Source organism: Scyliorhinus canicula, unplaced genomic scaffold (genome assembly GCF_902713615.1).
Source record: "Scyliorhinus canicula unplaced genomic scaffold, sScyCan1.1, whole genome shotgun sequence".
Lineage (NCBI taxonomy): Eukaryota > Metazoa > Chordata > Chondrichthyes > Carcharhiniformes > Scyliorhinidae > Scyliorhinus > Scyliorhinus canicula.
Genome location: NW_024055726.1, coordinates 542,130 through 614,218, shown reverse-complemented (window position 1 = coordinate 614,218; position 72,089 = coordinate 542,130).

Genomic DNA, 72,089 nt, shown 5'->3' with positions numbered 1-72,089 from the left:
AATACATCCTCACCAGCTCCACTGATTTCCCAAGGACACAATCTCCTCAAACGTATTCACATCACATCCACTATCTGGCCAATGACACAACCTGCAGAAAGAAATCCACATCACCTCCACCTACTTCCCAATAACACACCCTCCAGAAACACATCCACATCACCTCACTAACTTCACAAGAACAGAACCTCCAGAAACACATCCACATGACCTCCACTAACTCCCCAATAACACAACCTCCAGAACCACATCCTTATTAATCTCTACTTATTTCAAATATACCACGAACACCTGTAACTCAACCACAGCACCTTCACTAACCTGCCAATAACATGAACTCCAGAAACCCATCCTCATTACCCCGACTAAATCTCCAAAACACAACCTGCTGAAACATATCCACATCACCTCCAGCAAAGTCTCAATAACAACCTCCAGAAATACATCGTCATCACCTCCACTAACAACCCAATAACAAAACCTCCAGAAACACATCCATATCACCTCCACCATCTCCCCAATAACAGAACCTTCAGAAATGCATCCTCATCACGCCCACTTACGTTCCAATATCACAACCTCCAGAAATCCATCCTTTTCACCCCCACTTACTATCCAATAACACAACCTCGGGAAACACATCCACACATCACCTCCACCAAGTTCCCAATAACAGAACCTCCAGAAACACATACCAATCACCTCTCCTTACTTGAAATTTAACACGAACTCCTGAAAACCATCCCAGCATATTCACTAACTTCACAAAACTACAACCTCCTGTGACACATCCTCATCACCCCCACTAAATCCCCAACAATAACCTTCTGAAACACATCTTCATCACCTCCACTTACTTCCAAATAAGTCAACCTCGAGAAATTCCTCCACATCACCTCCACTAACATCATAATCAGACACCATCCTGAAACACAACCCCAGCACCCCAACTAACTCTCCAATAACACAATCTCCAAAACATATCGACAGCTTCACTAACTTCCTAACAACACAATCCCCAAAACACAACCTAATCACCTCCACTAAATTCCCAGCAACACAACCTCCAGAAACACAACCTCATCACATCCACTAACTTCCCAACAACACAACCTCCAGAAACACATCCTCATCACCTCCACTTACTTCCCAATAACACAACCTCCAGAAACACATCCTCATCACGCCCACTAACACTCCAGTATCACAACCTCCAGACACATATTCACAGCGCCTGCACTAACTTCCTAATAACACAACCTCCAGAAACACATCCTGAGCAGCACTACTGAATTCCCAAGAACACAATCTCCTGAAGCATATTCACATCACATCCACTATCTCGCCAATGACACAACCTTCAGAAACGAATCCACATGACCTCCACCAACTTCCCAATAACACAACCTCCAGAAACGCATGCATATCACCTCATTAACTTCACAATAACAGAACCTCCAGAAACACATCCACATGACCTCCACTAACTCCCCAATAACACAACCTCCAGAACCCCATCCATATCATCTCTACTTATTTCAAATATACCACGAACTCCAGAAACCCAACCACAGCACCTTCACTAACCTGCCAATAACACCAACCAGAAACCCATAAACATCACCTGCACTACCGTCACAATAATACACCCTCCAGAAACCCATCGTCATCAGCCTCGCCCCAACTATACTCCCAATAACACAACATCCAGTAACCCATTCACTTCACCTCCACCAACTTCCCAATAACACAAACTCCAGAAACACATCAACATCACCTCCACTAACTTCACAATAATACACCCTCCAGAAACCCATCCTCATAACCCCCACTAAATCTCCAAAAACACAACCTGCAGAAACATATCCACATCATCTGCACTAACTTCACAATACAACACCTCTAGCTACGTATGGTCATATCCTCCAGTAAAGTCTCAGTAACACAAACTCCAGAAACACATCGTCATCACCTCCGCTATCTCCCCAATGACAGAATCTCCAGAAATCCATCCTCATCACCCCCACTGACTCTCTAATAACACAACCTCCAGAAATCCATCCCCTTCACCCCACTTACTCTCCAATAACACAACCACGAGAAACACATCCACATCACCTCCCCGAAGTTCTCAATAACACAACCTACAGAAACACATCCGCATCACCTCACTAACTCACCAATAACAGAACATCCAGAAACACATCCACATGACCTCTACTAACTACCCAATATCCAACCTCCAGAAACCCATCCACGTCACCTCTACTTACTTCAAATTTAACACGATTTCCTGAACCATCCCCAGCATCTTCACTAAATTCACAAAACTACACCCTCCGATAACACATCCTCATCACCCCCACTAAGTCACCAATGACAACCTTCTGAAACACATCTTCATCACCTCCACTTACTTCCAAATAAGACAACCTCGGGAAAGTACTCCACATCACCTCCACTAACATCACGATAAGCCACCATCCTGAAATACATCCCGTTCACCCCACTAACTCTCAAATAACACAATCTCCAGAAACCTATCCACAGCTCCACTAACTTCCTAATAACACAATCGCCAGAAACACAACCTCATCACATCCACTAACTTCCCAATAACACAATCTCCAGAAACACAACCTCATCACCTCCACTAACTTCCTAACAACACAAGCTCCAGAAACATATCCTCATCACTCCCACTAACGCTCAAGAAACACAACCTCCAGACACATATCCATAGCACCTGCACTAACTTACCAATAATACAACCTCCAGAAACACATCCTCAGCAGCTTCACTGAATTCCGAAGAACACAATCTGCTGAAACATATTCACATTACATCCAGTATCTCGCCAATGACACAACCTGCAGAAACACATGTTCATCCCCACTAATTGCCCAATAACTCTACAAGAACATCCAGAAACGCATGTACAGCACCGCCAATGACTTCCCAATAACAGAACCTGAAGAAACCTATCCTCATCACCTCCACGAATTTAACAGTAACACAAACTCCAGAAACCCATTTACAGCATCTCCACCAACTTCCCAAAAACACAAACTCCAGAAACACATCCATATCACCCCCACTAATTTCTCAATAGCACAAACTCCAATAACCCATTTAGAGCTCCTCCACTAACTATCTAATCAAACAACCTCCTGATAAACATCCTTATGACCTCCACTAAAACCGCATTAACACAACCTTCAGCAATGCATCCACAGCACATCCCCAACTTTTCAATAACTCAACCTTTAGAAACATATACATATCACCTCCACTAACTTCCCAATTCCACAATCACCAGACACATGTCCTCGTCACCTCCACTGGCATCCCAATACCACATGCTCCAGAAAGATAGCCACAGCACATTCAATTAATTCTCAATAACATATCCTCCAGAATCCCGTCCACAGCACATCCACTAACTTCCAAATAAGACAACCAGAAACGTATCTACAGCACCTCCACTAACTTCCCAAGAACACAACCTAAAGAAACCCATCCACAGCACCTCCACTAACTTCACAATACATAGATACATAGAACAGTACAGCACAGAACAGGCCCTTCGGCCCTCGATGTTGTGCCGAACAATGATCACCCTACTTAAACCCATGTAACCCGTATACCCATAACCCAACAATCCCCCCATTAACCTTACACTACGGGCAATTTAGCATGGCCAATCCACCTAACCCGCACATCTTTGGACTGTGGGAGGAAACCGGAGCACCCGGAGGAAACCCACGCACACACGGGGAGGACGTGCAGACTCCACACAGACAGTGACCCAGCCGGGAATCGAACCTGGGACCCTGGAGCTGTGAAGCATTGATGCTAACCACCATGCTACCGTGAGGCCCCTAACACAACCACAATAATACACCCTCCAGAAACCCATCGTCATCAGCCTCGCCCCAACTATACTCCCAATAACACAACATCCAGTAACCCATTCACTTCACCTCCACCAACTTCCCAATAACACAAACTCCAGAAACACATCAACATCACCTCCACTAACTTCACAATAATACACCCTCCAGAAACCCATCCTCATAACCCCCACTAAATCTCCAAAAACACAACCTGCAGAAACATATCCACATCATCTGCACTAACTTCACAATACAACACCTCTAGCTACGTATGGTCATATCCTCCAGTAAAGTCTCAGTAACACAAACTCCAGAAACACATCGTCATCACCTCCGCTATCTCCCCAATGACAGAATCTCCAGAAATCCATCCTCATCACCCCCACTGACTCTCTAATAACACAACCTCCAGAAATCCATCCCCTTCACCCCACTTACTCTCCAATAACACAACCACGAGAAACACATCCACATCACCTCCCCGAAGTTCTCAATAACACAACCTACAGAAACACATCCGCATCACCTCACTAACTCACCAATAACAGAACATCCAGAAACACATCCACATGACCTCTACTAACTACCCAATATCCAACCTCCAGAAACCCATCCACGTCACCTCTACTTACTTCAAATTTAACACGATTTCCTGAACCATCCCCAGCATCTTCACTAAATTCACAAAACTACACCCTCCGATAACACATCCTCATCACCCCCACTAAGTCACCAATGACAACCTTCTGAAACACATCTTCATCACCTCCACTTACTTCCAAATAAGACAACCTCGGGAAAGTACTCCACATCACCTCCACTAACATCACGATAAGCCACCATCCTGAAATACATCCCGTTCACCCCACTAACTCTCAAATAACACAATCTCCAGAAACCTATCCACAGCTCCACTAACTTCCTAATAACACAATCGCCAGAAACACAACCTCATCACATCCACTAACTTCCCAATAACACAATCTCCAGAAACACAACCTCATCACCTCCACTAACTTCCTAACAACACAAGCTCCAGAAACATATCCTCATCACTCCCACTAACGCTCAAGAAACACAACCTCCAGACACATATCCATAGCACCTGCACTAACTTACCAATAACACAACCTCCAGCAACGCATCCACATCACCTCCACTAACGTCCCATTAACACAACCTCCAGAAACCCATTTGCAGCATCTCCATTAACTTCCCAATAAAATATCCTCCAGATTCCGGTGACAGCACATCCACTAACTTCCCAATCAGACAACATCCAGAAACGCATCTGCAGCACGTCCAATAACTTCACAATAACACAACCTGAAGAAACCCATCTTCATCACCTCCACGAACTTCACAATAATACAACCTCCAGAAACCTATTTACAGCGACTCCACTGACTTCCCAATAACACAACATCCAGAAACTCACCCTCATCACCCCACTAATTTCCTAATAGCACAAACTCCAATATCCCATCCAGAGCACGTCCACTAACTATCTAATCAAACAACCTCCTGAGAAATATCCTTATCACCTGTTCTAAAACCGCAATAACGCAACCTCCAGCAACGCATCCACAGCACATCCACTAACTTTCCAATAACTCAACCTTTAGAAACATACATTCCACATCCCCTAACTTCCCAATTCCACAATCACCAGACACATATCATCGTCCCCTCCACTAGCATCCCAATTGCACCAGCCCCAGAAAGATATCCACAGCACATCCACTAAACATTCCAATAAAACAACGTCCATAAGCACATCCACAGCACCTCCACTAACTTCCCAATAACAGAACCTTCAGAAACTCATCCACATCACCGCCACTAATTTTACAATAACACAATATCTAGAAACTCATACTCATCAACTCCAATAAATTAGCCAATTCCACAATCACCAGACAGATATCCTCATCACACCACTAACATCACAATCAAACAAGCTCCAGAAAGACATCCACAGCGCATCCACTAACGTCTCAATGAGAAATCCTCCAGAACCACATCCACAGCACTTCCACTAACTACACAATAAAACAACCTTAAGAACAATATCCACAGCTACTCCACTAACTTCCTAATAAGACAACGTCCTGATCCAAATCCACAGCACCTCCATTAAATTCGCAATAAAACAACAGCCACAGCACCTCCACTAACTTCCCAATAAAACAACCTCCAGAACAACATCCACAGCTACTCCACTAACTTCCCAATAACACATGCTCCAGAAATCCATGCTCATCACCTCCACTTACTTCCCAATAACAAAACCTCCAGAAATCCATCCCCTTCACCCCACTTACTCTCCAATAACACAACCACGAGAAACACATCCACATCACCTCCCCGAAGTTCTCAATAACACAACCTACAGAAACACATCCGCATCACCTCACTAACTCACCAATAACAGAACATCCAGAAACACATCCACATGACCTCTACTAACTACCCAATATCCAACCTCCAGAAACCCATCCACGTCACCTCTACTTACTTCAAATTTAACACGATTTCCTGAACCATCCCCAGCATCTTCACTAAATTCACAAAACTACACCCTCCGATAACACATCCTCATCACCCCCACTAAGTCACCAATGACAACCTTCTGAAACACATCTTCATCACCTCCACTTACTTCCAAATAAGACAACCTCGGGAAAGTACTCCACATCACCTCCACTAACATCACGATAAGCCACCATCCTGAAATACATCCCGTTCACCCCACTAACTCTCAAATAACACAATCTCCAGAAACCTATCCACAGCTCCACTAACTTCCTAATAACACAATCGCCAGAAACACAACCTCATCACATCCACTAACTTCCCAATAACACAATCTCCAGAAACACAACCTCATCACCTCCACTAACTTCCTAACAACACAAGCTCCAGAAACATATCCTCATCACTCCCACTAACGCTCAAGAAACACAACCTCCAGACACATATCCATAGCACCTGCACTAACTTACCAATAATACAACCTCCAGAAACACATCCTCAGCAGCTTCACTGAATTCCGAAGAACACAATCTGCTGAAACATATTCACATTACATCCAGTATCTCGCCAATGACACAACCTGCAGAAACACATGTTCATCCCCACTAATTGCCCAATAACTCTACAAGAACATCCAGAAACGCATGTACAGCACCGCCAATGACTTCCCAATAACAGAACCTGAAGAAACCTATCCTCATCACCTCCACGAATTTAACAGTAACACAAACTCCAGAAACCCATTTACAGCATCTCCACCAACTTCCCAAAAACACAAACTCCAGAAACACATCCATATCACCCCCACTAATTTCTCAATAGCACAAACTCCAATAACCCATTTAGAGCTCCTCCACTAACTATCTAATCAAACAACCTCCTGATAAACATCCTTATGACCTCCACTAAAACCGCATTAACACAACCTTCAGCAATGCATCCACAGCACATCCCCAACTTTTCAATAACTCAACCTTTAGAAACATATACATATCACCTCCACTAACTTCCCAATTCCACAATCACCAGACACATGTCCTCGTCACCTCCACTGGCATCCCAATACCACATGCTCCAGAAAGATAGCCACAGCACATTCAATTAATTCTCAATAACATATCCTCCAGAATCCCGTCCACAGCACATCCACTAACTTCCAAATAAGACAACCAGAAACGTATCTACAGCACCTCCACTAACTTCCCAAGAACACAACCTAAAGAAACCCATCCACAGCACCTCCACTAACTTCACAATAACACAACCTCCAGCAACGCATCCACATCACCTCCACTAACGTCCCATTAACACAACCTCCAGAAACCCATTTGCAGCATCTCCATTAACTTCCCAATAAAATATCCTCCAGATTCCGGTGACAGCACATCCACTAACTTCCCAATCAGACAACATCCAGAAACGCATCTGCAGCACGTCCAATAACTTCACAATAACACAACCTAAAGAAACCCATCTTCATCACCTCCACGAACTTCACAATAATACAACCTCCAGAAACCTATTTACAGCGACTCCACTGACTTCCCAATAACACAACATCCAGAAACTCACCCTCATCACCCCACTAATTTCCTAATAGCACAAACTCCAATATCCCATCCAGAGCACGTCCACTAACTATCTAATCAAACAACCTCCTGAGAAATATCCTTATCACCTGTTCTAAAACCGCAATAACGCAACCTCCAGCAACGCATCCACAGCACATCCACTAACTTTCCAATAACTCAACCTTTAGAAACATACATTCCACATCCCCTAACTTCCCAATTCCACAATCACCAGACACATATCATCGTCCCCTCCACTAGCATCCCAATTGCACCAGCCCCAGAAAGATATCCACAGCACATCCACTAAACATTCCAATAAAACATCGTCCATAAGCACATCCACAGCACCTCCACTAACTTCCCAATAACAGAACCTTCAGAAACTCATCCACATCACCGCCACTAATTTTACAATAACACAATATCTAGAAACTCATACTCATCAACTCCAATAAATTAGCCAATTCCACAATCACCAGACAGATATCCTCATCACACCACTAACATCACAATCAAACAAGCTCCAGAAAGACATCCACAGCGCATCCACTAACGTCTCAATGAGAAATCCTCCAGAACCACATCCACAGCACTTCCACTAACTACACAATAAAACAACCTTAAGAACAATATCCACAGCTACTCCACTAACTTCCTAATAAGACAACGTCCTGATCCAAATCCACAGCACCTCCATTAAATTCGCAATAAAACAACATCCACAGCACCTCCACTAACTTCCCAATAAAACAACCTCCAGAACAACATCCACAGCTACTCCACTAACTTCCCAATAACACATGCTCCAGAAATCCATGCTCATCACCTCCACTTACTTCCCAATAACAAAACCTCCAGAAACCCATCCACATCTCATCCACTATCTTCCCGATAACATAACTTCCAGAATCCCATCAACAGCACATCCATTAACTTCCTAATAACACAACCTAAGGAATCCCATCCTCATCACCTCCACGCACTTCACAATAACACAAGCTCCAGAAACGCAATCCATATCACCTCCACTAACTTCCCAATAACACAACCTCCTGAAACCTACCTTCATCATCTGCACTAACTACCCAATAACACAAGCTCTAGAAACACACACACAGAACCGTAACTAACTTGCTAACTACACAAACTCCAGAAACCCATCCACATCTCATCCACTATCTCTCAAATAACACAACCTCCAGAAACGCATCTACATCACCACCACTAAATTCCCAATAACACAATATCCAGAATGGCATCCTCATCATCTCCACTAACTGCCCAATAGCACAACGTCCAGAAACCCGTCCTCATGAGCCACACTAACTTCCCAATCACACAACCTCCAGAAAGACATCCACAGCACACCCACTAACTTCCCAATGAGAAAACCTCCAAAACCACATCCACAGCACTTCCACTAACTTCGCAAAAAAAAAAAAAAAAAAAAAAAAACAACCTTGCAGAACCACATCCACAACGCCTCCACTAACTCCCAATAACACAACCTCCAGAAACACTTCCTCATCACCTCCACTAACTTCCCAATAACCTAAACTCGATAAACCCATCCACATCAACTTCACTACTTTCCCACTAACAGAACCTCGAAAAACCCATCCACATCACTTCCACTGACCTCCCAATAACACAACCGCCAGTAACACATCCACAGCGTCTCCACTAACTTCCCAATAACACAACCTCAAGAAACTCATCCACATTACCTCCACTAAGCTCCCATTAACACAACCTCTAGAAAACGATCCTCAACACCTAAACTAACTTCCCAATAACACAAACTCGTGGACGTCATCATCATCAGCTCCACTAACATCGCAATGACAAAACCTCCTGTAACACATCTAAAGCACCTCCACAACCTTCACAACAACACAACCTCCAGAAAGCCATCCAGATCACCTCCACTAACTTCACATTAACACAATCTCCAAAAACGCATCGACATCACCTACCCTAAATCCGCAATAACACAACCTCCAGAAACCCAACTTCATTAGCCTCCAATAATTTCCGAATAATACAACGTCCAGAAACATATCCGCATCACCTCCACTTATTCCCCAATAACAAAATCTCCAATAACCCATCCTCATCACCTCCACTACCGTCCCAAAAACACAGCCTCCAGATACCCGCCCTCATCACCTCCACTAACTCACCAAATACACAGTTACATAGAATTTACAGTGCAGAAGGAGGCCATTTGGCCCATCGAGTCTGCACCGGCTCTTGGAAAGAGCATCCTACCCAAGGTCAACACCTCCACCCTATCCTAATAACTCAGTAACCCCACCCAACACTAAAGGCAATTTTGGACACTAAGGGCAATTTATCATTGCCAATCCAACTAACCCGAACATTTTTGCACTGTGGGAGGAAACCGGAGCACCTGGAGGAAACCCACGCACACACAGGGAGGATGTGCAGACTCTGCACAGAGAGTGACCCAAGCCGGAATCGAACCTGGGACCCTGCAGCTGTGAAACGATTGTGCTATCCACAATGCTACCGTGCTGCCCCTGTACATTCTCTATACATTCTCATCCTCATCACCTCCACTAACTTCCCAATAACACACGTCTAGTAACACATCCAAAGCATATCCACTATCGTCACAATAACACAACCTCCAGAAACACATCTTCATCACCTCCACTAACTTCCCAAGAAAACAACCCCCAAAAACCCGTCCTTATCACCTTCCTATATCTTCCCAATAACACAGCCTCAAGAAACCCATTCTCATCACATCCAATAACCTCTCAAAACACAAACTCGAGGATATCATCCTCATCACCTCCACTAACTGTCCAATAAAACAACCTCCATAAACACATCGACATCACCTGCACTAATTCCGCAACAACACAACCTCCAGAAACGCTTCCCCATCACCTCCATGAACTTCCCATACCACAAACACGAGAATCTCATTATCATCACCTCTTCTAACTTCCCAATGACACAACCTCTCATCCACAGCATCTCAACCATCTTCCCAATAACACTATCTCCAGAAACCCGTCGTCATCACCTCCACAAACTTCCGAAAAACACAACCTCCATAAACCCATCCACACCACCTCCAGTAATTTCCCACAACAGAACCTCCGGAAACCCATCAATATCACCTCCATTAACCTCGCAAAAACACAACCTCCAGAACCACGTCCTCATTCCCTCCACTAACTTCCCAACAACGCAACGGCCAGAAACATATCCAGATCTTCTCCACTAAATCCGACAGAGCACAACCTCCAGAAAAGCATCCCCATCATACCCACCAACCTCCCATGACACAGACCCGATGATCTGATCCTCATCACCTCCTCTAACTCCCAAATAACACAACCTCACGTAACGCATCGACAGCACCTCCACCATCGTCCCAATAACACAACCCCCAGAACCATATCCACATCACCTGCACTATCCTCCCAATAACGCAGCATTCAGAAACCCATCCAAAGCTTCATCACTAATTTCCCTACAACACAAACTCCAGAAACCCAAACACATCGCCTCCACCAACCTTCTAATAACACAACCACCAGAAACCCATTGAGAGCAAAAGCACTTACTTCCCAATAAAACAACCTCCAGAACCCCGTCCACATCACCTCCACAACATTCCTAATCACACAACATCCAGAAACAAATCCTCAACACACCCACTAAATTGCCAATAATACAACCTCCAGAAACACACGCACATTACCTAAAATAAATCCCCAACATATCAACTTCCAGAGAAACGTCCTCAACACCCACTAATTTCCCAATAACACAACATCCAGAAACCCATCCCCATCACCTCCAATAACTTCGAATCACACAAGCTCGATGATCTCATCCCCATCACCTCCACGACCTTCCCAATAACGCAACCTCCAGAAACGTATCCTCATCACCTCCACTAACTCCCGAGTAACAAAACCTCTTGAAACAGACCCACAGCTCATCCAATAACTTACCAAAAAGACGACCTCCAGAAACACATTCACAACAGCTCAACTAACTCCCCAATAACACAACCTCCAGAAACGCATCCACAACAGCTCCACTAACTGCCCAATAACACAACCTGCAGAAACCCATCCACAACAGCTCCACTATCTCCCCAATCACTCAACCTACAGAAACACATCCACAACAGCTCCACTAACTCCCCAATAACACAACCTCCAGAACCCCATCCACAACAGCTCCACTAACTCCCCAATAACACAAACTACAGAAATTAAACTACCAATTTCCAATGACCCAAACACGAGGATCTCATCCTCATCACCTCCACCACCTTCCAAATAGCACAATCCCCAGAAACGTATCCTCATCACCTCCACTAACTCCCGAATAACAAAACCTCCTGAAACAGATCCACAGCTCATCCACTAACTTCCCAATAACACAACCTCCAGAAACCCATCCACAACAGCTCCACTACCTCCCCAAAAACACAACCTCTAGAAACCTATCCACAACAGCTCCACTAACTCCACAATAGCACAACATCCAGAACCCCACCCACAACAGCTCCACTAAGTCCCCATTAACACGAACTCCACAAAACCACCCACACCACCTCCAGTAAATTCCCACGACGAGAACCTCTGGAATCCCATCCACATCACCTCCACTAACCTCGCAAAAACACAACCTCCAGAACCACGTCCTCATTCCCTCCACTAACTTCCCAACAACACAACGGCCAGAAACATACCCAGATCTTCTCCACTAATTCCGACATAGCACAACCTCCAGAAATGCATCCCCATCATATCCACCAACCTCCCATGACACAAACCCGAGCATCTGATCCTCATCATCTCCTCTAACTTCCAAATAACACAACCTCACGTAACGCATGTACATCACCTCCACCAACCTCCCAATAACACAACCACCAGAAACCCATTGAGAATAAAAGCACTTACTTCCCAATAACACAACATCCAGAACCCCGTCCACACACCTCCACAACTTTCCCAATCACACAACATCCAGAAACGAATCATGATCGAACCCACTAAATTCCCAATAATACAACACACATACATTACCTCAAATAAATCCCCAAAATAATAACTTCCAGAGAAACGTCCTCAACGCACACTAACTTCCCAAGAACACACCCTTTCGAATGTCATCGTCATCACCGCCACTACTATCCCAATCACACAACCTCCAGAACGACATCCACAGCACCTCCATCATTTTTCCAATAAAACATCCTCCAGAACTACATCCACAGCACATCCACTAACGTCCCAATAACACAACCTACAGAAACCCATCCCCATCACCTCCAATAACTTCTCATCACACAAGCTCGAGGATCTCATCCTCATCACCTCCACCACCTTCCCAATAACGCAACCTCCAGAAACGTATCCTCATCACCTCCACTAACTCCCGAATAACAAAACCTCCTGAAACAGTACCACAGCTCATCCAAAAACTTCCAAAAAAGACAACCTCCAGAAACACAACCACAACAGCTCCACTATATCTCCAATAACACAACCTCCAGAAACACATCCACAACAGCTCCACTAACTCACCAATAACACAAACTCCAGAAACCCATCCACAACAGCACCACTAACCCCCCAATAAAACAACCTTCAGAAAACCATCCACAACAGCTACACTAACTCCCCAATATCACAACCACCAGAACCCCATCCACAACAGCTCCACTAACTCCCCAATAACACAAACTACAGAAACCAACCCACATCCCCTCCACTAACACGCAATAACACAACCTCCAGAAACATATCCACATCTCGTCCACTAATTCCGCAATAAAACCACCTCGAGAAACGCGTCCCAATCACCTCCACTAACTTCCCATGACACAAACTCGGGCGTCTCGTCGTCATCACCTCCACTAACTTCCCAATAACACAACTTCCAGAAACACATCCACAGCATCTCCGCTAATGTCCCAACAACACAAGCTCCAGAAACATATCCACATCCCCTCCACTAATTCTGCAATAACACAACTTCCAGAAAAGCATCCCCATTACCTCCACCAATTTCCCATGACCGAAACTCGAGGATCTCATCCTCATCACGTCCACCACCTTCACAATAGCACAATCGCCAGAAACTTACCCTCATCACCTCCACTAACTCCCTAATAACAAAACATCCTGAAACAGATCCACAGCTCGTCCACTAACTTCCCAATAACACAACCTCCAGAAATCCATCCACAAACGCTCCACTAACTCCCCAATAACACAACCTCCAGAAACCCATCCACAAAAGCTCCACTAACTCTCCAATAACACAACATCCAGAACCCCATCCACAGCAGCTCCACTAACTCCCTAATAACACAAACTACAGAAACCCATCCACATCACCTCCACTAACACCCAATAACACAACCTCCCGAAACATAACCAATCTCGTCCACTAATTCCGCAATAACACCACCTAGAGAAACGCGTCCCCATCACCTCCATTAATTTCCCATGCCACAAACTCCAGCATCTCATCGTCATCACCACCACTAATCTTTCAATTACACAACCTCTCGTAACGCATCCACAGTCCCTCCAGCATCTTCTCAACAACACAACCGCCAGAAACACATCATCATCACCTCATTAATTTCCCAATAACATTACCTCCAGAAACACGTGCACAACAGCTTCACTTATTCCCAAATAACACAAACTATATAAACCCATTCACATCAACTACACTAATTTCCCACTGACAAAAACTCCATAAGCCCATCCACATCACCGCCACTAACTTCCCAATAACACAACTTCCAGAAACACATCCACAGCATCTCCGCTAATATCCCAACTACACAAGCTCCAAAAACATACCCACATCCCCTCCACTAATTCTGCAATAACACAACCTCCAAAAGCGCATCCCCATCACCTCCACCAACTTCGCATGACCCAAACGCGAGGACTTCATCCTCAACACCTCCTCAGATCCAGCAGAGTGCAGCAGAGCGGAGCTACTGATTGGCTGTTCCGGAGAGATTTGCATACGTGCAGTGCAATCAGCGTAATTTGAAGGTATACCTGTGCAAGATACCATAGGTGTTCGAGTGAATGCAAGCATCCAGCAGAGGGCAGCGGAGCGGAGCAACTGATTGGCTGTTCCGGGGAGATTTGCATACGTGCAGTGTGGTCAGCGTAATTTGAAGGTGGTTTGTGGAGTGGCTGTTGTCAAGTGACAGTTAATCCCGAAACACTTCCTCAGTGTTTCTCCCCCCACCCAACCCCCTCCTCTAACCAAAAAAAAAACAATCGCGGCTGTCGGAATGTAAGTTTATCTCTTTAAAAACTTACCTTGAAGAGTGACGTCACAAAAGCTGTAACCTGATTGGCTGGTAAGGAAAGTGCTCCAATTAGCAGTAGCTGGGAGAAATGTGACTGTGTGCATTGGTAAGTATTGTGATTGTTAGCAAAATCCTTATTCCTTTCATTTATTCATTTTTTGATACTTTATTTGTATTCAGTTAAGGTAAAGTGTGAAAATGGCAGGAGATACAATACCCGTGTGATGCTCCATGTGCGAAATATGGGAGTTCAGGGACGCGGCCGATGCGCCTGACTCCTTTGTGCAGGAAATGTGTCCATCTGCAGCTCCTGATAGACCGCATGATGGCTCTGGAGCTGCGGATGGACTCACTTTGGAGCATCCGCGATGCTGAGGAGGTCGTGGATAGCACGTTCAGTGAGTTGGTCACACCGCAGATTCAGATTGGTGGGGGAGACAGGGCATGGATGACGAAAAGGCAGAGAAAGAGCAGAAGGCAGTGCATGTGTCCCCTGCGGTCATCTCCCTCAAAAACAGGTATACCGTTTTGGATACTGTTGGGGGAGGTGACTCACCAGCGGAAGGCAGTAATAGCCAGGCTCATGGCACCGTGGCTGGCTCTGCTGCACAGAAGGGCGGGAAAAAGACTGGCTAGGCTATAATGACAGGGGATTCAATCGTAAGGGGAGTAGACTGGCGTTTCTGTGGTCGAAAACGAGACTCCAGAATGGTATGTTGCCTCCCGGGTGCACGGGTCAGGCATGTCTCAGATCAACTGCAGGACATACTGAACGGGGAGGGTGAACAGCCAGTTGTCGTGGTGCATATAGGCACCAACGATATAGGTTAAAACAAGGGATGAGGTCCTACAATCAGACTTTAGGGAGTTGGGAGATAAGTTAAAATGTAGGACCTCAAAGGTAGTAATCTCAGGATTGCTACCAGTGCCACGAAACAGTCAGAGAAGAAATTTAAGAATAGTCAGAATGAATACGTGGCTTGAGAGATGGTGCAGGAGAGAGGGGTTCAGAAATTTGGGACCTCGGAACCGGTTCTGGGAGCGCTGGGACCATTACAAATCGGATGGTCTACACCTGGGCAGGACTGCAACCAATGTCCTCGGGGGTGGTTTTGCTCACACTGTTGGGGAGGTTTAAAACTAATGTGACATGGGGATGGGAACCAGATAAGGAGGTTAGAGGTCAGTAAAGAGGCAGCAACTAAAGCCAGTAAGTACAGGACAATAAACTAAATGTGACTATTGGGAAAATAGACAGGGAAGAGATGATGATCGCAAAGGAACAGGTGGCCTGAGGGGATTTGTTTTCATGCGAGAAGTGTAGCACGAAAGGCAGATGAAGTTAGGGCTTGGATTAGTACCTGGGAATATGATGTTATTAGTATTACTGAGACTAGGTTGAGGCATGGGAAAGACTGCCAACGAAATATCCCTTAGTATTGATGCTTCAGGAGGGACAGAGTGCGAGGTAAAAGGGGTGGAGGAGTTGCATTACTGGTCAGAGATGAAATCACAGATTTGATTAAGGAGGGCACGATGGTGGATTCGAGCACTGAGGCAATATAGATAGAGCTAAAAAATAGGGAGGGTGCAGTAACATTGTTGGGTCTTTACTACAGGCCTCCCAAAAGCGAGCGTGAAGTAGAGGTACAAACATGGAGTCAGATTATAGAAAAATGTAGGAGCAATAGGGTGGTTGTGATCGATGATTTTAACTTACCCAACATTGAATGGGACTCATGTAGTGTTGGAGGTGTAGATCGAGCGGAGTTTGCAAGGAGCATCCAGGAGAGTTTTTTTAGAGCAGTATGTAAATAGTCCAACTCAGGAAGGGGCCATACTGGACCTGGTAATGGTGAATGATCCCGGCCAGGTGGTTGACGTTTCAGTCGGCGATTGCTTTGGGAATAGAGATCACAATTCTATAATTTTTAGAATGCTCATGGACAAAGACGAGAGTGGTAAATTGGGGAAAGGCCAACTATAACAAAATTCGGCAGGAGCTAGGGAATGTGGATTGGGAGCAGCACTTTAAGGGCAAATCCACATTTCAAATGTCGGGATATTTTAAAGAAAGTTTGATTGGTGCAGGACAGAAATGTCACTGAGAAAATGAGAGATATAAATGGCAAGATTAGGTAACCATGGATGGAGGGTGGAACTGTGAGACTAGCTAAGATGAAAAAGGAAGCACACATAAGATCGAGGTGACTCAAAACTGATGCAGCTTTGGAGGAATATCGGGAAAGTAGGATAAGTCTCAAACACGTAATAAAGAGGGCTAAAAGGGGTCATGAAATATATTTGGCTGACAGGGTTAAGGAAAATCCCAACACCTTTTATTCGTAAATAAGGAGGAAGAGGGTAACTAGATAATGGATTGTCCCACTCAAAGATAAAAGAGGGAATCTATGCGTGGAGTCAGAGGAAATAAGTGAGCTTCTTAATGAGAACTTTGCATCGGTATTCACCAAGGAGAGAGACATGATTGATGTTGAGGCTAGGGGTGGATGTTTAAATAATCTAGGTCATGTCGGCATAAGGAAGGGGGAGGTTTTGGGTATTCTAAAAGGCATTAAGGTGGACAAGTTCCCAGGACCGAATGGTATCTATCCCAGGTTACTGAGAGAAGGGAGGGATGAAAAAACTGGGGCCTTAACAGATATCTTTGCAGTATCCTTGAGCACGGGTGAGGTCCCGGAGAACTGGATAATTGCTAACGTTGTCCCGTTGTTTAAGAAGTGTAGCAGGGATAATCCAGGGAATTATAGACCTGTGAGCTTGATGTCAGTGGTATGGAAACTGTTTGAGAAGATACTGAGGGAAAGGATCTATTAAACATTTGGAAGAAAATAGACTTATCAGTGAAAGGCAGCATGGTTTTGTGCAGGGAAGGTCATGTCTTACAAACATAATATAATTATTTGAGGAAGTGACAAAGTTAATTGATGAGGGAAGGGCTGTAGTTATCATATACATTGACTTCAGCAAAGCATTTGATAAAGTTTCCCATGGCAGGTTGATGGAAAAAGTAAAGTTGTATGGGGTTCAGGGTGTACTAGCTAGATGGATAAAGAACTGGCTGGGCAACATGAGACAGAGAGTAGTGGTGGAAGGGAGTGTCTCAAAATGGAGAGTGATGACTTGTGGTGTTCCACAGGGATGTGTGCTTGGACCACTGCTGTTTGTGATACATAAATGATCTGGACGAGGGTATAAGTGGTCTGATGAGCAAGTTTGCAGATAATACTAAGATTGGTGGAATTGCAGATAGATAGCGAGGCGAACTGTCAGAGAATACAGCAATATATATATAGATATATAGATTGGAGAGGTGGGCAGAGAAATTGCAGATGGAGTTCAATCCAGGCAAATGCGAGGTGATGCATTTTGGAAGATCTAACCCAAGAGCAGACTATATGGTCAATGGAAGGGTCTTGGGGAAAATTGATGTACAGGGAGATCTTGGAGTTCAGGTCCATTGTACCCTGAAGGTGGCAACGCAAGTCGAAAGAGTGGTCAAGAAGGCATACAGCATGCTTGCCTTCCTCGGACGGGGTATTGAGTACAAGAGTCGGCAGGTCATGTTACAGTTTTATCGGGCTTTGGTTAGGCCACATTTGGAATACTGCGTGCAGTTCTGGTCGCCACATTACCAAACGGATGTGGATGCTTTAGAGAGGGTGCAGAAGAGGTTCACCAGGATGTTGCCTGGTGTGGAGGGTGCAATTTATGAAGAAAGGTTGAGTAGATTAGGATTGTTTTCATTTGAAAGACTGAGGTTGAGGGGAGACCTGATTGAGGTCTACAAAATTGAGATGTATTGACAGGGTGGATAGCAACAAGCTTTTTCCAAGAGTGGGGGTGTCAATTACCAGGGGTCACGATTTTAAGGTGAGTGGAAAAGTGTAAGGGGATTGGCGTGCAAAGTTATTTTACGCAGAGAGTGGTGGGTGCCTGAAATGCTTTGCCAGCGGAGGTGGTAGAGGCGGGCACGATAGCATAATTGAAGATGCATCTGGACAGATATATGAACGGGTGGGGAAAAGAGTGAAGTAGACCTTGGAATATAGACAACAGGTTTAGATAAAGGATCTGGATCGGCGCAGGCTGGGAAGGCCGACGAGCCTTTTCATGTGCTGTAATTTGCTTTGTAATTTGTTCTTGTTCCACTAACTTCCCAATAACACAACCTCTCGTAACGATCCACAGCACCTCCACAATCTTCACAATAACACAACCTCCAGAAACATAGCCACATCACCTGCACTATCTTCCCAATAATACAGCCTGCAGAAACCCATCCAAAGCTCCATCACGAACTTACCTCCAACACAACCTCCACAAACCCATCCACATCACCTCCGCCAACTTGCCAATAACACAACCTCCAGCAACCCATTTCCAGCAACTCCACTTACTTCCCTATAACTCAACCTCCAGAAAAACATCCGTATCACCACCACAAAATTCCCGATAACACGACAGCCGGAAATCCATCCTCATCACCTCCGCTAACTTCGCAATGACAAAACCTCGCGTAACGCATTCAAAGCACCTCCACAACCTTCCCAACAATATAACCACCAGAAAACCATCCACATCACCTCCACTAACCTCCCAATAATGCACCTCCACAACCTTCCCAACAATATAACCACCAGAAAACCATCCACATCACCTCCACTAACCTCCCAATAATGCAACCTCAAGAAACACATTGGCATCACCGTCCTTAAATCCGCAATGACACAACCTCCAGAAAACCACCGTCATCACCTCCACTACCTTTCCAATAGCACACCCTCCATACATCCATCGTCATCCTCTCCACTAACCTCCTAATAGCACAATCTCCAGAAACCCATCCACATCACCTCATCAACTTTCCCAATCACAACCTGCTGAAACACATCCTCATCGGCTCCACTCACTGCCCAATAACACACACTCCAGAAACCCATGCTCATCTCCCCCAATAACTTCCCAATCAGACAACCTTCAGAAATACATCCGCATCGCATTCCCTAACTTCCCAATTACACAACCTCCAGAAATACATCTTCACGAACTGTACACAGTTATAAACAACTACGAAACCGTACATCCGGAGGCATTGTTCATCGTGGAATGTGACTTCAACCATGCCAACGCCCACCAAAATTCCACCAACACATCTCCTGTAACACCAGGGGTGACAATACTCTTGACCACTGCTAATCAAAAATCTGGAGCGCCTACCGTTCCATCCCCCGACCGCACTTTGGGAAATCAGACCATAAGACTGTGCTCCTTCTCCCGGCTCACAAGCAGAAACTCAAGCGGGAGAATTCCGCTGAGAAGGTTGTGCTGTGCTGGTCCGAGGTGACAGAAGAGCCCTTACTGTCTCTACTTAGAGACAGTAGACTGTTCCATATTTAAGAACTCAGCGACTAACTTAAATGAGTATCCCACCACCGTCACAGACTTCATCAGCAAATGTGTGGACCACTGCGTGCCAAGTAAATCAGTACGTTCCCCAACTGGAAATCCTGGCTCAATCGTGAGATTGACTCCCTACTGAAGGACAGATCTGAGGCGTTCAGGGCAGACCACCCTGACCTATGCAAGAAACCCAGGTACGACCTCCGCAAGGTCATCCGAGATGCCAAGACAGAATATCAAACCAAGCTAGAGTCACAGACAGACTCTCGGCGGTTGTGGCAAGCAGTAAACAACATAAAAGGCTACAAACTGAAGCCGACCAGTATCTTCGGCAGCAGCGCACCCCTCCCTGATTAAATAAATGCATTCTATGCTCGGTTCGAGCAGGTAACCAACAATCAGCTGTCGAGTGCCCCAGCAGCCCATAATTCACCCATACCCACCATCACAGCTTCCGAGGTTTGTTCGGCCTTCCTGAAAGTGAACCAGCAGAAGGCTACAGAACCGGACGGGATTCCTGGCCGTGCACTAAAAGCCTGCGTGCACCAGCTGGCAGAGGTATTCACAGACATCTTTAACTTAAAAGGGGCTGGTTTAGCTCTCTCAGCTAAATCGCTGGCTTATAAAGCAGACCAAGCAGGCCAGCAGCACGGTTCGATTCCCGTACCAGCCTCCCTGGACAGGCGCCGGAATGTGGCGACTAGGGGCTTTTCCCAGTAACTTCATTGAAGCCTACTCGTGACAATAAGTGATTTTCATTTTTCACTTGTCCCTACGCCACTCCGAGGTCCCCACCTGCTTTGAGAAGACCACCATCATACCGGTACCAAAGAAGAACCAGGCAACGTGCCTCAATGACTACCGCCCGGTTTCCCTGACTTCAGTCGTAATGAAGTGCTTCGAGAGGTTGATCATGAGGTGCATCACCTCCATGCTCCCAGAACACTTTCGTCCACTGCAACTCGCATACCGTTGCAACCGGTCCACATCAGACGTTATTTCCCTAGCCCGACACTCATCCCTCGAACATCTCGAAAACAAGGACACCTACATCAGACACCTAGTTAATGACTACAGCTCCGCCTTCAACAGCATAATCCCTGCCAAGCTCATATCAAAGCAGCAATACCTTGGACTTCGCTCTCCACTCTGCTACTGGATCTTCTATTTTCTGACCAACAGACCACAATCAGTAAGAATGAACAACTACGCCTCCTGCACAATAGTCCTCAATACCGGGGCCCTGCAAGGCAGCATACTTAGCCCCCTATTCTACTCCCTGTACACACACGACTGCGTGGCAAAACTGGGTTCCAACTCCATCTAATGGCTTGCTGACGATACGACCACAGTGGGACGGATCTCGAAGAACGACGAGGCAGAATACAGAAGGGAGACAGAGAACCTAGTGGAGTGGTGCAGCGACAACAATCTCTCCCTTAATGCCAGAAAAACTAAAGAGCTGGTCATTGACTTCAGGAAGCAACGTACTGTACTCACCTCTGTCAGCATCAACGAGGCCGAGACGGAGGTGGTTAGCAGTTTCGACTTCCTAGGGGTACATATCACCAAAATCTGTCCTGGTCCACCCACGTCGACGCTACCACCAAGAAAGGACAACAGCGCCTATTCTTCCTCATGAAACTATGGAAATACGGCATCTCGATATTAACCCTTATGAACTTATACAGATGCACCATAGAACGCATCCTATCTGGCTGCATCACAGCCTGGTATGGCAATTGCTCGGTCCAGGACCGCAAGGAACTTCAGACAGTAGTGAATACCGCCCAGTCCATCACACAAACCTGCCTCCCATCCCTTGACTCCATCTACACCTCCCGCTGCCAGGGGAAAGCGGGCAGCATAATCAAGGATCCCTCCAACCCGGCTTACTCACTTTCCAACTTCTTCCATCGGGCAGGAGATACAGAAGTCTGAGAACACGCACGGACAGATTCAAAAACAGCTTCTTCCCCACTGCCACCAAACTCCTAAACGAACCTCTTTTTGACTGACCTCATTAAAACTACACCCTGTATGCTTCATCCGATGACAATGATTATGTAGTTACATTGCATATCTCGTGTTGCCCTATTATATATTTCCTTTAATTCCCTTTTCTTCCCATGTACTGAATGATCTGTTGAGCTGCTCGCAGAAAAATACATTACATTGTACCTCGGTACACATGGCAATAAACAAATCCAATCCAATCATCACCTCCACTAACTTTCCAATAACACAACATCCTGAAGCATATCCAAAGCACCTCCACTAACTTCCCAATGACACAACCACCAGAAACATATCCACATCACCTCCCCTGACTTTCCAACAACAGAACTGGACATGGAATGGAAATTATCTGATTTCACATTCTTTGTAAATGATAAAAATGATTGTGTGAGACTGTGGATAATTTCAATCTCAGAATGAGAATATTGTTATTGAGATGCTGCCAGACTGGGAACCAATGTGGATTAGTGAGCAGAGGGATGGTATCTGACTGGGGTTGGGTAAGGGTTTGGATATGGACAGCAGTGTAGTGGGTTATCTGTGCTTCATAAAGATTTGTAACATCAATTGCGTGACTAGAATTTAGTCGCAATAGTCGACATGGATTTAACACAGACACAGATGATGGATTATTCTGCGGCTGGGGTGAGGCTATGGCGTGTGGACAGGATTGGGAATGGAGGACATCGGGATATAAATAATTTCAGTGTCAAAGGGAGATTGCGAACAGACTCCGATTTTAGCCAGGGAAAGGTGTGTGGATACTGGATAGGGACTGAGATTAGTGACTGGAACTGAAGAACATGCATTCAATCTTTCCAAAATGGAATTGACCAGAGCAATAATACACTTAAAGTACGTTATACAATAAATAACTGGACAGGGAGACTTACCAGGGACACCGACTACAGCCAGGAGGGGATAATAACCCGCTTGAATTATATACAGTACATCATGGATCCAATCTGGTGAACCGAAAATATCTCGAGAAATCCAATAAAGACCCGATGATAAACTCCTCTCCATTGCTGTAACGTCCCTGGGGATAGTTCCCATATTCTGACCCGTTGCTGTAACGTCCCTGGGGATAGTTCCCAGATTCTAATCCATTGCTGTAATGTGCCTGTGGATAGTTCCGAGACTCTTATCCCTCGTCTCGGTATCCCTGGAGCCGCTGATCTCTGTCAGTGTTGGAATTGACGCTCCCGCTGACAGTTTGGGATAACACAGTGAAAGGAATCGCTTATTAATAGCAGAGAGAAACCCTCCAGTGACACGGTTAGGATCCATGGAGACTGACCATTAATCACACTCACTAAACAAACAGGCACAGTTAACCCATTTCAATCCAATCCTTTTCATATCACAATAAAGAAGAAGATTAACCGGGTCTGAATTTGCTGTGTGGCAGTCACTGAGGGATGCAGTGTGGAAATAGTGCCAACACTGACCCTGATATTCAATCCTCATTGATATCTGACGGGTTCCAGGGGACTGGGGGATTTTCAATGTCCCATCCTGTTGATAAAAGGAGAGAGGGATAAAACATGGAGTGACAGAGCAGTTACTGTAATGTCCCACACCAGGACATTTCTAAAGTCAGAACGGAGGGCAGGGGAAAGATTGGCAGGGAGGAAATTGTGTCATCCGTGACCAGCAGAACCAGGACTGTAGCTTTGAATTTGTATGTGTATGTGTGTATCTGTCCCTGTGTCTGTCTCTGTCTCTCTCTCTCTCTCTCTCTGTACCTCCCTCTGTATTTCTCTCTGTCTCTGTCTCTGTATCTCTCTCTGTATCTCTCTGTCTGGGGGTATCTGTCCCTGTGTCTGTCTTTGTATCGCACTGTCTGTGTGTATCTGTCCCTGGGTCTGTCCCTGTACCTCTCTATCTCTGTGTATATGTCCCTGTACATGTCTCAGTATCTCTCTATATACCTCTCTCTGTATCTCTCTGTAGCTCTCTGTCTCTATATCTCTCTTTGTACCTCTCTCTGGATCTCTCTATGTACCTCGCTCTGTATCTCTCTCTGTATCTCTTTTTGTATCTCTCTGTCTGTGTGTATCTGTCTCTGTATCTGTCTCTGTATCTATCTCTGTATCTCTCTCTCTATACATCTCTCTGTATCACTCTCTGTTTCACTGTCTTTGTATTTCTCCGTATCTCTCTGTCTGCATATCTCTGTATTTTTCTGTATCTCTCTCTTCATCTATCTCCCTGTATCTCTCGTTATCTCTCTGTGTCTCTTTCTCTGTATCTCTCTCTGTATCTCTCTATCTGTATCACTCTCTCAGTGTGTCTCTCTCTGTATCTCTCTCTCTTTATCTCTCTCTGTATCTCTCTCTCTGCTTCTCTCTATCTCGCTGTATCTTTCTCTCTGTATCGTTCTCTGTATCTCTCCCTGTATCTCTCTCTGTTTCTCTTTCTTATCACTCTCTCTGTATCTCTCTCTATGTATCTCTCTGAGCATCTCTCTATTTCTGTATTTTTGTGTCTCTGTCTCTCTGTGTATGTCTCTCTGTATCTCATTCTGTATCTATCTGTATCTCTGCATTTCTCTCTGTGTCTCTCTCTGCATCTCTCTCTGTATCTCTCTTTTCTCTTTTCTCTTGTATCTCTCCGTACCATTCTCTCACTTTGTATCTCTTTCTGTATCTTTCGCTATCTCTCTGTCTCTATCTCTCTGTATCGCTCACTGTATCTCTCTCCTGTCTCTCTCTCTGTATCTCTCTCTCTCTGTGCATCTCGCTCTCTGTATCTCTCCCTGTATCTCTCTCTGCATCTCTCTCTGGATCTCTCTCTGAATCATCCTCTCTGTACCTCTATGTCTATGTATCTCTCTCAGCATCTCTCTGTCTCTGTATCTTTGTGTCTCTCTATGTTTCTCTCTCTTTATCTCTGTATCTCATTTAGTACCTCTCTGTATCTCACTGTATCTCTCTCAGAATCTCTCTCCGCACCTCTCTCACATTGTCTCTATGTCCCACTGTCTGTCATATCTCTCTGCCATCTCTCTCTCTCTATCTCAATCTCTCCCTTTATCTCTCTCTCTGTATCTCTCTCTGTATATCTATCTGACTCTGTGTATCTCTCTCTGTATCTCTCTCGCTATCACCCTCTGTGTATCGTTCCCTTTATATCTCTCTCTGTTACACTCTCTGTATCTCTCTCTGTAACTCTCTCTGTGTCTCTCTCTGTATCTACTTCTCTGTATCTATTGATCTCTCTCTCTCTCGCTCTCTCTTTCTCTTGTATCTCTCCATACCATTATCTCTCTCTCTGTATCTCTCTCTCTCTCTCTGGATCTCTCTCTGTATCGCTTTCTATTTTTTCCATGTACTCAATGATCATTTGAGCTGAGAAAAATACCTTCCATTCTCCCTCAGTACACGTGACAAACAAAAAGCAAACAAAATCCTGTCTAATCTAATCTCTCTGTATCTAGCTTTCAATCTGTATCTCTTTCTGTATCTCTCCCTCTCCCTCCTTCTGCACCTCCATCTCTCTGTTTCTCTATCGTAACTCTCTCTCAGGATCTCTCTCACCCTGTGTATCTTTCGAAACGAACTGGACTCCATGTATCCATAGTTTCTTGAGAATGTCACTTTAAGAAATGGTGATCTGCTAAAGTTACTGCAGGGATGTCAGAGTGTCAGTGAGCTCTGGCTCTGCTTTTTGGTTTCACTTTGAGAAAAGTTTGGGTGTGTCTGTGTTTTTTGGCTTTGTTTTAGTTTTGGAGCTGCAGCCAGCCAAAGAATGTGTAATGTTGTTCACTCTCCATGTAAAGACTATATCTTGATCATTTGGTGAATTCAGAGTGATAAATGCTCTCAGTAGAAAAATTAAACATTGTTTTGCTTTAAAAATGTTTTTTCTATTTCTGCTGCACCACACCTGTAGAGTGGTCCGTGTGCTTCCCATACCAGAATCTATTAAAAGTCGTGCGTCAGCTGAACTCCATAATACATTTTGGGGTTCTCTGAACCCTAGCCCATGACAATCGTGTGGCAGGTGACAGGACAGGAAACGCAAGTCCCGAGTGACTGTCCATATCCACGAGACACATAGCTGGAGTGTGGTCGATTTGTCTCCACTTCGCTGGCTGGGGGTAGCTGAAACAACGCTCCCGAACATTGTAACTTTCCAGGGGAATAAACGTCTCCTCTCGATTGGCAGCCCACCCACAAACAATGAAGTCCCCGAACAATGGCAATAGTGTGTAACATCTGCAAAGGTGCATTTTATTTTCCAACCCCGTAACCTGCACCAACAACATCAGGAAGGAAAAGAGTAGAAGACAGATGCGAAAACATCATCTTAGATATTTCACGCCAACTCGCACAGCATCCTGACTTGAAAATCTATTCAGATTCCTGCGCAGTTAATACTTAAACTGCCTGCCACTCCCTCTATAACGGCACTGCAAGAATAAGGAGACCGCACGAATTGAGCCTTTCTACAGGCATAGCAACACATCTTGCCCAAAGACAATAAAGAATGGCGAATAATTGCTGACCAAGGCAGCAACAGCCACATCCCATGAATGAATGAGTAACATAATCTGTGAGCCTCACAAACAGAACAAATCAAAAACCTATCTGGGCACACGCTGTGATTGGCGACAACAGCCTTGATGTGCAATGGGGCATTACTCGTAACAGCCTCCCCAAACAGGCGACGGAATGTGGCGACTAGGGGCTTTTCACAGTAACTTCATTGAAGCCTACTCGTGACAATAAGCGATTTTCATTTTCATACTGTCGATTCTCTTTGTATTAGGATAACAATCCCTCCTTCCCCTAAATCTCTGGAATCCCACTTTGTAACATTTATTTGCAACATCTTTCAAACTCCTCTAATCTCCCTATCTATGTTTCCGCTCCAATTTCTCCAGCTCTGTCGATGACTTTAGCATCATCAGCCACAGTACTTTTTGTTATAAAAAGACGGCGGAGCAGAATTAGGCCATTCGGCCCATGGCGTCTGCTCCACCAATCAATCATGGCTGATAGGTTTTTCATCCCTATTCTCCTGCCATCGCATGAGCCTGATCCCCTGGGCAGCACGGTAGCATTGTGGTTAGCATAATTTCTTCACAGATTCAGGGTCCCAGGTTCGATTAGTTACATGGGTCACTGTCTGTGTGGAGTCTGTACATTCTCCCCGTGTGTGCGTGGGTTTCCTCGGGATGTACGAATAGTTAAGAATGGTTAAGAATAGTTAATTTTGAGGCAAGCAGTTTTTCAAAATACTTTATTCGCCGAGAAAAGAACTTTTATGCCATAAAAGACTGTTTAGCAAAACATAGGGAATTTTGATGCAAGCAGGTTGTCAAAATGCTTTATTCGACGTGAAAATCCATTTTCTACCATAAAAGATTGTGGCAAAAAATAGTGAATTTTGATGTAAGCAGGTTGTAAAAATGCTTAATTCGACTAGAAAATGACTTCTGTGCCATAAAAGACTGTTTGGCAAAAAATAGTGAATTTTGAGGCAAGGAGGTTGTCAAAATGCTTAATTCGCCAAGAAAATCACTTTTCTACCAAAAAGAAATGTTTGGCAAAAAATAGTGAATTTTAATGTAAGCAGTTTGTCAAAATGCTTAATTTGCTTAGAAAATCACTTTTATACCATAAAAGACTGTGTAAAATCATAGGGAATTTTGATGCAAGCAGTTTGTGAAAATGGTTCATTTGCTGAGAAAATCACTTTTCTACGAAAAAGGAATGTTTGGCAAAACATCGTGAATTTTGATGCGAGCAGTTTGTCAAAATAATTTATTCGCCGTGAAAATCAATTTTATGCCATAAAATACTGTTCAGCAAAACATAGGGAATTGTTATGCAAGCAGTTTGTCAAAATGCTAAATGCGACGAGAAAATCACTTTGATGCAATAAAGGACTGTTTAGCAAAACATAGTGAATTTTGATGCAAGCAGGTTGTCAAAATACTTTATTCGCCAAGATAATCACTCATATGCCACAAAAGACTGTACGGTAAAAATAGTGAATGTTGAGGCAAGCAGATTGTCAAAATGCTTAATTCGCCGAGAAAAAACACTTTTATGCCATAAACGAATGTTTGCCTGAAAATAGTAAATTTTGAGGCAAGCAGTTTGTCAGAATGCTTAATTCGCAGAGAAAATCACTTTTATGCAATTAAAGACTGTACGGCAAAAAATATAGAATTTTGATACAAGCTGTTTGTCAAAATGCTTAACTCGCCGAGAAAATCACTTTTTAACCAAAAAGAAATGTTTGGCAAAGCATAGTGAATATTAATGCAAGCAGATTCTCAAAATGCTTCATTTACTGAGAAAATCACTTTTCTACCAAAAAAAGAATGTTTGGCAAAACATTGTGAATTTTGAAGCAAGCAGTTTGTCAAAATTCTCAATTCGACAAGAAAATTACTTTTATGCCATTAAAGACTGTTTGATTAAGAATAGTTAATTTGGAGGCAAGCAGTTTGTCAAAAGACTTTATTCGCCGAGAAAATCACTTTTATGCCATGAAAGACTGTTTGGCAAAAAATAGTGAATTTTGAGTCAAGAATGTTGTCAAAATGCTCAGTTCGCTGAGAAAATCACATTTTTACCATAAACGACTGTTTGTCAAAAAATAGTTACTTTTGACGCAAGCAGTTTGTCAATATGCTTTATTCGCCGAGAAAAGCACTTTTATGCCATAAAAGGAATGTTTAGCAAAACATAGTAAATTTTGATGTAAGCAGTTTGTCAAATTCTTAATTTGCTGAGAAAATCACTTTTATGCCATAAAAGACTGTTTACAAATCATAGGGAATTTTGATGCAAGCAGTTTGTCAAAATGGTTCATTTGCTGAGAAAATTACTTTTCTCCGAAAAAGGAATGTTTGGCAAAACATCGTGAATTTTGATGCGAGCAGTTTGTCAAAATGCTTAAATCGACGAGAAAATGACTTCCATGCCATAAAAGACTGTTTAACAAAAAAGTGAATTTTGAGGCAAGCAGGTTGTCAAAATGTTTAATTCGCAGAGAAAATCACTTTGATGCCGTAAAAGACTGTTTAGCGAAACATAGTGAATTTAGAGGCAAGCAGTTTGTCAAACTGCTTAATTTGCTGAGAAAATCACTTTTCTAACAAAAAGGATGTTTGGCATAACAGAGTGAATTTTGATGCAAGCGGCTTGTCAAAATACTGTATTCGCCGAAAAAATCACTTTTATGCCATAAAATAATGTTTTGCAAAAAAAATAGGGAATTTTGATGCAAGCAGTTTGTCAAGATGCTTAATTCTACGAGAAAATGCCATAAAAGACTTTTTGGGAAAAAATAATGAGTTTTGAGGCAAGCATTTTGAGGCAATGCGTAATTCGCAGAGAAAATCACTATGATGCCATTAAAAACTGTACGCAAAAAGATTGAATTTTGATGCAAGCAGTTTGTCAAAATGCTTAATTTGCCGATAAAATCACTTTATGCCATAAAAGACTGTTTGACAAACAATAGTAGATTTTGAAGCAAGCAGTTTGAGAAAATGCTTTATTCGCCGAGAAAAATCACTTTTTTGACATTAAAGACTGTTTGGCTAAGAATAGATAATTTTGAGGCAAGCAGTTTGTCCAAATACTTTATTCGCCGAGAAAATCACTTTTATTCCATAAAGGACTGTTTAGCGAATCATATTAAATTTTGATGCAAGCAGTTTGTCAAAATAATTTATTCGCCGAGAAAATCACTTTGATGCAATAAAAAACTGTTTATCGAAACATACTGAATTTTGATGCAAGCAGTTTGTCAAAATACTTTATTCGCCGAGAAAATCACGTTAATGCCATAAAAGACTGTTTAGCAAAACATAGTGAATTTTGAGGCAAGCAGTTTGTCACAATGCATTATTCGCAGGGAAAATAACTGTGATGCAATAAAAGACTGTTTAGCGAAACATGGTGAATTTTGAGGCAAGCAGTTTGTCTAAATACTTTATTTGCCGAGAACAGCACTTTTATTCCATAAAAGGCTAATCAGCAAAACATGGGGAATTTTGATGCAAGCAGTTTGTCAAAATGCTTAATTCGAGGAGAAAATGACTTCTAAGCCATAAAAGACTGTTTGGCAAAACATTGTGAATTTTGATGCAAGCAGTTTGTCAAAATGCTTCATTTGCTGAGAAAATGACTTTTCTACCAAAAATGAATGTTTGGCAAAACATAGTGAATTTTCAAGCAAGCAGTTTGTCAAAATGCTCAATTCGACGAGAAAATAATTTTTATGCCATTGAAGACTGTTTGCTAAAAAATAGTTAATTTTGATGCGAGCAGTTGGTCAAAATACTTTATTCGCCAAGAAAATCACTTTGATGCAATAAAAGACTGTTTAGCGAAACATATTGAATTTTGATGCATGCAGTTTGTCAAAATAATTTATTCGCCGAGAAAATCACTATGATGCAATAAAAGACTGTTTATCGAAACATATCGAATTTTGATGCAAGCAGTTTGTCAAAATACTTTATTCGCCGAGAAAATCACTTTTATGCCATAAAAGACTGTTTAGCATAACATAGTGAATTTTGAGGCAAGCAGTTTGTCACAATGCATTATTCGCAGGGAAAATAACTGTGATTCAGTAAAAGACTGTTGAGCGAAACATGGAAAATTTTGAGGCAAGCAGTTTGTCTACATACTTTATTTGCCGAGAACTGCACTTTTATTCCATAAAAGGCTAATCAGCAAAACATAGGGAATTTTGATGCAAGCAGTTTGTCAAAATGCTTAATTCGAGGAGAAAATGACTTCTAAGCCATAAAAGACTGTTTGGCAAAACATAGTGAATTCTGATGGAAACAGTTTGTCAAAATGCCGGGAAAATCACATTTCTTCCAAAAAGGAATGTTTGGCAAAACATAGTGAATTTTAATGCAAGCAGTTTGTCAAAATGCTTAATTCGACGAGAAAATCCATGTTCTACCATAAAAGACTATACGACAAACAATATAGAATTTTGATGCAAGCTGTTTGTCAAAATACTAATTCGCTGAGTAATTCACTTTCTACCAAAAAGAAATGTTTGGCAAAACATCGTGAATTTTCAAGCAAGCAGTTTGTCAAAATGCTCAATTCGACGAGAAAATAATTTTTATGCCATTGAAGACTGTTTGCTAAAAAATAGTTAATTTTGATGCAAGCAGTTGGTCAAAATACTTTATTCGCCGAGAAAATCACTTTGATGCCATAAAAGACTGTTTAGCGAAACATATTGAATTTTGATGCAAGCAGTTTGTCAAAATACTTTATTCGCCGAGAAAATCACTTTGATGCAATAAAAGACTGTTTAGCAAAACGTAGTGAATTTTGAGGCAAGCAGTTTGTCACAATGCATTATTCGCAGGGAAAATAACTGTGATGCAATTAAAGACAGTTTAGCGAAACATGGTGAATTTTGAGGCAAGCAGTTTGTCAAAATACTTTATTTGCCGAGAACAGCACTTTTATTCCATAAAAGGCTAATCAGCAAAACATAGGGAATTTTGATGCAAGCAGTTTGTCAAAATGCTGAATTCGAGGAGAAAGTGACTTCTAAGCCATAAAAGACTGTTTGCAAAAAAATAGTGAATTCTGATGGAAACAGTTTGTCAAAATGCCGGGAAAATCACATTTCTTCCAAAATGGAATGTTTGGCAAAACATAGTCAATTTTGATGCAAGCAGTTTGTCAAAATGCTTAATTTGACGAGAAAATCCCTTTCTACCATAAAAGTCGGTAGGGCAGAAAATAGTGAATATTGATGCAAGCTGTTTGTCAAAATGCTCAATTCGATGAGAAAATAACTTTTATGCCATTAAAGATTCTTTGGTTAAGAATAGTTAATTTTGAGGCAAGCAGGTTGTCAAAACGCTTAATTCCCCGTGAAAATTATTTTAATGCCATAAACGACTGTTTGCCAAAATATAGTTAATTTTGAAGCAAGCAGTTTGTCAAAATGCTTAATTCGCAGAGAAAATCACTTTGGTACAATTAAAGACTGTTTAGCGAAACATAGTGAATTTTGAGGCAAGAGGTTGTCAAAATGCTTAATTCGCAGAGAAAATGACTTCTATGCGATAAAATACTGTTTGGAAAAAAATAGTGAATTTTGATGTAAGCAGGTTGTCAAAATATTTTATTCGCCGAGATAATCACTCTTATGCCATAAAAGACTGTACGGCAAAAAATGTTGAATTTTGATGCAAGCAGTTTGTCAAAATGCTTAATTTGTTGAGAAAATCACTTTTCTACCAAAAAGGAAAGTTTGGCAAAACATAGTGAATTTTTGTGCAAGCAGTTTGTCAAATGCTTCATTTGCTGAGAAAATCACTTTTCTACCAAAAAAGAATGTTTGGCAATACATAGTGAATTTTGAATCAAGCAGTTTGTGAAAATGCTCAATTAGAACATAGAATGGGGCCTCACGGTAGCATGGTGGTTAGCATCAATGCTTCACAGCTCCAGGGTCCCAGGTTCGATTCCCGGCTGGGTCACTGTCTGTGTGGAAGTCTGCACGTCCTCCCCGTGTGTGCGTGGGTTTCCTCCGGGTGCTCCTGTTTCCTCCCACAGTCCAAAGATGTGCGGGTTAGGTGGATTGGCCATGCTAAATTGCCCGTAGTGTAAGGTTAATGGGGGGATTGTTGGGTTACGGGTATACGGGTTACGTGGGTTTAAGTAGGGTGATCATTGCTCGGCACAACATTGAGGGCCGAAGGGCCTGTTCTGTGCTGTACTTGCTATGTTCTATGTTCTAGAACATAGAACGATACAGTGCAGTACAGGCCCTTCGGCCCTCGATGTTGCACCGACATGCGATGTCCAAAAACTAAAGGCCATCTAACCTGCACTATCCCATTATCATCCATCTGTTTATCCAATAAACTTTTAAATGACCTCAATGTTGGCGAGTTCACTACTGTTACAGGTAGGGCATTCCACGGCCTCACCACTCTTTGCGTAAAAAACCCACCTCTGACCTCTGTTCTATGTCCCCTTGTGCTAGCCACCTACATCCGCGGGAGAAGGTTCTCACTGTCCACCCTATCTAACCCTCTGATCATTTTGTATGCCTCTATTAAGTCACCTCTTCTTCTCTCCAACGAAAACAACCTCACGTCTATCAGCCTTTCCTCATAAGATTTTCCCTCCATACCAGGCAACATCCTGGTAAATCTCCTCTGCACCCGCTCCAAAGCTTCCACGTCCTTCCTGTAATGAGGCGACCAGAACTGTACGCAATACTCCAAATGCGGCCGTACCAGAATTTTGTACAGCTGCAACATGACCTCATGGCTCCGGAACTAAATCACGCTACCAATAAAGGCCAACACACCATAGGCCTTCTTCACAACCCTATCAACCTGGGTGGCAACTTTCAGGGATCTATGTACATGGACACCGAGATCCCTCTGCTCATCCACACTACCAAGAATTTTACCATTAGCCTAATATTCCGCATTCCTGTTATTCTTTCCAAAGTGAATCACCTCTCACTTCTCCACATTAAACTCCATTTGCCACCTCTCAGCCCAGCTCTGCAGCTTATCTATGTCCCCCTGTAACCTGCAACATCCTTCCGCACTGTCTCCAACACCACCGAATTTAGTGTTGTCTGCAAATTTACTCACTCATTCTTCTGCGCGCTCCTCTCGGTCATTTATAAAAATGACAAACAGCAACGGCCACAGAATAGATCCTTGTGGTACGCCACTCTAAACTGAACTCCATTCTGAACATTTCCCATCAACCAACACTCTCTGTCTTCTTTCAACTAGCTTCTGATCCACATCTCTAAATCAGCCTCAATCCCCAGCTATTGCAAATATTGCAGCTATTTTCTGCAATAGCCGACCGTGGGGAACCTTATCAAACGCAAATTCGGCGAGAAAATAACTTTTATGCCATTAAAAACTGAACGGCAAAAAATATTGCATTTTAATGCTAGCTGTTTGTATTCACACAGCTCAACACAACATTGTCCCCAAAAACACAGCCAAAGTTTTCTCTGTGCAATATCTGCTTTAAACTCCTTGCAGCGAATAGCCACCAATCGATCAAAGCTGAAATTGACGGTGAACCAGGCAGAACAGTATGTGGCAGCAAATAGCAATACTGTGTGGGTATTACATATGCGGTTATGCCACAGGAAAATAAAATATTTTGCGTAAACAATTGGAGTGTGCCTCAATATCAGGTCGATAATTACGGCCATTGCGATCAGGTAGCAGTTAACACATTTGGTGACACCGCACTTTACCTGCAGCAGGACCACAATTGTCGCGACGGTAACTGCAAGGAAGGAAAACAAATCGAGAATTTATGCAGGTGATATTGCAAATTTATAACGGAGAGAAATCGCTCTGCCCAATTACATATTTCCATTGAATTTCCATTGAAGCTGCAGGAAGCCTCCTTGAAACACACTTATGTAGATGGGATGTCGGCCGGAATATTGAATCACAATAACCAATGCAGCCACCTGGGTTGGCCACTTCCCGTGTTTAAAATGGAGATTCGCTAAGAACGCAGGGAGCAATGGACAGGCTCAGAAATCAAGCAGTTTGCAAAGTTTTCCTGTGTTTTCGACTTGCAAAACCCAGACAGCACTGACACTGACGACACTCTACATATTATTGAGCGATTCGCGGGCACAATCGCAACAGTTAAAGATGATCGAGGTAAAGCCAGACTCCTCGGCGCCAGCAGGAGTCCAAATCAAAAGAAGCCAACGGACATATGGGAACTGCCCAGCTCCAGTGTTGTAGAAAACAATTCAAATTATCAGAACTTCGTCCAATCAATTGGAACCAGGTACAGGGTCCGCTCAAAAGTGCACAATACCCTTGGGGACTATAATATTGAGCCCCAAGTTCAATTCGGCCTTCTTGGCAGTCGGCTCGCAGCGAGAAGGGACCTGCCTATCAGCTGCACCGACAAGTCAGTGTCCATTCAACGCATGCTACGAGATAGGCTTTTGCTCAAATGAAGAAGCAGGACCCGGGAGCATAGGACATACTTAGTGGGAGAACCTGAGCGAAATACACAAGAACTTAGGGAAAGCTCGTAAGCCGATGGCAATTGTGTCCTGCTGGGCACAATTGCGAGGCACAGAGGAGGTCGTTTGGAAGCTCTCCGCAAAGAGTTAGAATAGAAGCATTGAACGAGCAAGGTTGATGTTAGTGAAGTAGAGAGCGAGAATATAGAATTGATAAAGAAGTTGGCAGCAAAGGACAGAGAGGTGGATGATGCCAAGAGGGGACACCAGTATTGTCTAGCGCACCTGAGCGGCTTCCAAACGCAATACGATAAGGCCTATCAGGACACGCAGCGTGCAGTCCTGGTAAGAGAAGAGACAGAGAAACAGGTAGAGGCATTGCGAAAGCAATGCAGCGACTTAAAAGAAGTATTCAGAGCACTCCATGCTCCTACCACGGAGCAGAGACAAATCTCATTAGATCATGCAAAATGCGGTAAGCAGATTGCAGAACTGCAGTCTTTCCTTTCAGCACAAAATGGGTTTCAATGTACCTTTGGACCTCAGTTAGAGGAAGATGACGACCCTGATTGGCAAGAACTAAAGGAAACAGCGCAGAGATATGTTCGGGGAACATGTGAGCAGGATAAGCCCCAAGAGAAGAGTGCCCCCCCCCCTCCCCACAGAGCGGATAGTTAAGGCACCCATGTATCCGATGTCTACGCACCACAGACCGGCAGATGGAGACACGGACTTCATGCATACCAGCCCTTAACTGTGACCCAATTACAGGACGCGTGCGAGAAGATCACACCATTCCTCCCCACATCAGACCCCCACCAATTCTTCTCTAGAGTAAAGGAGCAGTATCGCTCCAAATCTCAAACTTTCCGGCCGAGGAAAGATCCTGCTGTTCTGGTCTGCACCCTCTCTAGTGCAATCACAGCCTTCCTATCGTGCGACAACCGGAACTGCAGCACTGCAGCTGTGGCCCAATGAACATTTTGTACAGGTCCATCAGAATCTCCCTGCTCTTATATTTTCTGCCTCGGCTAATAAAGACAAGTATCCCATGTCTACTCTTAACCACCTCACTACCTGTTCTGTTGCCTTAATCAATACATATACCTGCACAAGAAGGCTTTTCTGGCCAGTTGTACTTCCTAGCGCTATCCATTGTGCAGTCACATTCCTTGTTAGTCCTCCCAGAATGCAGCATCTCACACTTTTCATGGTTGAAATCAAAGATGGAGGGCAAAAGTTCCTGGTGTGAAGTCGTTGAACTCAGTGTTGACTCCAGATTGTTCTAATTGGCTAGTCGGAAGAAGTGGTGTTGTTTCTCCAGTTCTGAATATTTAGCACTGAGCCAAGTCCCCCAGTAACAACAGTTCCACTTTGCTGTTAAATGTTTTACACGCGTGTGCCAAGTTGGTATCCTAACAGAATTTTGAGGAACTTACATTAGAGTTTCAAACAATTGACATAACGTCTGACCCATTTCAAACTTTATTTCAGGCCCAGCGTCAGCGAGACATGGCTCAAGCTCAGGACGACGAGTCAACACTCTACGCAACGGTGAAGCTGTAGAACCTTTGGAGGGATCCTGGACCCTCCGCAAAAAATCCAAGTCTTGCTACCCAATGATAACCAACGTGTAACCCAATTCAATATTGTCAGAGGAAACTCGCTGTTTACCGGGAGGTATTCAAAGAGATCAAACTTCGAGGGACGTTGTTCACTCCTTTTATTGCGTCTATTCGGGGCCTGGGGACATTCTGTTTCTCTGTATTGCTGATATTGCATTCGATCTGTTCTGTGTAAATTCCTCTGTTCCATAAATATTAATGGCAGTAGCTAAGAATATTGAAACAATCAAAACTGTCTCCAATTGTCATCCCCAATCTAGAGTCCTTTGAGTCAACGCGTTCACAATGTTCAGTTTATGAGTTTAATTCCTGAACTGCCTCTCGTTAGAGTTATGTCTTCTGCTGTATAGATTCATCAATCAAAGCTAACGGCGTATCTGCTACCATCATATGAAATAGATTTAACATTGTAACCACCACAAACTGATCACCCATTAATTATCTCTCCTCAATTGAATCACAGCTATTCTCACCATTTTGCATTCACAGCAAAGCAGCAGCTGTGCTCCTCGAATTGTAGAGCAATGTGTCTCTGTTGAGGTGCAGAAATCAACACGTGCATCCCAGGTTGGATCTTACTATGCATGTGTGGACCTGGAGCTGGAGTGCTTTCCAATTTACAACTTGAGGGCATTGGGACTGTGTCACTGCCTCCATGTCGTACTACGCTGCCTACTACCGGGTCTGAGGATGTGACCTCTCTGCCCATCAGCATATTATTGTCTGCACAATTGACAGAGGCTGCACCGAGCCCATCATGCACACAGGTAGTAAAAGCGGATATTGTGGGAAACGGACGCTTCTTATCAAGGATCATAACTCTCATTGTGTTGTGGGAATTAAAGTGGATTTAGGAAGTCACAGGAACATTGATGTCCTACTTTTGCTGACAGTTGTATCTCCAGAACAAAGTGGATGATTTTTAAAATGCATTTATATCATGTGGGCTTTGCTGGTTAGAACATCGTTTATTGCCCATCTCTAGTTGCCCTTCGGTAGTTGGTAGTGTGTTGCATTCTTGAACCGCTGTAGTCCCTGAGGTGCAGGTGCACCTATTTTCCGGTTAGGGTGGGGGTTCTTCTGATATATTGAGTATGAAAGCAAACAGAATTGAATCTGTGCCCTTGTTTGCCGAGGCACACCTGAGCTGAATGGCAGAAGGAACACCTGGAGAGTGTAATCAGATGACACATACGGAGTGGGAATTAATCCTTTCCACTAATTGCAATGAGCTTTTGTCCTTTCAGAATTATGGGATTGCTCCCTTCTTCCACCAAATAGTCCTTTCTATTGAAAGACCAGGCTGTTCGAAACACATTGTAGTTCAAGAGCCAATATCCATTACAAGTGCAGGAATTCTTTATTTTTCGGGTAGCCTATGTTCTCCAGTTATAGTTATAAAAATGTGCTTTGATAGATTCATTGTTTCTGAGTAGGCATTTGCTCATGTCTATTGCTACGGAAGATTTTTTTACAGTTATACTTATTTGAGGTGATTTGAAGATTTGTACTTTGCTGCGACTATGCTTTGAAACGACACTTATCTTTGAGGTTCTCAATAAATGCCCCAAGCTTTCACAATGCCATGGTCAGATGTGGTTATGTTTACCAGAACACGTTCAAAGTATCTCATCAGGATAAGTCTTGGCACCATTTACATTAATATACACAGTGTCTGCAGAATCTATTCCTTGAAGCGGGGCCTGACATTCGGAGGTACTGTCAGCATTGTTTTGGACAGGAACACATAATCTAATATATCAATGCACTTGCCTTTTAACTGGAAAATAACTGAGAACAGAGATACAGGCGCGACATCACAGTTTTCCCTGCCCCGCGCAGCCCACCTCCCTCCAATTAATAAAATCAAACCTCCCCACATAACTGAACCCCATCATTCCTGAAAGCCTCCCTTTAATGTTTACTACCGACTCGTTAAAACATTAATCTTCGTCCTAAAATCCAGCATCTTGAATTAGCTCCGGTGGTGGGAAAGGGGTCGAGATGGGAGGGGGTTGCATTCTTTCTCTGCCGGCTTCCGAACTAGTTTACAGCTGTGGCCAGAATAAATACTTTTGAGACATACAGGTACAATCCACACACAGATCAGAATCCATGAAAATGTTTGGAAAATTAAAGGATAGAAATCCAAGACTCTTTAGATATAGATTATTGCTGCAATAATTTAACTGACAAATTATATTTTGACACTTGAAAACGGCAGCAAGGTAGCATACGTGGCTAGCACTGTGGATTCACAGCGCCAGGGCTCCAGGTTTGATTCACCGCTGAGTCACTGTCTGTGCGGAGTCTGCACGTTCTCCCCGTGTCTGAGTGGGTTTCCTCCGGGTGCTCCGGTTTCCTTCAAAACTCAAATGACGTGCAGGTTTGGTGGATTGGCCATGATACATTGACCTTAGTGACCAAAATGTTTAGGAGGGATTATTGGCTTACGGGGATAGGGTTGGAGTGTGGGCTTGAGTGGGTCGCTGCAGACTCTATGGGCCGAATGGCCTCCTTCCGCCCTGTATGTTCTATACATTAATCAGGAAGCGAAAAAGGGATTGCAGATGCTTCATCACGAATTTGATATGGAGAAGATTAGAATATTCGAAAGTGGAGAACAAAGACTGAAATTGATTATACTCATGTTTAACTCGACTGCTTTAATGTACTATATAAACCTGAAAGAGCATTGGTTGTGTTAATGGGAAATATATACAGTTGAAAGACTTAAAAAAATAAAGCGAACGTTTTATATTGCGAAATCGTTTTTAAGGGGAGGTGTGATGAACGTTGGAATTTCACCCACATTACATTATAGGCAATTGGCGCAGTGAGGGGTGAATGTCTGGATTACTCTTTGCTTGATTACTACAATAGTGTTTTAAACATCCTGGCTGCGTGGCAGCTCGGCTTGTTGATCCGGAAGTCTAATTAAAACATTGTATACGTTTGGGCTAATGAGAGTTATTTAATCTAAATGGTTCCCTGTGAAGCTGTAAATTAAAGACAATGTTTCACTTTGATAATATTATATAGTTCAACCCGAGAGTTGAAGCATTCAGTTGTTACCGGGCTCATGAGAATTACTTTTAGCTGGAAGATGAGCTGGTAAGGTTTCTGAATATTTTAACATCCAGATATTCTGAATTATTCTGACAGGGTGTCGAATTATTTATTTACACAGTCTCAAACGATCTCTTCAAACTGGAGTGCTCGATATATCTCAACGCAACAATAATCCTGAACGCTAACTGCCGTTAAATGTCGTTTGGAATCTGAGATGCTCTTCCTGCTTGAGTAAAAATAAAGATCACAGTTCAGCGTTATTGTGTCACTGCATTAATTAGGAATGTTTAAACAGGAATTGTACTTTATTTTCTTGTGTTATATGAAATAAATTGTGTTAGTAATACATTTTATTCTTTGTTAATTCATTCATGGGATCTGAAATTCACTGGTTGGACCAGTATTTATTGGCCATCCCTAATTGCCCTTTAACTGAGTAATCTGCTCGGCCATTGCAAAGCGCATTGTAAGAGTCAACCAGATTTCTGTTACTCTGGAGTCACATGTAGGCCACACCATGTGAGAACGGCAGTTTTGTTCCCTAAAGGATATTAGTGAACCAAATGGGGGTTTTGCGACAATCGTCAATGGTTTCATTGTTATCATTAGAATCTTAATGTTATTGAATTCAAATATCACCATCTGCCATGGTGGGATTCAGACTTGGGCCCCAGAGAACTCGCCTAGCTTTCTGGATTATTATTCCAGTATACCACGTCCTCCGTTTGCTGAAATAACCCGCGACGACAGGTAGACTTTCCTTGAAGTCTCAGAAAATTAAAACAAATTATTGGCGTTCTTGTCTAGTATCTTAGCCATTGTTTGATCCATGATCAAAATGCAAGGTCTGATGAAGGAGCTTTGCAGTGAAAGCTAGTGATTCCAGACAAACATGTTGAACTTTAACCTGGTGGTGTCAGACTTCTTACTGTGCTCACCCTAATCCATCACGTGCATCTACTCATCATGATCGTAATAAATGGCACGATTGTGCCAGTCAGAATGTCATGAACATCCCCAGGGCTCCAATTGACCATAGGTTTCATTGGACCAGCCGCATCAATACTGTGGTTGGAAAAAGCAGGCCAGATATCATGAAATCCGGAGAGAGTTTCCCATTTTCTGGCTCGCCAAATCCTGTAGACCAGCTTCATGGACACCCACCAAGTGTTTGAGGAATATTTAACACTTGCCTGGAAGATTGGGACTCTGAAAACAATGCGGGAAAGTGCAGCTCAAAACGGATATGTTAGCTTTGGCGCGCATAAAACACAGATTTAGAATGAGACACGATCTGAATTAGTATAATTGTGCTTAGGATTTCTGGGAATAGATCAAGGACTAAATTAACGGCGAGTCAAGTTGGCGTGTCTCAGAGAAAAAAACCTGTCATTCAGGCAAGACATAGATAAACTGTCAGGGGTGATGGCACTCCGAACATCCACACTCGATGCTGACAGAGGTGTGACACTTCGCATCATATCCCATTCGATTGTATCCAATTACATCTCCCTCCATCCCACCTCCATCTCATACGCTTCTATCCCGTTCATCCACGCTCCAGCCCACCATCGAAACTGTGTTCAAATATATGGAAACAATTTGCATCAATGGGATTAATATACAGAACTGTCAGTCATATTTAAATCGAATGGCGTATGTGCCACAGTGATCTTGTGACGGAAACAAAAACTTTTGTTGCTAAAACAGAGCAGTCTAGACGTCTAGATTGTGTAGTGGAGGAAATATAATTCAGATTCAGAGGTCCAGATTAATGCTATGGGGAACATGGCAGCTTGTAAAATATAAATTAAATTAATAACTGTGGAATTGAAAGCGACTCTCAGTTATAGCTACGATAGCAATAAGCATCGTGTGTTCCCAGATAGCGATGTCCTTTACGAATGGCGGGATGGGAGTTGGGGATTAGTCACAGAATGAAGATGGATTCTGCCGTGAGTCGTTGCTCTGTTCGACCAGTGACACCATGCCCGCTCAATTTTAATTGGCCATTACAATTGCAGTTCCTGGGGAAACACGGGCAGTCAAGAAGTGCGACCATTTTCAAGGCTAACAGCTAATCCAACGAAAATATGAAATTGTGCCACTGGATCGATAATTGGTTCGGGCCATCTTTAAAACCGAATTTACCTTCAAAACCCTCAACAGTGATTTGAAGTGGACAAAATTACAAAATATAAATTAAATCTTCTGTCTTCACCAGACTGAGATATAATACTGCATTACACCGATCGATGCCACAGGACGACGGGTTAAATCAATTAAGTTAATGTTCATAAATTTAAACTAATTGATTTATTACCTTACATTATGGCATATCCGAATTCATTAATTTACACAGGACCAGAGAAGTATCAGTTCTGGACTAGTGAAATGCTTTGTCTCACTCAAAAAACACTGTGAAAAGAACATGTAAATTCGTTTATTTTAGGCCTTATTATAATTTATTGTGCTGTAGAATAAAGCAAATCAGAAATCTTCTGGTGCATCATAACTATTTCCGATGTCCTGTGTTTTTTATTCCCAAACAAGCTTGTATACAAATCAAATAGAAAATTGCAATTTAAGCTGCTTCCACTGCATATAAGAGAGCGTTCCACATTAGACCAACATGTGTTCAAAAAAGCATTTAATTTGATCCTTGCGCCAACCGTTAATTCAATGCCATCTTGGCCGGCACGTGGCGCAGTGGTTAGGCCGGTTCTTGGTCACTATCCGTGTGGAATTTGCACATTCTCCCCGTGTTTGCGTGGATTTCGCCCCCACAACCCAAAGTTATGCATAATCGGTGGATTGGCCATGTTAAATTGTCCAATAATTAAAATAAAATTACAATGCCCGCTGGTAACTCCGAATATTCAGCGACTGGAGAACGGTTTTCATTATTCCCTCCATCCAAACAGTTTCGGATTTTCGTCTCTACAATCAAATCCACTCACATCTATCTCTGCTTTGAGGAGAACAACCGCAGCTTCTCCAATTGGACGAGGTGAACATAAAAATATTGTTGAGTCAGATCTTTCATAAATAAAGCCAGAAAAAGCTTTTAAACAGAATGGGCGATGGAGGCCTGAAATCATTTTCTCACTGGCTGTTGACGGGAGGATGATTGTCATTTTAAAATCTTCCATTGATTGCGATTTTTGTTTAATAGAGCGGAATTAGAGATCTCTGATTTAGCAGGCAACTGGACTTATGAACAGCCCCATTGAATAATGACGAGGTTTCTATCAGCAATTGACGGACACATACAGGAACGTCCTATTGGTGTTTCTGTCTTCTTTTACTCTACATTATGTCAAATTGTTTTACAATATAAACATTGCAAACGCTAAGTAGAACTAAGTAGTGAGCAGAATTAAAGCCACCCTTCAACTTGGTATTGGCAAAATGGCTAAATTGACGTAAATTGTGCCGTGCGATTTACTATTGTGACAAATTTTAAAAATGGCCATCTCTATCTCTCTCTCTCTGCTTCCCTCTGTCTCTCTCAAAGTTACTGGTTACTGTTTATCTAAGCCTCTCTCTCTGTTGTTCACTCTCCATCTGTGTTAAAGCTTCTCTCGCTCACATTGTTGCTGCTATTATTTATGATGCCTGTTCACAGAGTATGTTTGGTGCAGAGCTGACTGCCTGACTCCAGAATGGTGGGAGGACGGAAGGAAAGAGAGATGGAGAAGAGGGCAACTTTCGAGGCCGTGAAGGGACCGCTTATTTGATGGGAACCTCCCAGCTGATGGCCCTTCCCCGCCCGTTCCCCCCAACAATCAACAACTTTCAGAGAGGGCGAAGCATTTTTTGTTATTCTGCCAGATGTGTTTTCCTCCGGATGAGAATTTGGCAGCCAGTGGGTTTGCTGATCCCCTCCCGGGTTGAGGACCACGCATGTCAAGTGCTTCTTTCGACAGTGAGGAACTGTGCTTTTCATCCGTGTAGTTGTCCCAGGGAGGAAGTACGGACTGTATATTTGCTGGGACTCTTCCTTTCTACTTTCGCTCCCATATCCTCCCGTCCACCAGCTGGACAGGAGACTCCGGACACTAGCTCTATCCTAGCCACATGCCCCATCCTCCAGTAAGCAATCCTCCTCCTCCCGACGTGTCCTTTGCTCTGGCTCCCGTCCCTTTCCTCCTTACTCCGCTTACTATTCTAGGTGGAGAGTAGGTAAGAACACTTTACTCCTCCTTCCGGACTGGTGCTCTACAATCCTAGCTGTCTTGCATAAATGCCCGCCATGTTCTTTGCACTGCGCGGAGTGGTTTCAGGTATGAGCTTCACGTCCTTAACCTCACCATTCGTACGGAACTGTTGCGATAGAGTTCCCATCTAGAGGTCCCTCGAAGGAGGATGCCCCGCTCTCAGTATACGGGGCCTGGGGTAGAGGGTGTTGCATGCGGCAGTTTTGTGCAGCCATTTGTTGTACATACTCACGGACTACCCGGAAGAAAGCCTTTTTTGCAGCAATGTAGAGTCAGTGGACGAAGCCTATGTGTTATGGGCTACGCTCAGTCCTTCGCATTCTGACCAATCATTTATGGAAGATTTGTTCGCAATTCAGCCCTACTCTCCTGGACTATGGGCAACCTTTGAGGACAGTGCCAGGGAAGGTGCGGATCCTCCTGAGACCCTGTTTCAATGGCTTGCACAAACTCACCATTGATAGGTCCAGCCATCGTGCGACGAGGGGGTCGCCCATCCGACTGCGTGTCCCTCTTCCACGGCTTAATTCATGGCCGTGTCCCAGAAATGGAGCATGCGGTGTCCACGGGCACCATCGAGGCCTCCCAAGGCCGATGAGCTCCACAGCGGTTGGGGTGCTTCACTGAGCACTTTAGAACATAGAACAGTACAGCACAGAACAGGCCCTTCGGCCCTCAATGTTGTGCCGAACTGATCACACTACTCAAACCCACGTATCCACCCTATACCTGTAACCCAACAACCCCTCCCCCCCAACCTTTGCCTTTTTTTAGGACACTACGGGCAATTTAGCATAGCCAATCCACCTAACACCTTTAGCTGCACTCTTCTTTAATTTTATGTGTTCTCATTGATATTCGTTACGTTCGGCCAGAACCTCAAACACGAGCGGCACGTTGCAGAGTTATGCCTAAGGTTGTTTCTTTTCCTATTTGGTTGACATCAAATGAGCGGCTAATCCACAGGAAGAGTCTTCACACCCTTGGACTGTGGGAGGAAACCAGAACATCGGGAAAACACCATAGCAGTCGGTCACCCAGGGACGGAATTCAACCCTGGTCCATTGCGCTGTGAAGGCAGCCATGCTATTCACTGAGCAATTCTTCCTGCCTGACAGGTAGCTCAGAGAAAGACATAACCGAACTGGGTAACACTAGGTGCGCCCTCGCGAGTCAAGAGAAGGCAGTGTCAATTTAGGTCTTCCTAAATTGCTTGCTGGCAGTTCCTGTGCAGAGAACCCTCAGGGTTCCAATCAGGGAGTATTGTGGTCAGGGTCTCTGTAGTGAATCCTCAGGTTTCTGATCAGCGAATGTGCTGATCAGGGTCTGTTCAGCGAACCGAAAGGGTTCTGACCAGCGGGTGTGCTGGTCAGTGTATGTGCAGAGAACCCTCAGGGTTCTGATCAGCGAGTGTGCTGGTCAGCGTCTGTGCAGAGAAACCTCAGGGTTCTGATCAGCGAGTGTGCTGGTCAGCGTCTGTGCATAGAAACCTCGGTGCTCTCCCCAGCGAGTGTGCAAGGCAGTGTCTGTACAGATAACCCTTCGGGTTCTGATCAGCAAGTCTGCTGGTAAGGGTCTGTGCAGAAAACCCTCAGGGTACTGATCAACGAGTGTTGAGGTCTGGGTCTGTACAGTGAATCCTCAGGCCTCTGATCAGCGAATGTGCTGATCAGGGTCCGTGCATTGCCCCCTCATGTTTCTGATCAGCGAGTGCGCTGGTCAGGTTCTGTGCAGAGAAACCGCAGGGTTCTGATCAGCGAATGTGCTGATCAGGGTCTGTACAGAGAAACCGCAGGGTTCTGATCAGCGAGTGTGCTGGTTAGGGTCTGTGCCCGGGAATTCGCGCTTGACCACAGTCTCAGAAATTCGGGACATCATGGTGACGCGTGACAAGATATATAGCCTGGGACGTCAATCGATTGTTGGGGCAGTCATTGTCCACGGTGTGGGTGGATTCAGAAAGAAGATCTTGAAAACTGGAATGCTTCAAATGCAGCTCGAGGTAGAGAAACCCAACTCCTTCGCTGATTGTGACCAGTGACATCAGGATAGGTTGCTCGGAGATTCCAAGGTCTGCTGAGGCGGTTTGAACATGCCGAGCGTTGTATTTCGTTTGACCACAGATTACTTGTAAACGCAAATACACCTTACGCAAGTTCTGAGAGGTAGCATTCGAAGCCGATGTTCGAAGGTAATTCATGAAAATGAAATGAAAATCGCTTATTGTCACGAGTAGGTTTCAACGAAGTTACTGTGAAAAGCCCCTAGTCGCCACATTCCGGCGCCTGTCCGGGGAGGCTGGTACGGGAATCGAACCGTGCTGCTGGCCTGCTTGGTCTGCTTTAAAAGCCAGCGATTTAGCCGAGTGAGCTAAACCAGCCCGTAACCAGACCTCAAACCAGCCCCATTCTTGTTCATCTTTGTAAGATTAAGCTTATTTTGTTCTTTAAGACGCCGTGGAGTCGTGTGTCTTTACTCTCTCAGTAATTACAACAGGTGGGAAACATTCGCCACCTTCTGCACAACGTAAATGGCCCCTGCCCGAATCGCTCATAAAGTTGCGAAATGCACCAGTAACAAAACGCCGATTATAACTGGTGAGCGTCCATTTCAGATGTGACGGATCCCAGCGACAGATTTCATCTGGAAGATGCAGCGTCGTATTCCAGGCATCATGGAAATCTCGGAAGCATCATGAACAACTGATTCCGCCAAACATTCGAGTGACCTTTAGCCAATATGTCGGAAAAGGAAGTGCTGCTTTTCGCTCGGTAGTCATCAAAGAACCCATCAAACCAAAAAGGATTTATTGATGACAGAAAGATAGATACAAGCCAATCAGCTGTCGAACTATCGCCCTTTCTCCTGCTCAAATCTAATAAACTGAAAATCCAATTTCCATGAATTCCTTTCTGACAGATATGTATCATCAAATATGATTTCAGCCGCCTTTTAGTTCGCAATTACCTTTTTTATCATTTAAGGGGCAATTGAGCGTGGACAATCAGCCTATCCTACACATCTTTGAATTTTGTGGAGGGTGGGGGGGGGCGCAGCAGACATGAGGAGAATGCGTAACCTCCACACGGACAGTGACCCAGGGCCGGGATTCGAACCTGGGTCCACAGCGCCGCCATCGCAGGGCTGTCCACTACGCGACTTGACACCTCCCCTGCAGCCTTTTTGCTGGAAAATTCCGGGTTATTGCAATTCAACTGCCTGGAAAATATATTCCCTGAGCTCCCTCGTGTCCTTTGCCAAGAAAACTGCAAGTTGGACATCTCATTCACAATCTAACTTCAAAAGGAACCGGATGGCATCACAGTAGCACATTGCAATTCTTAAAGATTAACTTTTCTCTGATGAGAAAATGAGAAAAACGTCTAAACTTTAATATCTGCAACAAATTGGATTCGCGGTGCAATTTCCGTTCACCTATTCATCAGCCGATCATCGTGCCCAGACAGAGAGCAGAGGGGAAGCAATGAAGCTTCTGACCCAGACAGGCAGGACAATAACTGCTTATTACTGTTCAGCAGCCGACCATCGTGTCCAGACAGAGAGCAGAGGGGAAGCAATGGAGCCTCTGACCCATTCAGGTAGGACAATAACTGCTTATTACTGTTCAACAGCCGACCATCGTGTGCAGGCAGAGAGCTGAGGGGAAGCAATGGAGCTTCTGACCCAGACAGGCAGGACAATAACTGCTTATTACTGTTCAGCAGCCGACCATCGTGTGCAGGCAGAGAGCTGAGGGGAAGCAATGGAGCTCCTGACCCAGACAGGACAACAACTGCTTATTACTTTGACTGCAAATTGTCCGGTCGACAAATTCGTTCTTTCCCAATATATCCCGTTTATGCTATGGGGCTCAGTTCATTAACTGACACTTTCAAATCCCGAGCCATAATTCTAGACCTCTAAAATCATGTTCGCCTGCACATCCTCATCATGTGACTTGTCATGTTTAATGGACATCATTTGCATTGGCATTGCTCTGATGTATGTCAAACTGTTTTTACATCACTTAACTAATTCCCCACTTTCATTGTGGCATTTTAAAGATTAGGCGGCATCATCGATGGGTTAATTCACCGGTGACTTTAGCCGGGCAAATCAAAATGGACTGAATGGTCGTAAATGTTCACCTTTTCGTCTCTTTGCAACTCTGACCACAATTCCCAAGATAGGCTTTTATCTCTACAGCATTGAAGTGCAAACGTGTTGGATTAAACGTAGCAAAAGAAACATGTTTGTTCAGTGACTGCAAGTAATATCATCTCGAAGGGGCCTAATTGCATCACTGAATACTTTACCACTGCTATTAATAAGAAAATGCAAAGCTGTTGTTCCATGTACGTGTCATTGCACTGTTTGAATTTGCAGTTCCAACGATAGAGAGAGAAGAGAACAAAAGCTGAGAACAAACATCGGATTTTTGTAGATATCACCAGAATCTGAAAGCATTGTTTAACAATGGATCAGAATGATATGGAAAGCTCTGACTGGAATATGACAACTAAGGACACTTATTTCTTCTGGGAGATGGACCTTCTAATTAATTATTTGTATTCGTTGTCAGAGATCCAACAAATTCAGTTGAAAGTTCAAATTTTCCTCCACTTTTACTTTCCAATCCTCGCTATTGTCGCTGTCCCTGGTAAGTTTGAATATCCAGCAATTTATTCTATTATCCATGTCGCACTGTTTTACTTTTATATTATCTTACCCCAACCCTGATTAGCCTTGTTCTTGGTCTGGCAGTTCCTGGATATTAACATTATTAATGGGGGCGAAATGTTTAACACAACAGTAATCCAATGTGCCCTTGCTTGTGGTGGCTTCTGTTTAGATCTGTGAACATCTATGGGATTGAGAAGTCATTTCTCAGTTTATTCCAATTAGTTTTTCATGAAATCATGTCATGATCAAAGCCATTGTATTCAACTACTGCCATAATCACGACTTATCCAACCACCCAAGCTGCGTTCACCCAAAATATGGTTCTCAACGTGGTTTCATAATTTGATGTTTCAAAGGTGTACCGAGACAGACAAGGTAACATTTGTAAAGGTTCCATCGACTATTTATGTAATACTTGCCTGACTATCTCCCTTTCCCTCTGTTTCTGTGTCCTTGGTTATCCCTCTCTGTTTGATGGAGAAACCACTGTATCTCTCTCCCTCTCCACTGTTCCATAAATTCTCTGCCACTAACATTATTAGATATCGATGACTTTTTGATTGATTTTGAAAAGAATATATCTAATCTATGTTGCGGCTGGTGACGCTTATAGATTTCAATATACAACACTGAGACGAGTAAAACATAACTCAGTGCACAATGGAGTTTTTCCATAAAATCGTGCTAATTGCAATGCCATTTCTTAAATACAGTCAAAAGTGAATTGATATAGAGAAATACAGCACAGAACAGGCCCTTCGGCCCACGATGTTGCGCCGAACTTTTGTCCTAGGTTAATCATACAATTTTGGACAATTTTTCATGGCCAATCCACCCAACCTGCACATCTTTGGACTGTGGGAGGAAACCGGAGCACCCGGAGGAAACCCACGCAGTCACGGGGAGGATGTGCAGACTCCACACAGACAGTGACTCAAGTCGAAATCGAACTTTGGACCCTGGAGCTGTGATGCAATTGTGCTATCCACAATGCTACCGTGCTGCCCTTAAGAAGTTAACCTACACTCCATTATTCTACCCTAATCCAAGTACCTATCCAATAGCCGCTTGAAGGTCCATAAATTTTCCGACTCAACTAATACCACAGGCAGTGCATTCCATGCCCCCACTACTCTCTGGGTAAAGAACCTACCTCTGACATCCCCTCTATATCTTCCACCATTTATCTTAAATTTATGTCCCCTTGTAATGGTGTGTTCCACCCGGGGAAAAAGTCTCTGACTGTCTACTCTATCTATTCCCCTGATCATCTTATAAACCTCTATCAAGTCGCCCCTCATCCTTCTCCGTTCTCATGAGAAAAGGCCTAGCACCCTCAACCTTTCCTCGTATGACCTATTCTCCATTCCAGGCAACATCCTGGTAAATCTCCTTTGCACCTTTTCCAAAGCTTCCACATCCTTCCTAAAATGAGGTGACCAGAACTGCACACAGTACTCCAAATGTGGCCTGACCAAGGTTTTGTACACCTGCATCATCACCTCACGGCTCTTAAATTCAATCCCTCTGCTAATGAACGCTAGCACACCATAGGCCTTCTTCACAGCTCTATCCACTTGAGTGGCAACTTTCAAAGAACTATGAACACAGACCCCAAGATCTCTCTGCTCCTCCACATTGCCAAGAACCCTACCATTTACCCTGTATTCCGCATTCAGATTTGTCCTTCCAAAATGGACAACCTCACACTTGTCAGGGTTAAACTCCATCTGCCACTTCTCAGCCCAGCTCTGCATTCTATCTATGTCTCTTTGAAGCCGACAACAGCCCTCCTCACTATCCACAACTCCACCAATCTTCGTATCATCTGCAAATTTACTGACCCACCCTTCAACTCCCTCATCCAAGTCGTTAATGAAAATCACAAACAGCAGAGGACCCAGAACTGATCCCTGCGGTACGCCACTGATAACTGGGCTCCAGGCTGAATATTTGCCATCCACCACAACTCTCTGTCTTCTATCGGTTAGCCAGTTTGTTATCCAACTGTCCAAATTTCCCACTATCCCATGCCTCCTTACTTTCTGCATAAGCCTACCATGGGGAACCTTATCAAATGCCTTACTAAAATCCATGTACACTACATCCACTGCTTTACCTTCATCCACATGCTTGGTCACCTCCTCAAAGAATTCAATAAGACTAGTAAGGCAAGACCTACCCCTCACAAATCCGTATTGACTATCCCTAATCAAGCAATGCCTTTCCAGATGCTCAGAAATCCTATCCCTCAGTACCCTTTCCATTACTTTGCCTACCACCGAAGTAAGACTAACTGGCCTGTAATTCCCAGGGTTATCCCTGTAATTGGTCCAAACAACCTATCTCCACCCAGCATATGAGGGCAGCACGGTAGCATGGTGGTTAGCATAAATGCTTCACAGCTCCAGGGTCCCAGGATCGGTTAACGGCTGGGTCACTGTCTGTGCGGAGTCTGCACGTCCTCCCCGTGTGTGCGTGGGTTGCCTCCGGGTGCTCCGGTTTCCTCCCACAGTCCAAAGATGTGCGGGTTAGGTGGATTGGCCATGCTAAATTGCCCCTAGTGTCCTTAAAAGTAAGGTTAAGGGGGGTTGTTGGGTTACGGGTATAGGGTGGATACATGGGTTTGAGTAGGGTGATCATTGCTCGGCAGAACATCGAGGGCCGAAGGGCCTGTTCTGTGCTGTACTGTTCTATGTCTATGAGCCTCCATCAGTAATTGCACAGTAGGAATCTCTAATGACCGGCATCATTACATTCAGCGTTCCATCGAATGGTCCAGTAACAAGTGGCATTTTCATTTGATCTGAAACCTCATCAACTACTGCGATTCTGTGATGTGAGATACGTTAAGAAGTTGAACATGTTCACGGATTTAATTTCGTAAAAACGAAAAATAATGTCGGAAATGCTGCCTCGGTAACTTTTGGGATGCTACTTTTCGGATGTCTCCCTGCGTCTGCATGGGTCTCACCCCTGCCCTAGTGAACTGACCACGTTAAATTGTCCTGTTATTGGAATAGCATCCGTCACATCCATTAGATACATTCCACATGACACAAGAAACAGCTTCTTGTATCAGACATTGAGATTTCAGACCTATCCACATTCCTGGAAAAGTGCTCTATACATTCATTCCAGAAATGTCAGCGTCAGAAAAAAAAGTGTTCCAGTGCAGCAACAAAGCAGTCCTATATCAGGGAATATGCACAATTACCCTGACAAGCCTCTAAACAGGGAACAAAGCGCAGAACTATTGCAACATTCGTCAGCGGGAACAAGTCTCCTTAATTTGAAACCACACTAGCTCATACAATGATGACCTTGGATACTGGAACACATTTGGACATTTTTTTTAAATTTAGAGAGCGCTCTTCATTTTTTTCCAATTAAGGGGCAATGTCGTGTGGACAATTCACCTACCCTGCTCATATATTTGCGTTTTGTGGGCGAAACCCACGCAATCGGCGGGACAATGTGTTAATACCACACGGACACTAATCCAGAGCCGTGATCGAACCTGGGACCTCGGCGCCGTGAGGCTGCAGGTCTGTCCAATGCGCTACCGTGCTGCCCTCACACATTTAGATATTTGGAGAATCCCCTGAATTTCGATATTGGAACTGATCGTTGTCTTTAAAATCCAACAATTCGTCCCATATTACAATTAGAGAATATTTTGTTCATAAAACACATCTTATATTTAATTTCGTTCTATTTTATCTTTTGTTGCCATAACTCTTCTTGATTAATTCTGTTTTATGGATGATATGATTGTGCTGAGCTTTTTATTTGCTGAAATCAGATTTAGTTCTCTCCGCAGCCCATGTTCAGGCATCATTGTTAACTAACGATTGGTGTCTTCATCCTGGACAAATCTCAATTATTTAGAAAGAGTCAACAAGTAGATATCAGAAAGGTATTAGTTACTTAGAATCGCTGCACCAGAATCAATGGTTGGGGAAAACGCCGCTACTCCCACACAGACCCGCTCAAACTGGTAGGGAAGCAGATTCGGGTGATTTCAATCACTATCACCCAGAATTACCGAGAAAGCTTCATAAACAAGGATCGGCGGATTTCCAAAACACCAATGTAGGATTGCTGAGGAAAGTAAGGAGTGGAGCCTAATTTGTACACCTGGAACCAAATTGTTAATCATTCACATTGAGTGAAAAATGAGAGCTACCAGGAAAAAAAAGTTTCCGTACACTAATATTTAGAGAACGATCGAGTGCAGCATCCATGGCACACACCTCGAGACGAACAGAGCGTCACTGGTAACAACCAGGGGGAGGACAATGACTCAAACCTCCGAACGCCATGAAAAGAAAAGTGAACAGTTTTCTTTCTGGAAACTAAATGAGCCGTTCGACCGAACTACATTATGTTCTCCAAAGCTCAACTTTTTTCACTGGAACATTAAACTTACTGTCCGTTTGTAATTTCCTTCACCAATTTTTAATTACTGCTGTTCATCAAGCTTTATTTCATCTCAAATTAATTACACTTTCATTGCTTCCAATTACTGCTCATTCCTCCAGCAGAAGGTAAATATTTAATAATATAATATGATTCCTAGTTATCAATAACACTTTGGAATATCTCAATACATTGATTCTCGGGTTATTAGTATTGCGTCTTGCCTAATGACGTTTTTGTTTGCTATTTAAACTACGCCCTCCCTCCCACCCAGTAAACATAGTAACACTGGCGATTTTAACTCGAGGAAATTGCGGCATCTCCAGATGCGTCAATCGGTACCTGGTGGCCATGGCAGCGGCAGATGTACTGATCGTTATCCTGGACCTGATATTCAGACACATTCCGATTCTTTACAAGGAACAATTTATTTTCCTGCAGTCCATTCTTGTTTGTAACATACATGCCGTTCTGCTCCATGCCGCTACCAGCTGTTCTGTCTGGTTCACTGTCGCTTTCACCTTTGATCGCTTAGTTGCCATTTGTTGCCTCAGTCTGAAAAGTAAATATTGCACCGAAAAACGAGCGACAGTGGTTTTGGGGACAGTAACAGTGCTGAGCTTTGCAAGCAACATTTTCTGGTATTTCTTCCTCACACAAGTACTGGCTTCAGAACTTTCCCACGTTTTGTGCGACAACATTGACGAATCTGTTTTCCCCGATCTGGGCAGCAATTGAGTTCGCTCATTACATTTTAACACCTGGGCTCCCATGTGTTATCATTCTTCTGCTGAATGCTTGCACAGTGAGGCACATTTTACTGACCAGCAGAGTGCGTGCGAATCTGCGGGGTCATCGGAATGGGTCAAGTGAAAGAGACCCAGAGCTGGAGAGTCGAAGGAAATGCATGGTTTTACTGTTTCTTATTTCGAGTAATTTCATTTTGTTATGGTCCCCCTACATGTGGTATATGATATGGCAACGAATGGTTAATTTAGGGCTTGCATTTTTTGACATGCCCAGCTATGTAATAGAAATAGCATTGATACTTCAGCTCCTCAGCTGCTGCACGAACACCTGTATTTATTCTGTAACCCAGCCTACGTTCCGAGAACAGTTGAAAAAGTCAATGAAATATCCATTCATTCCAGTTGTCAAACTAATAATCCGATCAGCCAAATTGATGAATTTCCAGAACCATAACTAAAGGCAGGCTTCCTGTGGTCACCCACTGCAGCAAATCAGTGATATAGTAATATCCAGTTGTGAAGACAAAACCTATATCGTTCCCATGTATACATGCGCCACACAATATGAGACTTCATTGATCAAAATAATGTAAATTGTACGCAATACATATTTCACTTGACCTTTATATTTCAATATTTATAGAATCATATAATTCCTTCAGTGCAGAAGGGATCAATCTGCCCATGGAGTCTGCACCACCTCGTGGAATCTGCACCCTATTCCCTTAAGACCGCCTAACCATTCGGAAACTGTGGGACAATTCTGCATGATCAATCCACCTAACCTGTTCTTATTTGTCCTGTGGTGAGGGGGGAGGGGGTCTGGTGTAGAACACGCCAGACAAAGGGAGAAAGTTAACAACTCGACAGATAGTCAGTCGAGGCCGGAATTTAACCCAGTTCCTGGATTTGTGAAGCAGCAATGCTAACCACTATACCATCACTTCCTCGTCACATATATATAGTAACTCTTAGTGTCAGTTTTTATGTTCTCTACAAGTTTCCATTCGTAGTGAACTTTCCGCTTCCTAATCAATCCCTTTGTCCTTCTTTGCTGAATTCTAAACCGCTCCCAAACCACAGGCTACTTTCTTGGCCAAGCTGTATGCTGCTGCATTGTGTCTGGTACTATTTCCATTTTCCGTTGTAAGCCATGGATTGACCTGCTTACCCGCTTTGGTTTTGTGCCAGACAGGAATGAACAGTTGCTGTAGTACTCCCATGTGTTCCTTGAATGTGTGCCATGATCTATCCACTTCCACACCATTCAGTAACTCTTCCAATCTCTCTCCCTCACGCCTCATATCCCCATTGTTCCCTTGGTCAAGATTCTGCACCCTAGTCTCCGAATCAGCATCTTCACTCCATCTTGATAAACAAATCAATCATGTTATGGTCTCTCATCTCCAAAGGGTCTCGTACAGTCAGATTACCAATGACTCCCTTCTCATTACATAGTACCCAACCAAAGATAGCCTGCTCTCTAGTTGCTTCCTCCATATATTTGTCAAGAAAACCATCCCCTATACCCTCCATGATTCCTCCTCACCGGCATTGTGGCTGATTTGATTTGCCCAATCTATGTGCGGATTGAAACCATCCATGATCACAGATATTCCCTTGTTACATGCATCTATAAGTTCTTGCTTAATGCCATTTGAATTTTGCCCTCGGTTTCTCCACCCATCAGTTTTCTTCTTCACTTTTCAACCTTTTTCTTTGGTCCTTGCTCCCTCTTTTTCTGTCTCCTTGATTAGCTTCCCATCTCCCTGCCACTAAAATCTTTTGAAGCTTCGTATTTCTCTACTGTACCCATACAGATTCCACATTGTCAGAGCTCATATATTTTCGCACTGCTGTGCTCATTTCGTCTTTAACCAGCAGCGGCACACCACCATCTTTTCATTTATGCCTGTCCTTCCTAAATACTGAAAACCCGAGGCCATTCAGTTCCCATCCCTGTTCACCCTGGAGCCATGTCTCCGTAATCCCAATTATGTAATAACCATTGATTTCTATCTGCGCGATTAGTTAATCCAATTCCAAAACAGGGCCTGTTTAGTACAGGGCTAATTCGCTGGCATTGAAAGCAGACCAAGCCAGGCCAGCAACACGGTTCGATTCTCGTATCAGCCTCCCGGAACAGGCGCCGGAATATGGCGACTAGCGGCTTGTCACAGTAACTTAATTTGAAGCCTACTGGTAACAATAAGCTATTTTCATTTTTTTCATTTTCATTTCATGGCAAAAGTTCCGTGCATTAAGGTACAGCGACTTGATGTTTGTACTTTTTACAAAGTTTTTCCTGCTCCCAATATTTTTCTATACTGCCCTGTTTGAATTTTGCCCTCGGTTTCTTCACCTATCACTTTTCATCTTCGCTATTCTACCTTTTGCTTCTGTCCTGGCTCCCACTTTATCTGTCTCCTTGAGTAGCTTCCCACCCCCTGGCAATATTAGTTTAATCCCTCTCCAACCGCTCTAGCAATTACCCTCTGAGATATCTGTCCCAGTCCTGCCCAGGTATAACACGTCCAGTTTTTACAGATCCCACCGCCCCTCAAACCAGTCCCAATGTCACAGAAATCTGAAACACTCCGCCTGAAACAATCTCTTCAGCTACTTATTCATCCTGTAGATCCTGTTATTTCTACTCTGACGAGCACGTGGCACCGGTAGTAATCCAGAGATCACTACCTTTCCTGTATTCTGTTTTTAGGATCTCATCGTTTTTTACCCATGTCGTTTAGGTGGGTACCTGGGTTCCGGGGATATGGTGGATGCCTGGGCTTAAGTAGGGTGCTATTTCGAAGGGCCGGCGAAGACTCGATGCGCTGCATGGCCTCCTTCTACACTGTTAGTCTATATTCTACGATCACTGATGCAGGCAATAGCATGACTAATTTCCTTTTCACTGTGACGGATCACAGACTGACTAATTCCCCCTGTCTGTGACTACTCAGTGCCAGGACTAATCCTGTTTTCCTGTTACCAGCCCCTACCCTGTCTAATTGAGCACTATGGTGGTTAATGACCCCTCTCTAACAGCCCCTACCATAGTTAATTCCTCCTGCCTGAGCACGTACCATCCCATGACAAATTTCCATCCACTGTGATCAGACCCTGGACCGACTAATTCTCATTTCCCCTGTGAGCAACTCCATTCCTGACTGAGTCCCCTGCCGGTGAACAGCCCCTACCCTGACTAATTCACCTCCCAGTGAACAACCACTGCACTGACTAATTCCACTGACAGTGAACAGCCCCTACCCTGACTAATTCGCCTGCCAGTGAACTGCCCCTACCCTGACTCATCCCCCTGCCAGTGAACAGCCCCTGCACTGACTAATTCCCCCTCCCTGTGAACAGCCCCTGCACTGACTAATTCCCCATCCCTGTGAACAATCTCTAAACTGACGAATTCCCCCTCCCTGTGAACAGCCCCTACCCTGACTAATTCCACAGCCAGTGAACAGTCCCTACCCTGACTAAATCCCCCTCCGTGTGAACAGTCCCTAACCTGACTAATTCCCGCTCACTGTGAACAGCCCCTAACCTGACTCATTCCCCTGCCAGTGAACAGCCGCTACCCAGACAAATTCCGCCTGCCAGTGAACAGTCCCTACCCTGACTAATTCTCCTGCCAGTGGACAGACTCTACCCTGTTTAAACTCCTCCCTGTTAACAGCTCCTACACTGACAAATTCCCCTTCCCTGTGAAGAGCGCCTGGACTGACTAATTCCCGCTCCGTGTGAACAGTTCCTAACCTGACTAATTCCCCCTCCCTGTAAACAGCCTGTACCCTGACTAATACCCCCTCCCTGTAAACAGCCGCTACACTGACTAATTCCCGCTCCCTGTAAACAGCCGCTACCCTGACTAATTCCCCCTCCCTGTAAACAGCCGCTACCCTGACTAATTCCCCCTCCCTGTGAACAGCCCCTACCCTGACTAATTCCCCTCCCTGTGAACAGCCCCTACACTGATTCCACAGCAAGTGAACAGCCCCTACGTTGACTAATTCCCCTCCCTGTGAACAGCCCCTAATCTGACTAATTCCACTGCCAGTGGACAGACCCTACCCTGTTTAAATCCCTCCCTGTTAACAGCCCCTACCCTGACTAATCCCCATCCCTGTGAGCAGCCCCGACACTGACTAATTCGCCTACCATTGAAGAGCCACTTCACTGACTAATTCACCCTGCCAGTGAACAGCACCTACCCTGACTAATTCCCCTGCCAGTGGACAGACTCTACCCTGTCCACGCTGTTAACAACCGCTACACTGACAAATACACTTCCCTGTGAACACAGCCTGTACTGACTAATTCCCCCTGCGTGTGAACAGTTCCTAACCTGACTAATTCCCCCTCCCTGTGAACAGCCCCTACCCTGACTAATCCCCCCTCCCAGTGAGCAGTCCTTGCCCTGACTAATTCCCCTGCCAGTGGTCAGACTCTAAACTGTTTAATCCCTCCCTGTTAACAGTCCCTACAATGACTAATCCCCCTCCTTGTGAACAGCCACTACACTGACTGATTCCCATGCCAGTGAACAGCCCCAACCCTGACAAATTCATCTGCCAGGGAACAGCCCCTACACTGACTAATGTACCTCCCAGTGAACAGCCCCAACCCTGACTAATTCATCTGCCAGTGAACAGCCCCTACCCTGACTAATTCTCCTGCCAATTAACGGCCCCTACCATGACTAATTCCCCTCCCTGTGAACAACCCCTACACTAACTGATTCCCCTGCCAGTGAACAGCCCCTAACCTGACTAATCTCCTGCCAGTAATCAGGCCCTACCCTTACTAATTTACCTCACTGTGAACAGCCTCTGATATGACTAATTCACCTGCCAATGAACAGACAACACCCTGTCTAATTCCCCGCTATGTGAACAGCCCCTGGACTGACTAATTCCCCTGCCAGTGAACAACCCCAACCCTGATTAATTCCTCTGCCAGTGAACAGCCCCTCCCTGTCTAATCCCCCTCCCTGTGAACAGCCCCTACACTGCCTACTTCCCCTGCCAGTGAACAGCCCCTACAATGACTAATTTCCCTGCCAGTGAACAGACCCTACCCTGACTAATTCCACTGCCAGTGAACAGCCCCTACCCTGACTAATTCCCCTCCCTGTGAACAACCCCTGCACTGACTAATTCCCCTGCCAGTGAACATCCCCAACCCTGATTAATTCCCCTGCCAGTGAACAGCCCCTACCATGACTAATTCCCATCCCTGTGAATAGCAGCTACACTGCCTAATTCCCCTGCGAGTGAACAGCCCCTACCCTGGATAATTCCCCTCCCAGTGAACAACCCCTGCACTAACTAATTCCCACTCCCTGTGAACAGTCCCTAACCTGACTAATTCCCGCTCACTGTGAACAGCCCCGACACTGACTAATTCGCCTGCCAGTGAACAGCCCCTACACAGACTAATTCCCCCTGCCAGTGAACAGTCCCTACCCTGACTAATTCCCCTGCCAGTGGACAGACTCTACCCTGTTTAATATCCTCCCTGTTAACAACCCCTACACTGACAAATACCCTTCCCTGTGAACAGCGTCTGTACTGACTAATTCCCCCACCGTGTGAACAGTTCCTAACCTGACTAAGTCCGCCTCCCGGTGAACAGCCCCTACCCTGACTAATTCCCCCTCCCAGTGAGCAGCCCATACCCTGACTAATTCCCCTGACAGTGGACAGGCTCTAAACTGTTTAATCCCCTCCCTGTTAACAGTCCCTACAATGACTAATCCCCCTCCCTGTGAACAACCACTACACTGACGGATTCCCCTGCCAGTGAACAGCCCCAACCCTGACTAATTCCTTTGCCAGGGAACAGCCCCTACCCTGACTAATGTACCTCCCTGTGAACTGCCCCTGCACTGACTAATTACCCTGCCAGTGAACAGCCCCTACCCTGACTAATTCCCCTGCCAGTGAACTGCCCTTACCCTGACTAATCCCCCTTCATGTGAACAGCCCCTACCCTGACTAATTTACCTCCCTGTGAACAGCCTCTGCAATGACTAATTCCACTGCCAATGAACAGCCCATACCCTGACTAATTCCCCTCCCTGTGAACAGCCCCTGTGCTGACTTATTCCCCTGCCAGTGAACAACCCCAACCCTGATTAATTCCTCTGCCAGTGAACAGCCCCAACACTGATTAATTCCCATGCCAGTGAACAGCCCCTACACTGACTAATGCCCCTGCCAGTGAACAGCCCCTACCCTGACTAATTCCCCAGCCAGTGAACAGCCCCTACCCTGACTAATTTATCTCCCTGTGAACAGCCCCTGCACTGACTAATTCCCCTGCCAGTGAACAGCCCCTACCCTGACTAATTTCCCTGCCAGTGAACAGCCCCTACCATGACATATTCCACTGACTGTGAACAGCCCCTACCCTGACTAATTCCCCTCCCACTGAACAGCCCCTGCACTGACTAATGCCCCTGCTAGTGAACAGCCCCTACCCTGACTAATTCCCCTCCCTGTGAAAAGCCCCTGCACTTACTAATTCCCCTGCCTGTGAACAGTCCAACACTAACTAATTCCCTGCGAGTCAACAGTCCCTACCCTGACTAATTCCCCGGCCAGGAAACAGCCCCTGTACAGACTAATACCCCTCCCTGTGAACAGCCCCAACCCCGACTAATACCGCTCCCTGTGAACAGCCCCAACACTGATTAATTTCCCTGCCAGTGATCAGGCCCTACCCTGACTAATTCCCCTGCCAGTGAACAAACCCTACACTGACTAATTCCCCTGCCAGTGAACAGCCACTACTCTGACCAATTTCCCTGCCAGTGATCAGGCCCTACCCTGACTAATTCCCCTGCCAGTGAACAACCCCTACACTGACTAATTCCCCTGCCAGTTAACAGCTCCTACACTGACTAATTCCCATGCCAGTGAACAGCCCCTACACTGACTAATTTTCCTGCCAGTGAACAGCCCCTACACTGACTAATTCTCCTGCCAGTGAACAGCCCCTACACTGACTAATTCCCCGGCCAGGAAACAGCCCCTACCCTGACTAATTCCCCTCCCTGTGAACAGTACCAACACTGACTAATTCTCCTGCCAATGAACAGCCCCGACCCTGACTAATTCACCTCCCTGTGAATAGCCGCTGCACTGCCTAATTCCCCTGCGAGTGAACAGCCCCTACCCTGGATAATTCCCCTCCCAGTGAACAACCCCTGCACTAACTAATTCCCCTGACAGTGAACAGCCCCTCCACTGACTAATTCCCCTGCCAGTGAACTGCCCCTACCCTGACTAATCCCTCTGCCAGTGAACAGCCCGTTTACTGACTAATTCCCACTCCCTGTGAACAGTCCCTAACCTGACTAATTCCCGCTCACTGTGAACAGCCCCTACACTGACTAATTCGCCTGCCAGTGAACAGCCCCTACACAGACTAATTCCCCCTGCCAGTGAACAGCCCCTACACTGACTAATTCCCCTGCCAGTGAACAGCCCCTACACTGACTAATTCCCCGGCCAGGAAACAGCCCCTACCCTGACTAATTCCCCTCCCTGTGAACAGTACCAACACTGACTAATTCTCCTGCCAATGAACAGCCCCTACCCTGACTAATTCCCCTACCAGTGATCAGGACCTACCCTGACTAATTCCCCTGCCAGTGAACAACCCCTACACTGACTAATTCCCCTGCCAGTGAACAGCCCCTACCCTGACTAATTCCCCTGCCAGTGAACAACCCCTACACTGACTAATTCCCCTGCCAGTGAACAGCCCCTGCACTGACTAATTCCCCGGCCAAGTAACAGCCCCTACTCTGATGTTCTTTTTGAGTTCCTTGGTGTCTATACATATCGGGAGATCATCTGACGGTTTCTTTTAGCAAACGACGGAACTGTCCCAGTCAGTCGCTTCAGTGACTCATGAAATTATTCCTTGTTTTTGAACATTCCCAATTCTAGTTTATATCTTTCTCTTCGTGGAACAGGAATTCTTCGAGGATGATGTACCAAAGGTTTTGCATCCGTCCTGAACAAGATCATTTATTTGAATGGAAGTGTACCCATGTCTTTAAAGACATCTATACTGATCTTCTGTGATTCTATGATTAAATTGTCTCTTTTGAGGGAGGAATCATTTTCTAGTCTCCTGTTAACGGAGAAAATGTTTGAAATGGTCTTTGTTCAATGTTGTTCATTGTTTTAATAATCTCTATTTGATTATTTATACTGTTTAAATGATTCCTGTTTAATGTCGGACATTGTTTTAAAAATCTCCGTTTTTTATGTATACCGTTTAAATGTTCCATGTTTAATATTGAACATTGTTTTAATAAAGTCCACCATAAATCTTTATTTTTGTGTTTACAATGTTCAAATGGTCTCTGTTTAATATAATACACTTTTTAAATGGCCACTTTTGCGGGGAGAGCACTATTTAAATCGTCTCTTTAGTGTAGGAGGCTTTTAAAATAATCTGTGTTGACTGGAGGTCAATATTTAAATGTTTTCCGTTTAATGTAGGTCAAGGGCACTATTTTAGTTCTCTCTGTTGAGTGGTGGACACTTTTTCAAAATATTCTCATTTTAATGTATGACTGTATTTAAGTAGACGCAGTTTAATGTAGGAAACTGTTTAGTTGGTCTATTTATTGTGTGACAATGTTTAAATGACCTCACATTGTTTAAGTAGTTTGTATTTAATATTGCACACGGCTTAAATAGTCTGTTAAATTCAGGACACTGGTTAAATAAACAATTCATAAAACGGTTTGTTTTTAATATTAGTTTCCGCTTCATGTCGGACACTCATGCAAAGGGATTTTTATTAATTCGGGGATCTGGGCGTCGGTGTCTGTGCCAGAATTTTCAGCCAATCCGAAATGTTGGGGAATTTATGAGTCAACAGCATTGCTGTGGGTCTGAAGTCACATGTAGGCCGGACCATGTAAAGACGGCAGATTTCCTCCCTGAAGGGCATTTGTGAACCAGGAGGGTTTTTACGAGAATAAACAATTGTTTCATGGTTACCAGCAGACTTCCAGTGAATTCAAATTTTGCTATCTGCCATGTTAGGACTTCAAACTGCGTCCACATTCCATTACTTATGGTATCTGAGTCTTTGCTTAACAAGTCCAATGAAAATACCACTGCGCCACCGCCTCCCCTCTACACCTGTTCGTGATACCTGATGTCACTAACCGAATCTCGTCCGCATTCTCTCTTTGCCTTCTGCACCCAGTGAGTCATTCCCATCTTTCCGAACCCTTTCTAAACACACTGAAAATCTTCCTTAGCCCCTTATTCTCTCCCAACCCATTGAAATACTTGGTTCCTTTTATCCCTGTCACCAAAGCTTTCCCATCCACTGAAACGTTTCCCAACACCATCTGCACTCACTGGAAATTCCCCTAACTTTTCTTCTTCATCCAACTGTTCAGAATATCCAATATTAACCCATCTGTGACACATAAAACTACTTCCCTCCAGAGGGAATAATGTTCCGTCCGCTAAAATCTTTACCAGTCCTCTAATGCCCTTTGCGGTAACCTGCAACCCAGCCCGGTGCCGTGAACCCCTCCATGGAGCCCAGAAATCTTTTCCCGGTGCCCTGAACCCCTCCGTGGAGCCCAGAATCCTTTCCCCGGTGCCCTAAACCCCTCCATGGAGCCCAGAAACCTTTCCCCGGTGCCGACAACCCCTCCATGGAGCCCAGAATCCTTTCCCCGGTGCCGACAACCCCTCCATGGAGCCCAGAAAACTTTCACGGTGCCCTGAACCCCTCTATGGCGCCGGGATACCCTTCACGGTGCCCAGAACCCCCTCCATGGCGCCGACAGACCCTTAACGGAGCCCGAAACCCCTCAATACACCCAGGGGCCCTTCACGGAGCCCTGAGCCACTCCATGGCGGCGCGATACACTTCACGGTGCCCTGTACCCCTCCATGGCGCTCGATACCCTTCACGGTGCCCTGAACCCCTCCATGGCGCCGGGATAGCCTTCACGGTGCCCTGAACCCCTCCATGGCGCCCAATGGCCCTTCCCGGTGCCCTGTACCCCTCCATGGCGCCGGGATATCCTTCACGGTGCCCTGAAACCCTCCATGGCGCCGGGATACCCTTCACGGTGCCCTGAACCCCTCCATGGCGCCCAATGGCCCTTCACGGAGCCCTGAACCACTCCATGGAGGCGCGATACACTTCACGGTGCCCTGTACCCCTCCATGGCGCTGGGATACCCTTCACGGTGCCCTGAACCCCTCCATGGCGCCGGGATACCCTTCACGGTGCCCTGACCCCCTCCATGGCGCCCAATGGCCCTTCACGGTGCCCTGTACCCCTCCATGGCGCCGGGATACCCTTCACGGTGCCCTGAACCCCTCCATGGCGCCCAGGGGCCCTTCACGGTGCCCTAAACCCCTCCATAGCGCCCAGGGGCCCTTCACGGAGCCCTGAACCCCTTCATGGCGTCCAGAGACGCTTCACGGCGCCCTGAACCCCTCCAGGGCGCCGTGAGACCCTTCACAGTGCCCTGAACCCATCCATGGCGGCGGGATTTTCTTCACGGTGCCCTGAACCCTCCATGATACATTTCACGGGGCCTAGAAACATGAGGATAAACAAGACATGAAGCACCGTGACCGTGACGTTTTATTTCTGCTTTCAGGCCATTATCCAGACAGCAGTAATACAAGGTCGGGTGTTGGAGCAGTGAAATAATCAATTAACCTGTTTTCCAGGAAAGAAGCTTCCATCCAGTGAGAATATGGAGATCTCGGGTTGGTGGTCGTCCCTCACTGGATCATTCAGCTTTACTTTCAATACAATTTTCACCCATGTTTGCAGCTGGAAGGGAAAGCGCTACGTGCCATCTTCTCAGTGGCTAGCACATCACTGTTTCTGGACAGGGCATTGAGCCGACGATTTAAAACATGGGCTCCAAAAAGTAAAAGAAAACATGATAAAGGAATTAATTATGTGTTCTTCAGTGTGATGTAGAGCAATGAGAAAACAACGCAGAATATGTCAACGTGACAGGGACACACGGCACAACGCGGCCATATTAGGTTTGTTGGATCTAATATTCCATAGATTAGAGCCTACCTCTCCAAGGCTTGAATAAATTCCCTCCGTCTGTCCACCTCCTGGTCTGTACAAACTTCCTCCCTCCACATCCTGGTCTGTACAAACCCCATCCCTCCACCTCCTGGTCTGTACAAACTTTCTTCCTCCACATCCTGGTCTGCACGAACTCTCTCCCTCCTCCTCCTGGTCTGTACGAACTCTCTTCCTCCACCTCCTGGTCTGCACAAACTCCCTCCCTCCACCTCCCGGTCTGCACAAACTTTCTCCCACCACCTCCTGGTCTGCACAAAATCCCTCCGACTGTCCACCTCCTGGTCTGTACAAACTCCCTCTGTCTATCCACCTCCTGGTCTGTACAAACTCCCTCCCACCACCTCCTGGTCTGTACAAACTCACCGCCCCCTCCACCTCCTGGTCTGTACAAGCTCACTCCATCCACATCCTGGTCTGTACAATCTCACCGCCCCCTCCACCTCCTGGTCTGCACAAAATCCCTCCGACTGTCCACCTCCTGGTCTGTACAAACTCCCTCCGTCTGTCCACCTCCTGGTCTGTACAAACTCCCTCCCACCACCTCCTGGTCTGTACAAACTCACTCCATCCACGTCCTGGTCTGTACAATCTCACCGCCCCCTCCACCTCCTTTTCTGTACAAGCTCACTCCATCCACATCCTGGTCTGTATAAACTCCCTCCCTCCACCTCCTGGTCTGTACATACTCACTCCCTCCACCTCCCGGTCTGCACAACTCAATCCCCCAACTCCTGGCCTGTACAAACTCAATCCGTACCTCCACCACATGGTCTGCACAAACTCCCTCTCCACCTCCTGGTCTGAACAAACTCACTCCATCCCTCCACCTGGGGTCAGCACAAACTCACTCCCTCCACCTCCTGGTCTGGACAACTCCCTACCTCTGCCTCCTGGTCTGTACAAACTAACGCCCTCCACCTCCTGGTCTATATAAATTCCCTCCTTCCACCTGCTGTTCTGTACAAACTCACTCCCTCTACCTCCTGGCCTGTACAAACGCACTCCGGACCTCCACTTCCTGGTATGTACAAACGCACTCTCCCCGCACTTCCTGGTCTGTACAAACTCACTCCCTTCCACCATTTCCTGGTCTGTACAAACACACTCACTCCATCCACCTCCTGGTCTGTACAAACTCACTCCCTGCCTCCACCAATTGTTCTGTACAAACTCACTCCCTCCACCTGCTGGTCTGTACAAAACTCACTCCCTCCCTCCCTCCACTTGCTGCTCTGTATAAATTCACTTCCTCCCTCCACCTGCTGGTCTGTACAACCTACCTCTCCAGCTTCTGGTCTGTAGAAACTCACTCCCTCTCTCCACCTACTGGTCGGCACAAACTCCCTCCCTCCCCCTCCTGGTCTGGACAACTCCCTCCCTCCGCCTACTGGTCTGTACAAACTCACTCCCTCTCTCCACCTCCTGGTCTTTGCAAACTCACTCATTCCCTCCACTTCCTGGTGTGTACAAACTCACATCCTCCATCTCCTGGTCTGCACATACTCACTCCCTTCCTCCACCTTCTGTTCTGCACAAACTCTTCCCTCCACCTCCTGGTCCCTATAAACTCACTCCTTCCCTCCACATCCTGGTCCGTGTAAACTCACACCTTCCACCTCATGGTCTGTACACCTCACTCCATCCACCTCCTGGTCTTCACAACTCACTCCCCCCAAATCCTGGCCTGTACAAACTCAATCCATACATCCACCACCTGGTCTGCACAAACTCCCTCTCCACCTCCTCGTCTGAACAAACTCACTCTTTTCCTCCATCTGGGGTCTGCACAAACTCACTCCCTCCACCTCCTGGTCTGGACAACTCCCTACCTCTGCCTCCTGGTCTGTACAAACTCATTCCCTCCACCTCCTGGTCTATATAAATTCCCTCCTTCCACCTGCTGTTCTGTACAAACTCACTCCCTCTACCTCCTGGCCTGTACAAACGCACTCCGACCTCCACTTGCTGGTATGTACACACGAACCCTCCCCGCACTTCCTCGTCTGTACAAACTCACTCCCTTCCACTATTTCCTGGTCTGTACAAACTCACTCAATCCATCCACCTCCTGGTCTGTACAAACTCACTCCCTGCCTCCACCAATTGTTCTGTACAAACTCACTCCCTCCACCTGCTGGTCTGGACAAAACTCCCTCCACCTGCTGCTCTGTATAAACTTATTTCCTCCCTCCACCTGCTGGTCTGTACAACCTCCCTCTCCAACTTCTGGTCTGTAGAAACTCACTCCCTCCCTCCACCTCCTTGTCTGCACAAACTCCCTCCCTCCACCTCCTGGTTTGGACAACTCCCTACCTCCGCCTACTGGTCTGTACAAACTCACTCCCTCTCTCCACCTCCTGGTCTGTGCAAACTCACTCCTTCCCTCTACCTCCTGGTGTGTACAAACTCACATCCTCCATCTCCTGGTCTGCAAATACTCACTCCCTTCTTCCACCTTCTGTTCTGCACAAACTCCTTCCCTCCACGTCCTGGTCTGTACAAACTCACTCCTTCCCTCCACATCCTGGTCCGTGTAAACTCACTACTTCCACCTCCTGGTCTGTACAAACTCCCTCCCTCCACCTCCTGCTCTGCACAACTCACTCCCCCCACTCCTGGCCTGTACAAACTCAATCCGTACCTCCACCTCCTGGTCTGCACAAACTCCCTCTCCACCTCCTGGTCTGTACTAACTCACTCCCTCCCTCCACCTCCTGGACTGCACAAACTCACTCCCTCCACCTCCTGGTCTGGACAACTCCCTCCCTCTGCCTCCTGGTCTGTGCAAACTCACTCCCTCCACCTCCTGGTCTGTACAAATTCCCTCCCTCCACCTGCTGTTCTGTACAAACTCACTCCCTCTACCACCTGGCCTGTACAAACGCACTCCGGACCTCCATTTCCTGGTATGTACAAACGCACTCTCCCCGCACTTCCTGATCTGTACAAACTCACTCCCTTCCTCCATTTCCTGATCTGTACAAACTCACTCCCTTCCTCCATTTCCTGGTCTGTACAAACTCACTCCCTGCCTCCACTAATTGGTCTATTCAAAGTCACTCCCTCCACCCGCTGGTCTATACAAATTCACTCCCGCCCTCCCTCCACCTGCTGCTCTGTGTAAACTCACTTCCTCCCTCCACTTGCTGGTCTGTACAAACTCCCTCCCTCCACCTGCTGGTCTGTACAAACTCACTTCCTCCCTCCACCTCCACCTGCTGGTCTGTACAGACTCACTTCCTCCCTCCACCTCCTGGTCTGTACGAGCTCACTCACTCCCTCCCTCCACCTGCTGGTCTGTGCAAACTCACTTCCGCCATCCACCTGCTGGTCTGTACAAACTCACTTCCGCCCTCCACCTGCTGGTGTGTACAAACTCACTTCCGCCCTCGACCTGCTGGTCTGTACAAACTCACTCACACCCTCCCGCTCCTGGTCTGTACAAACTCACTCACTCCCTCCCTCCACCTGCTGGTCTGCACAAACTCACTTCCGCCCTCCAACTGCTCGCCTGTACAAACTCAGACCCACCCTCCCTCCCTCCACCTGCTGGCCTGTACAAACTCACTCCCACCCTCCCTCCGCCTGCTGGTCTGTACAAACTCACTTCCACCCTCCACCTCCTGGTCTGTGCAAACTATCTCCCTCCCTCCAACTGCTGGTCAAGACAAACTCACTACCTACCTCCACCTGCTGGACTATACAAACTCACTCCTTCCCTCGACCGCCTAGCCTGTACAAACTCACTCCTTCCAGCTGCTGGTCTGTACAAACTCATTCTGTCCCTCCACCTCCTGGTCTGTCAAACTCACTCCCATCTTTCACCTTCTGGTCTGTCAAACTCCCTCACTCCACCTACTTCTTGTGTAGAAAAGCATTCCCTCCTTCCCACCCACTCGTTTTCCAACTCTCTGTTGTCGACAGCCTTACTCCCTCCCTCACACTCCCTGGCCAGTACGCAACAAGTCCCTCCTTCCTCTTCCTACCCTATGCAGACTCCCTCCCACACACCAGTCTGCGCAGATTCACTCACTCCCTCTGTCCCACTTCCTGCCATGTCCAATCCTACTCCCTCACTCCCAATCTCCGGTCTGCTGATTTTCTCTCTGAACTGTCGTGCGGCTCAGTGCGTTGCCTCAGGACGGAAAACACCACTCCCGCTATCCAGGAACATAGAGAATTGGTCGCAGCACCCAAAGAATTACAACAGTTTCAGGGATAGGGGGCGTTTACTCTAGATCCAACAAGGTTTGCTCCGAAAACAGTGCGGTCAATCTTCTCACGGAATATCTCACAAAATAGCCAATTATATGTGAAGGATGTAGAGATTTCGTTCACAATCGAGCAGAGAGTAATGCTAGTGCACAACAATGCGAGAACCCCAGCTCCGCAAAGAATAACCACCGCATTACCCATATACTCCCTCTCCGAGGAAGAGGTCGATAGGGTAACCATTTGATGCTCCCTCCAGGACACGACACTTCCGCAGTGCTGAGCTGCATCGTTGCAGTGGATATATCAACCAATAGAAGTGCAGCGCCCTCGCAGTGCTGAGCTCCATGCACTGGACTGGGACACCAATCTCCAACAATGCAGCTCTCTCGCAGTGTTGATCTCCATGCATTGGACTGGGACACCAATCCCCAACAATGCAGCTCTCTCGCAGTGCTGAGCTCCATGCATTAGACTGGGACACCGATCTCCAACAATGCAGCGCTCTCGCAGTGCTGAGCTCCATGCATTAGACTGGGACACCAATCTCCAACAATGCAGCGCTCTCGCAGTGCTGAGCTCCATGCATTAGACTGTGACACCAATCCCCAACAATGCAGCGCTCTCGCAGTGCTGATCTCCATGCATTAGACTGGGACACCAATCCCCAACAATGCAGCGCTCTCGCAGTGCTGAGCTCCATGCATTAGACTGGGACACCAATCTCCAACAATACAGCACTCTCGCAGTGCTGAGCTCTATGCAGTAGACTGGTACACCAATCTCCAACAATGCAGCGTTCTCCCAGTGCTGAGCTCCATGTTCTGCAGTGGGACATCTACCCACAATAGTTCAGAGTCCCTGCGATGTTGAGCTCCAAGTACAGAGGTGAAACATCAAGAGGCAACAGTGCCGCACTCCCGCAGTGCTGAGCACCATGGACTGTGACCACAACTTCCCGCCTGAGATAGAGACTGGCCTCCAGTTATTTACACTGAATCATTTCGCCGCTGATAATACCTACATAATCCATCTTCTGACACCCCACATGTTTATAAAATGGACAGTGTTAATCCAGTTGAATGTATTGGGTTGACTCCATTTTACTCCCTTTGGTATTTTATTGTTTTATGTTTCCGTGTGATGGCGATCGTTGGCATTCCTTGCATTTGTTTCCCGTTCCGTGAACCTACTGGTTTCTGAGGCCTTACCAGGCTATTCCATTTGTTCTGGAATCTTGGATAGGCAAGTGCGGCTCAGGACAGGAGCAAACCGGATGGAACTTTACGATGATGAACAATAGTTTCATGTTGTTGATGGGATTCAAATTCTACCGAAAAGTGAAAGACAGATAGCCCAGTTCCACCCGCACACACTGACATCACTGCTGCTGTTTGATATACACCCATTTCTTAAACATAAAACATTACAGCGCAGTACAGCACCTTAGACCCTCGTTGTTGCGCTGACCTGTGAAACCAATCTAAAGCCCATCTACAATTTTCCATCATCAGCCATATGATTATCCAATGACCATTTAAATGCCCTTAATGCTGGCGAGTCCACTACTGTTGCAGGCAGGGAATCCCCGTCGTTACTAAACTCTGACGTCTGCCCTATATCTATCTCCCTTCAATTTAAATCTTCGTCCCCTCGTGCTCGCCATCACCATTCGAGGAAAAAGGCTCTCACTGTCCACTCTAATCCTCTGACCATCTTGTATGCCTCTATTAGTCTCCTTTTAACCATCTTCTCTCGAACGAAAAGAGCCTCAAGTCCCTCAGCCTTTCGTCATAAGATCATCCTTTGATACCAGGCAACATCCTGGTGAGTGAACCTCCTCTGCATCCGTTTCAATGCTTCCATATCCTTCTTATAATGCGGCGAGGAGAATTGCACGCAATAATCCAAATGCTGCCGCACCAGAGTTTTGGGCACCTGCAACATGACCTCATGGCACCGAAACTCAATCCCTCTACCACTACTCCTTATGTTTTTATTAAATATTTTTATTGAAGCACTTGCAATTTTTTTATAACAAAAACAAACAAGACGATAATAACATAAACATGAACATGGGGAACTAGAAATTCCCCACCAATGCGCCTTTTTAGCAACCCTATCAACCTGGGTGGCAACATTCAGGAATCTATGTACATGTGTACCGAGATCTATCTGCTCATT